General features: G+C 41.6%; 2 protein-coding genes, 1 long non-coding RNA gene and 1 pseudogene across 5 annotated transcripts; 2 read left to right on the forward strand and 2 right to left on the reverse strand.

Moving 5' to 3' along the window:
- Window positions 1-10,794: 10,794 nt before the first annotated feature.
- LOC145423133 (kelch-like protein 10) lies at window positions 10,795-16,275 on the reverse strand. 2 transcript variants are annotated; one of them, XM_080295310.1, is made up of 5 exons: window positions 16,027-16,275; window positions 14,459-14,939; window positions 13,432-14,046; window positions 12,563-12,712; window positions 10,795-11,172 (listed from the first exon to the last, which is right to left on the reverse strand). In XM_080295310.1, exons 1-5 carry the CDS (start codon window positions 16,176-16,178, stop codon window positions 10,810-10,812), a joined length of 1,761 nt encoding a protein of 586 aa, XP_080151436.1. In that variant the 5' UTR covers window positions 16,179-16,275; the 3' UTR covers window positions 10,795-10,809. The 2 variants fall into 2 exon arrangements, with proteins under 2 accessions (XP_080151436.1, XP_080151437.1); XM_080295311.1 differs by having other exon boundaries at window positions 14,690-14,939; window positions 16,027-16,274.
- Window positions 16,276-30,215: 13,940 nt separating this feature from the next.
- LOC145423141 (uncharacterized) lies at window positions 30,216-47,880 on the reverse strand. Of its 2 annotated transcripts, XM_080295332.1 has the most exons (3): window positions 47,493-47,880; window positions 43,862-44,710; window positions 30,218-33,438 (listed from the first exon to the last, which is right to left on the reverse strand). In XM_080295332.1, the coding sequence occupies exons 2-3, from the start codon at window positions 43,893-43,895 to the stop codon at window positions 32,318-32,320; spliced, it is 1,155 nt and encodes a 384-aa protein (XP_080151458.1). In that variant the 5' UTR covers window positions 43,896-44,710; window positions 47,493-47,880; the 3' UTR covers window positions 30,218-32,317. The 2 variants fall into 2 exon arrangements, with proteins under 2 accessions (XP_080151459.1, XP_080151458.1); XM_080295333.1 differs by lacking the exon at window positions 47,493-47,880 and having other exon boundaries at window positions 30,216-33,438; window positions 43,862-44,149.
- Window positions 47,881-47,945: 65 nt separating this feature from the next.
- On the forward strand, window positions 47,946-52,608 carry LOC145423056 (tonsoku-like protein; annotated as a pseudogene).
- Window positions 52,609-53,345: 737 nt separating this feature from the next.
- On the forward strand, window positions 53,346-57,582 carry LOC145423154 (uncharacterized). The gene is made up of 3 exons (XR_013904259.1): window positions 53,346-53,512; window positions 56,979-57,127; window positions 57,447-57,582. It is a non-coding gene; the product is annotated as an uncharacterized LOC145423154 (long non-coding RNA).
- Window positions 57,583-60,948: the final 3,366 nt, after the last annotated feature.

The raw sequence follows: 60,948 nt of genomic DNA on the forward strand, positions 1-60,948 counted from the left end.
CCTCAAGTTCTGTATATATTTACATTTAAAGGATGATCATGGTGTTGATGATGGCGTTAAGCCAGAGGACAGTGTTTCAAATGTTGTTGGTAAATCTTCAGTCACTAAAAGCTCATCTAGTGGTAAAGTGAGCACAACTTCTTCTGCCAAAATCAAGGCAAAAGCAGAAAAGGCAGCATTACTCGCTTGTATGGCAGTCTTAAAAGAGAAGCATGCTTTGGAGGAGCAAGAGCTAAAGCTAAGGAGGAAACGTGAACAGCTTGAGCTTGAAGCGCTGCTTTCTGCCTCTTCTGCAAAGTTAGCTGTTCTCCAAGCTGCTGAAGTTCAAAGTATATCTAACATATCGTCCAATGCTATGAATTCATATTATGAAAGGGAAATCAAGAAAACAGCTGCTTCAGCCACAGTCAAGCCTAGTACACCAGTCAATGAAGATAAACCTGCAGTGCAAATAGTACAGACTGAAAGCAACATATCTGCAATGATCCTGCCAGGAACGGAAATTGAAGGTGAGCCACAAGCTGAAACGGTCATCACAATGCAATTTCACAATGTGGATCCTCCATCGCCCAGGTCAATTCCTACAGCGGCAGAAGGACGGTTGGAGGACATTTGTACCATTTTACAAAGACAAAATGAAATAACTGCAACCCTTGTTCAGCATCAGCGTGCATCGTCATTACCATCCAGGAAAATACCTGTATTCAATGGTGATCCTCTTCAGTATATCTCTTTCATTAATGTGTTTGAACAAGGAGTGGAAGAAAAGGCCAATAAGAGGGACTGCTTGTATTATTTGGAGCAGTTTACAACAGGACAGCCGAGAGAGCTGGTACGCAGTTGTCAACATATGGCTGCAGGACAAGGCTATATACAAGCAAAGCAACTGCTCAAAGAACACTTTGGAAATGAATATAAAATTGCAACTGCTTATATTGACAAGGCGTTATCTTGGCCTGCAATTAAAAATGAAGATGTGAAATCATTGCAAGCATATTCTCTTTTCTTACGTGGGAGTTGTAATGTCATGGAAACATTGCAACATATGCAGGAACTGGACATGCCAGTGAACATGAAAATCATTTTGTGCAAGTTGCCATATAAAATGAGAGAGAAATGGAGAGCGTTCGCATATGATATATTGGAAACCTCTAAACACAGAGCTCAGTTTGAAGATTTGGTTGCATTTATTGAAAAGCAGGTGAAAATTCTTTCAGATCCTTTGTTTGGGGACATTCAGAATGTAACGTCAACAATCCCTGTCTCAAAGGTTGACAACAGACTGAAGTCACAACCAAGCAAACAAATTAAAGGGAACAGCTTTGCTGCTACAGCCACACCCATGATCATGAAAAAAACCTACAGTACGGAAAGGCTGATTACTACAACAAGCCATGACTTTACAGTAAAGCCATCTTGTGTCTGCTGTACTCAATGACACACACTGGAGGAGTGTCAACAGTTTCAGCGGAAGAAGCACAGAGACAAAATGCTTTTTCTAAAGGAGAAAGGGCTGTGTTTTGGTTGCTTAGGTGCTGGGCACATAAGCAAGGACTGTGCTAAGCGTTTGATATGTAGAACGTGTGGTAAAGGTCATCCCACTGTCCTCCATATTGATAACGATGGTGTAAGCCCTGAATGCTATGGAGAGCCCTCCTCTTCAAAGAATGTAAAAACTTGTGGTCATACAGGGGCCGGAAGAGAAAGCGGTTTGCTTTCCATTCTGCCAGTTCAAATAAAGTCTGTTAAAGGTAGTCATGTCATACAGACATATGCTTTTTTAGATCCTGGCAGTTCAGCTAGCTTCTGTTCAGAGCACCTCATGCAAAAGCTAAATCTTGTGGGCAAAAGAACTCACTTCCTGTTACAAACGATGGGTCAAGAAAAGGTCGTCTCTGCCCACTCACTTACTGGTCTTGAAGTTTCTGGTTTAGGCAGCAATGCCTTCTATGAACTTCCAGAAATCCTAACACAGGAAAGGATGCCTGTCACCATGGATAACTTTGTAAAGGAAGAAGATCTGATCAGGTGGCCATATCTGTCAAAGGTTCAAATTCCCCACATAATGGCTAATGTGGACCTGCTGATTGGATGCAACGCTCCCAAGTTATTGGAACCATGGGAGGTCATTCATAGCCAGGGGAATGGCCCATATGCTATAAGAACAGCATTGGGCTGGGTCATAAATGGGCCCATGGAAGATGGTAAAAGCAACTTGGACAGCGAGCACCCACCAACAGTTGTAAATAGGATATCTGTTTGTAAGCTGGAGGAGATGCTGAAAAGTCAATATAACTATGACTTTAATGAAAGGGTTACAGAGGAAAAGGGTTTGTCAAGGGAGGACCTTAAGTTCATGAAGATCATGGAAAAATCTGCAACAATGGAAGACGGACACTACTGTTTGAAGTTACCTTTTAAAAAGGATAACATAAAGATGCCAAACAATTTCTCCATAGTTAAACAAAGATTGCAAAGTCTACAACGAAAACTTCTCAACAATGAACAGTTGCATAAAGAATATAAAAACTTTATGGACGAGATGATAAGTAATGGATATGCAGAGCAAATACCTTCACAGCAGCTGTCTTGCGAAAATGGAAAGAAGTGGTACATTCCTCATCACGCAGTTTACCATCCCAGAAAACGATCCATAAGAATTGTATTTGACTGTGGGGCATCATTCCAGGGGACATCATTAAACAAGCAGCTCTTACAAGGTCCTAATCTCACAAGCACATTGCTTGGGGTTTTGCTTAGATTTCGACAGGATCCAGTCGCATTTATGGGTGACATAAAGGCAATGTTTTATCAAGTTAAAGTTGCCAAAGAAGACAGAGACTTTCTGCGTTTTTTATGGTGGCCAGATGGAGATCTGAGCAAGGACATAATTGAGTTTCGCATGACTGTTCATCTGTTCGGTGCAGTATCTTCCCCTAGCTGCGCCAGTTTCGCTTTGAGAAAAACAGCTGAGGACAATAAGACTGAATTCCTAGACAAGGTATGTGAAACGCTGAAAGAGAACTTCTATGTGGACGACTGTTTAAAGAGTGTGGCCTCCACCTCAGATGCTGTCGATTTGGTCAAAGATCTTTCAGCACAGTCAAAGGGGAGGATTTACACTGACCAAGTGGGTCAGTAACAATCGCACCCTGTTGCAAAGTATCTCTGAGGAGCAAAGGGCTAAAGACTTGAAAGAATTAAATCTTGACAGAGACAAACTTCCGGTAGAAAGAGCTCTGGGCTTGCAGTGGTGCGTGGAAACTGATACATTCAACTTCAAAATGGATATCCCTCAAAAATCCTGTACTAGGCGTGGAATGTTATCAATATCAAGTTCCATTTACGATCCATTGGGATTTCTTGCACCAGTCCTGCTGCCTGCCAAAGGAATGCAGCAGGAGCTTTGCAAAAGGAAACTGGGATGGGATGAACCAATACCCCAAACCATGTTGCAAAAGTGGAAAGGTTGGCTCAGTGATTTGCAAATGCTTTCCCATTTCAAGGTTAAAAGGTGTATACAACCAAGAGAGTTTGGACCTCTCTCACATGCACAGCTACACCATTTTTCAGATGCTGGTGAATCTGGATATGGAACCGTGTCATATCTGCGCATGCAAGATAATAGGAAATCCATCCACGTCGCGTTCTTGATGGGCAAGGCAAGAGTAACACCTCTAAAACCTGTCACTATTCCACGTCTGGAACTAACAGCTGCTGTAGTTGCCGTCCGAGTGGATCTCATGTTAAGGGCTCAGTTGAGAATGAAACTCGAGCAATCTATATTTTGGACAGATAGTACATCTGTATTAAAATATATAATGAATGAGGATAAACGATTCCTTACCTTTGTGGCAAACAGAGTCTCATTCATTACAACTGCAACTAAACAATCACAATGGAGATATGTAAGCTCGAAGAAAAACCCAGCAGATGATGCTACAAGAGGGCTCAAGGCTGGGAACGTTGTTCATAGCAGCCGCTGGATCGAAGGACCAAGCTTTCTGCAGAAGCCGGAAAGTGATTGGCCAACCAATTTAATGGAATGCTCCTTAGAACCAGAGGACCCTGAAGTCAAAGGTGAGGCCACAGTAAATGTTACTCAGGTAAAAGACTTGCTAGATGCTACATGTCAATTGATGGTGTACTTCTCAGACTGGAGAAGGCTCAAGGTTGCTGTTGCTTGGTTCCTTAGACTGAAGGAAATCCTTCGTTCAATGAGAAATAAGAAAAAAAGACCGCAACCTTACTCAGATAACCCAATTTGTAAAGGTACTACAAAGGAGAAAGTAAAGAAAACGCAACTGTACAGACTATCTTCAAAGGATCTTCTGGAAGCTGAGCTTGCCATTATTAGATTTTGCCAGCAACAACGATTTGGAGAGGAGGTTGCTACGTTGTCAAGTGGGAAAGGTTCTGTGAGCAGGCACAGCTCAATTTATAGATTAGATCCTTATCTTGACGATAAAGGCCTCTTAAGAGTTGGGGGACGACTGACAAAGTGTCATGGTCCTGGGCCATGTTGGCCCAGTGTTCTTAGTGTTCTTGTATGTTTGTATTTTGTTCCTTGCTTAGGCCATGTTTTCTGAGTTGCCCTGTTGTGTTGTTCCCTAAGTGTTTTCCCTTCATGGCTTTTACCCCCTGTGTGCCCCTCTGTGTATCTGTGAGCCCTCGTCTCTCCTTATGTTTTATTCCATGTTTCCCCTGCCCATTATGTCTAAGTTCTCCCCGTGCTCTCTCTTCCCCCTGTGTGCCCTCTATGTATTTATGAGCCCTCGTCTCCCTTTGTGGTTGTTTCATGTTTTCCCAGCCCGTTATGTCTGTGTTTTCCCCGTGCTCTCTCTCTCCTCCTGTCTGAACCTCTGTGTACTTCCTGTTTACTTTGTGACTCTCACGCCCGTACATGTCATGTTCAGTTCACCCTGCCCTGTCTCGTTATGATTATCAGTGTCACCTGTGTTCCCCGTGTGTTCCCACCTTCCTCGTTAACCCTCTGTGTATTTCTGTCTGCGTCTCCCTCTGTTCAGCGTGACGTCGTCCCTCATGTTGTGTGGATCTCCCTGTGTCTCTCTGCGTATGTTAGTTTACTTTTCCCAGTTTAGTTTTGTATTTCCTGTGTTCTGCCATTCCAGCATTAAAGCTGTGATTTTGAGTTCATCCCCGTGTCTGTGAGTTTTGCGTTTGGGTCCTCCTCCTGCCTGCCACACAGCCGAGCCTTGACACAAAGGGCTCCTTACCAGAAGAAATAAAGCATCCCTTTGTTCTTGCAAAGGATCAACATGTAGCAAGTCTCATCCTAAAGCACATTCATCAACAGCTTGGTCATAGCGGTCGTAACCACACCTTATCCACACTAAGGAGAAGATACTGGATCACAAAGGCCAACTCAGCTGTAAGGAAGGTTATCGCAGAATGTAATTTTTGCAGGAAATATCATGGAAAAGCCTTGGAGCAAAAGATGGCAGATTTACTCAAGGAAAGAATCTTGCCAGATAACCCACCATTCACCAATGTCGGGGTTGATTACTTCGGACCTATTGAAGTGAAAAGAGGACGAGGTACAGCTAAACGCTATGGAGTCATTTTCACCTGTTTAGCCAGCCGAGCAGTGCACTTGGAAGTGGCTAGCTCTCTAAACACAGATGCCTGCATTAATGCTTTGCGTCGTTTTGTGAGTCGAAGAGGTCAAGTCGCTCACATCCAATCGGACAATGGAACCAACTTTGTCGGAGCAGACAGAGAGTTAAGGGAGGCTCTTGAATCGCTGAAACATACCCAAATAGCGGATGCTTTGCGACACATTGGAATAAGATGGAGTTTTAATCCGCCTGGAGCATCACATCATGGTGGAATTTGGGAACGGATAATTCGTATGATCAGAAAGATTCTGAGATCCGTTCTTCAGCAACAACAGTTGGACGACGATGGCTTAAATACGGTTCTATGTGAAATTGAAGCAATTTTAAATGACAGACCCATCACAAAGCTTTCTGATGATCCAAAAGACCTAGAGCCACTTACACCAAATCACATCCTCCTGATCAGAATCAGAATCAGAATCAGAATACTTTATTGATCCCTGGGGGAAATTATTTTTTGTTACAGTGCTCCATTTGAAAGGAAAACCATCTTTACCACCCGGACTATTTGACCCTCAGGATATGTATCTGAAGAGAAGATGGAAACAGGCTCAGTACATCTCAGACCTTTTTTGGAAACGATGGATACGCGAATACCTGCCTTTGTTACAGGAGAGACAAAAATGGAACCAAAAGAAGAAGAATCTAAAACCTGGAGATATAGTCATTATAATGGATTCTTCTGCACCGCGTGGTTCCTGGCCACTTGGAAGAGTTCTGGAAGCCATTTGTGACAAAAAAGGACTCGTGCGATCTGCACGTTTAAAAACAAAGACTAATATTCTGGAAAGACCTGTAACCAAACTTTGCTTGTTACATGAGACTGTAATCTAAAAGTGTGTTACTTATGTTTATTTATGTGAATGTATAGGTCTAAAGTAGACTCTATTAGTGGCTCCTTATTTTCTTTGTGATTAGAATTGCCATGTCTGATAGCCATTTCAATTAGGGGCCGGGGTGTAGGAGCCATTCTTGGGTTAATACCTTATGTGGTCACTAGAGGTTACCTTTTTCTGTTTTGATTATGTAATGTAAAGGTATTTAAGGTAGACGCACGTAATCGGCGTCAGGTGTGTCATTGAGAAGGCAAACAGTTTGTGACCGTTGCGCTGTTATGCTATGTCGATACGGAATAAAGACCAAAAATGACAAGATACATACTGCTGGATTTATTGGACTGTGAACATTCATGCATACCAGTGACATCGCGTCACCCCCGTTAACGACCACCTCAGTGGCTTCAAGCGTAGGCTTAGCCTCTACACCAAGGAAACTTAAAAACTCCTGAAGACGCCTGGAGACGGAAGAAGCCCCCCCACTCGGAGAAGGAACACCGCTGCGCCTTTTTCTTTTATCAAATCAAATCAAATCACTTTTATTGTCACATCACATGTGCAGGTACATTGGTACAGTACATGTGAGTGAAATTCTTGTGTGCGAGCTTCACAAGCAACAGAGTTGTGCAAATACAATAACGTAAACAAAGCAAAATACAAGGATGGCTAATCTGAACCTAATAAATATATGTACAATATATAATAGTATATGCATTTCTGGATGTGTATACTAAATGTTTTTCTGTGTGTGTGTGTGTGTGTGTGTGTGTGTGTGTGTGTGTATACACATTTTTACAAATTAAATAGAGTAAAAATAAAATAAAATATATAAAAATATACAGAGTTGAGACATGTGCAAAACAGTGGCATTACTGTACAGTGTGTAGTGCATAATGTTGAAGTTCCAGTAGTGAAGCTGAGGTGTCTATGATGTGTTTTAACTTCCCGTTCAGTGTTCTCGTTTCTAAACACTACTTTACCCAGAGTTTGTACAAGGCTTCATTCTCACCCCCGAACAGTTAATAAGGTGATAACGAGCAAAAGAAGTTGATAGAAAAGTTAACATCATTTTATCCGTTAGTAAAAATCAGTGTGTTTGGACTCGCTGGCTGATATTTTAGGGAATCGAGCTCATTCGTTCCCTTGCAGAGAGCTCAGTGTGGTATCATTCATCAGTTCGAGCAGCCAGTTTGGTTCTAAAGAACATGCAGCTGACTGAATGAGGCGTTTCATGATATTTAACCCACCGACAGCATAAAACAGAGTCGTTAGCTGATGAGCAGACTCTGGATTTTCTGTTGTTTGAGACTCGGTCATAGCAGCGTTTCATGTTAAAGTAAAACATGTTAGACTGGACTGACCTTGACCTTTGAGAGGTCAAACTGAAGGAAGCCTTTGTGTTTTACCTTCATTTTTCTGTTTATGAACAAAGACACGAGTCTGCAGAACATATCGTCGATCAGGCCTCTGTTCCCTAGATTTAGACACATTTCACACCCCTTCAGTGAGTCTTGATCATTTCAGCTGTGTTCTGAAATGAGAAACTGAACCCTTGAACACATCAGGGAACTGTTCACAGAGGTCCCAGAGACCTCTATAGGGCCAGAAGTCTTTTACAGACGCAGGGGTCGCCCCCTGGTGGCCTGTAAATGGAGTACAGTTTTTTTGTTTTGTTGCTTCACTTTTCCAACCTGGCAGCTGTGTCAATGTTCTGATGTCTGTGGTCCTTTTTGGCAGTGACGTCATTCCCGAGTTTGTGCATTCCAGCAGGAAAGTCAGAAAAGCAAAGTAAGATGGGATTTATTTTAGCTGCAGCACGTTCATTGATAGAATGTGGTAAGTGCTTAGCATGTGGCTTATATCATGAGTCACAAATACAGGTGAGTGACAGAGCAGATTATGTTTATGTTCTCTGTCACCATCTTGGATTGTTGAGGCTGCCTGCTCTGACTTTCCAAGAAGGAAATACTAGTTGAGGGGGAGTTCCAGATGAAAATTACTACTGGGAGCTCAGGAATTCCGACTTCCGACTCAATCTGGAATGCACCGTAAGCCAAGGGCCAACAAGACAACAGCAGATATTTTGACGTCGCCCCCTGGTGACAGGACAAGGTTACAGCACCATTGTACAACCACACCGCTGCCTTCAGTGACCTTGCTTTTTAGGTGTAACCACTTTTCTGTATCTCTGTTGACACTTAATCGCAAAAAAAAATGTTGTTTGAAGTCAAAAATAGTCTGATAATTATGGGGCGCCGTTTGTAAACTGAAACATGCTGAAATTAACGGCAACATTTTTCCACATTTAGCTCAAAACCTTACAAAAACATGTTTTTTCGAGTAATTTTTTACAACATTTAGTAAAATATTTGTAACTTTTCATCAAATGTTAAATATTAAATCTAAATGTTAAATATTAAATCTAAATATTATATTTAAATCTAAATGTTAAATGTTAAACCTAAATGTTTAGGCTAATATGCAAATTTATTGTACGAATCAACGGAAATACCAAAATAAAAGCTTCCCGAAAACCTCCGGTGCAAAATTGTGTCTGTTCTCACCCCTCATTTCTCCCCGCCATGTGCTGCTTCACTTCTTGCCTACGAGCATGTCCAGCGATTTTGCTGGACATGCTTGAGGATTTTGTTTAAGTGTGGTAATGAGATGATGATTCTTTTTTCTGTATAGCTGAACAGGCTCTTGAGATCCTACATGTGCTGCCATCACTCTTCCCATCCACCTCTGCTCCTCCAAAGAGGGCACGGGATGCGAGTGAGGCTCTGGTGCATGTCCTTGAGGTGAGTTGTGTAAAATGTAGTAGTTGTTTTTTGTTTTTGTTCTTTTTGGGACAACAGTATTAAAAAATGCTTCTGATGAGTGCCAAAGTATTTTATATTCACATATTATATGTTCTAAGCCTTCAAAAGGCACCTAAAACACATTTTTGGAATGAGGGTTCTCACAGGTTAGATCTCTGTGACCAGTAAATACAAACATGGATGCATTACGTGGTAGCACATTTTTATCACCTCAATGATACCTAATTAAATGTAGCCTTGGTTTTCTGTTTTTCAGGAAGGCTAGACAGATGTGAACAGTAATTCCATCGAGAATAATTAAAAGTAGCAATTTCAGATGTGTTTTCTCAGAACCTCAACTTTTGTTGTAATTTAGCTTTAGTTATGTGTTTGAAACAAAAGTGCATCATCCTTACAAAAGTATGTCTGTGTTATGTGTTAAAGGACCAAGAAGACCCTAATACCTATCTGATGAAACGTCCTCTCTCCTGCCCAGTCCTGATTGTGAGTCCATCCAACTGCATCCTAGCGGTAGGAGATGTGCCAATAACCACATTTCCAAAAGACTTGGTTACCGAGGGTGCTTTATACCTTATGGCCTACTATTACACCCTTCACCTTACATACCCAAAGTGTGTAGCCACTCTGCTTTCCGTCATACAGACGGAGGTTCTCTTGGACAAAATCCATGAGAGAGATCTCACATCATCTTACAAGAAGAGCATGGCTGAGTGGACTGCTTTTATTGGCCAGTAAAGCCAATATGGTCAGATGGACTATAGGAAAGGACTTCCTCTCTCCTTCCACGGCTACTACAGTCCATGTTGGTTGTGATTGATTTTTGTTTGTAATTTGGCCAGGTTAGCCCAGTGTTATAATTAAGGGTGCACGATAATATTGGCTAACATGCCGACATTTTGTGTTTGGTTTGTGCAGTGCAGAGACAGCCTCGCTTTTAGTTAATTTTAAGATTTTTTTTTTCTTTAATCTTGAGTTTAGACAGAAGACTATTCAGAAAATAGGCTCTACTGTGAAAGAGTAAATTGACTAAGCTGAGACTGACTAGTTTGGTATAAAAGTAAGAATTGCTTTATTGGGTATTGGCTAGTACAACTGTAAAATATTGGATACATCCTTACTCAAACCTATAGACTGTTACCAGACAGAACCGCAGCTGAAATAACAAGGGAGAGTGAAAACTTCCCTTTATTCTTATGGTGTTTACCTAGCAAGAGTTGAAAAGTCCGACATGCGGCTTATTGTGATCTGGTCACCCTGTGTGCATGTCTGGTATGGCTGCTCAGCAGCCATACATTACAGGGAATGAAAAAATCTTTTCAATTTGTTATTGTTGCAATTGCATTCTCTTAATAAAACCCAGTATCTACAGTGCAGGCTCTCCTACTGAAAGTTTTTGAGATACATACATAAAATGTCCAGTTCACCAGCAGTTTAATGCTCTAAAGATTTATTTCAGTCCTTCATGTTCGAGACTCAGATGTTGACACATGGCAGTACTGCACTTTAAAGATTTTACGTGGACTCTGCTGACTCCATTGCTAATTTCAGAACATCCTCAAGTGGCAGGAAGTCACGAGGAAAGGTGTACTCAGTCAGGTTGGAAAGTCCGGACATCACACAGCAGCTCAAGTCTGTGCGGAAAATATCCATGTCGCACGCCTCATACCACTCATTGGTTAAAGCGGTGTAGTACTCGACGTCCGAAGTGGTGGTGAAGCCATTGAAACCCCCGACGACAAAGAGGCGATCATCAATTACCTCAATGCCAAAGTTGCTGCGGGGGGTCAGCATAGAGAACACGAGGTTCCACGTGTTGGTATGCGGGTTGTAAGCCTCAGCGGTGCGCAGATAGTTGTTTCCATCGAAGCCACCAACCTAAAAGTAAATACGTGGCTCAAATGATTGAATGTAAGTGTAACCAGCTTCACCGTACCCCTGTAAGAAAATGCACCTGCTATATGTCTTTAGCTGCTTTTGCACAGATACTCCAGAAAGTGACGGAAGAATTAAGTTGCAATATTGTCCAAAGTTGCCCTTAATATGTAGCAGATACAAGGAAATTGTTTACCTTAGGTGTGATCTGACTACTGGAAATACTCTGATTGGTTTAGGGTTTTACCTGGATAAAGCGAACAGCTACCTGACATATTCTCATGCTGTTATATGGAGTTTACACATAAAAGTTGTTTAAAAAAGGCCCATTAACGTCCCAGTATTTGCATTTTCACAGGCCCGCATTTGTTGGGAATGTCTAGAAAAGATCAGGGTGCAGTGGTGTGTGAAAATGACTTCTGAATTAAAAGGAGAAAGTAAAATAAAGTAGAAGCCAGCTGTTGTGGAAGTCTGTATGAGACCTTTTTTCACTCAAGCCTCAACTACAGCTATTAAAGTGCTGTTGTCTATTACACCACGCTATTATCAACAAAGATGAATAGCCCTCGACAAAAAGTATTTGTGTTTTCAGTATAAATGTCTTCACAGCTCTTTTGCCTTTAGTCCAAAAAGGAACACTGAGTTCCAGTCCTTTCTTCCTATAACAGATTAAAGTAGCCCTGACAGGCTATAAGTGCCTATAAGCCTGATCAAAGACCCTGAGGTCAGCACCAGGGTAAGGTCACTGCATTCTGCTGATGATAACTTTTCCTTTTTTTGAATAGAGACTTAGTCTGAATAGAAAATAAATACTAAACGGTAGCTAGCTAAATAAAGAAGTGTGTCTCAGAAGGTGAGACTAAAATCTTTGCTTTTTACCAAAGGGTGCAGCTGCAAAACAACTAAATAAGTGGTTTTAAGGCAAATAGCAAGATAAATTTACAGCTAAAAGGCCTACCGTCCCCAGAGGATGAGTTCTAATCACTTGGCTTATTCCCTCATTTTTCTAAAGGTATTGCAGGATAAGTTTGAAATTGTCTCTAACATATGTCCTCTATGGAACGATGAGGATGACAATGTTGGTTTTGAATAAGTATTTCTGTTGTACTGAGTGAAATGTGAAATCATCAAAGACACAACATTTTGGGAATGAGGCACATGAAAAAAAAAAGAGAGGCAGAAACATCACTAATCAGTTAAATTAATACATAGAATGAGTAAGAATGCCTTCTCTGAACCTGTGGTCAGGATAGGAATCTGATCATTGATAAATACAAAACAAAGTTAGCCAAATTCTGTGTCAGCCAAATCTGTGTTAAGCCTTGCTGATCAAAGCACATTACAGATTTGATTTGTATGTTACGTGAGTGTCAGCACTACTTTGTGGTCTTACTGCAAAGACATGATCCGCATATGCAATGACACCTATCCCGCTGCGGCGGCTGTTCATGGGACTGATCATCGTCCACTGGTTGCTCTCTGGGTTGTAATATTCAGCTGTCTGCAGACACTCGTTGCCATTGAGTCCACCACAAATGTAAATCTGAAAACAAAAAAGGGACATTAAAAATTTTTACATTTCTTAGATTTCAGTTGGAAACAATGTTACCTGTAAGTGAAATGTTTCCACATCATTTGTGAAGTAAGACCGATACTCAGTACCCAAGTGTCCAACTGAAAAATATGACAATTAACAAATGTGTGTGTTTTACAATTTTTTTAATATCTGTTATATTTTAGTTGACAAGTCAACTCAAATAAAGTACTGTACATAAATGCAAAGATGCACTTGTGATCAGTTAGAAACAAAATAGATATATATTAGTATATTTTTCAACTTTTTAAACTATACTTTTAAATTTGAAAACATGAACATAGAAACCAGTTTGTGACCTATCTTGCACCTCGCTTCACTGTAAAAATGTGTATTCCCTGACTGGTTGGCAAGTGGTTGCTGGAGGTTGATGGCTGTCACTACTGTGAAATTGTAACCAGGAAGGTTTTGCACCACAAGCCTCCTTGTGTTTCCTTTGGTCGTAAGCAGACTGTTGAGGTTTGCATGGAGTACTCTGACTTACTGCAAATACTCAAACTATTTGCTGTAGAAATCTGTAGAGTCTTTCATACAACCACTGCCTAACCAGCTGAGGAGTACACATTTTCCCCTAGCAACTGGTTGTTACCAAAGGTTGCTGACAGGTCTCTAGGCCTGTGTGCCTTAGACCCTACTCTATTTCTCTGCTACTGTTTTACTTCACCCACCCGGTTGTTAAGTGTTGTGCAGCTGGCGTGGCTCCTCTGTTCGTGCATCGGTGCAATAAGACTCCACTGGTTGATTTCAGGTTGATAGCGCTCTGCACTGCTGAGTCGTACATGCCCGTCGTGGCCTCCCAGGGCATAGATGAACCCGTTCAACACAGTCACGCTCACATAGCAGCGGCGGGAGTGCATGGGCGCCACCTCATTCCAGGCGTGAGTGGTCAGGTCAAACCTACGGACGCTGTTGAAATGCTCCACCCCGTCGAAGCCACCAACGGAGTAGACGTACCCGTTGAGGAAGGCGGCTCCATGATAAGCACGAGGACACTCGAGGTTGTTCGTTACGTTGACCCAGCGGTTAGCCCGGCAATCGTAGGCCTCGATGCCGTTAGTTGGCTCACCACCACTCCACCCCCCAATGGCCAGCAGGATGGAATGAGGCAGGCGGGGACGAGCAAGAGGGTGATACAAGGCAGACATGAAGGGTCTGCTTCCTAGATCATGTATGTCTAAGATGGCATTACTTATCATGGACAGGCACTCAGAATTGGCCTCCACCAGCTCACTAGACAGCACATTGTCCTTTAGGTAGTCTGACGTCATCAATCCCAGTCGGACCTATAGAGAGATGACAGAAGAGAATGTGACTATGAATTTCAACTACATCAGTTTTAGTAAACTCAAGCTTCTTTAGGATAATGCTCCTAATGTTGTTTAATTTTCTTATTGCTAGCAAGAGAGCGACCAAAGTCAGACACCATTAGCCTTTTCGTCAACAGGGACAGTTTTTAGTCATAGCCCTAGCAACTATACTTAATAAATATAATTTATTCTATAGTATGTGTGTAGAGATCTGATACGGTTTTAATGCTCTTGAAGAGAATTTCTTAAATGTGGTTTGGCTACACCTGAAAAGAGCAACATCTCAAGATATTAAAGCATCCTTATACCCAGATGGATCGACTCAATCTATGACTTAAATGCTGAAGATTTAAGTCCAAACTAAATGTAGTAATGAAAGTTTATAGACCTTGGACAACAGAGCGGTGAGGTGTTGTTTCCGTTGTACAGGTACATGGCTAATCCACTTTGTAAGCGCTTCATACAAAGTGGTCTCCCACACATTGAGGTCCTCTCTATCAAGGATGTCAGCAAGTTCCTCCACAGTTAGGTGCAGGAACTCCTCCTCAAGAACAACCTGCTCAAAGTTACTGATGATGTAGTGGTAGGTCTTGGTGCGTAGTTCGGGTGATAAGCATACTTTTGTGAACTGCCAAATGCCAACGCAGTTCTCTGGGCACAGTTGCTCCCCGAGGAAGTCAGAGCAGAGTTTCACAATGTCCATTGCATTGAATTGATCAGCTGCCATGAGAAGTTCCACTACATTTTCCCCCGTTATGGAAACTGAGCCGGTGTATGCAAAGTTAATGATGAGTGCCATCATCTCAGAAGACAAGCCAGGTATGTTGAAGACCTGTTTGTCTGGGTCGCTGCAGTGGGTGAAAAGAGCCCTGAGGGTAGAGATGGAGACAGAGTAGAGAATATTAAAAGGTGTGGAGGCAACAAGATAATAAACTATGTCATGCACAAGTACTCCAAGTAACTCCAAAACAGAGTTTGTACATGTTTAGTGCACTTGATTGTTGGGTTTTCAATGTCTTTATTACATTGGCAGCATGTTTATGAAGCTATTGCCAAACACAATGCAGTCCCACACCATGACAGAGCCTCCACCGTGCTTTAAAGTTAACTCTAAACACTCACTGTTGTACCTCTATGACAAATATTGAAATCAACTCCATAGGGCCAGTTTACCCTGATATTTAGTCTAGTTATTGCGTAATTTGGCATACCTCAGTCTGTTTCCTTTCCTTATGGAAGTTCCAGTGCATGTTGCTTAATTACAGTCTCTGTTTCCCTTCCACAACCATTTCTTTTCTTTTTTTTTCTTAACATTTATTTATTGGTTTTAACAGGTTTTACATGAACCATGAAACCATTTCTGATGAGGATGAGGAAACCATTCCTCTGAAAATGATCGGGTACAAGCACTGGACTAAAAAGGGTGAAAAATGTCCAAACCAAACCTTTATAAGTCTTCAAAAAAACACAGAACTATTGCTCAAGTGGACTTTTAAAGAATCATCTGTTTCAAAGCAAAATATAAAAAAATGAGAGGCAACTCAAAACTTTTGCTCAGCGTATAACTGTATAACACAGTTCAACCTTTTTAGTATCAGGAAGTCTGGTGTGTCTTACTGTCTCAATAACAGTGGGGAAGATATTAATGTAACTTAATAAAACACTTCAATTAGACTTCACACAATCACCAAGTGATTCACAGTGCTTTTTAAATGGCACATTTACTGAAGTGGAATCTGGAGCTCTGTGAAGGTAATGATGAAATCTGCAAATGTTTGCATTATGTTTTGGGTGTATCTGTCAGTTGACCGTGACAAAGTCTTTCTATCAGAAAAGTTTTATGATTCAACCTGTTCCTTTTGGTTGGCACTGTTTCACCAACTAAGACCATGAATTACATTTTTCACAGGTATAAATCAGTCAACTGTCCTTCACATTATCAGGTAAGCAACTCACCTGAAGTACGGCGTACAGTTACATAGGATGATCCTGTGGACCGGAAATTCAACATCCTCCACTTTGATGATTGCATCACAAAATTGTCCCTCCAAACAGAGTTCATTATTTACTGAGCTCGACTTGTATGGCAGCTGGCCTTCTTCACTCATCTTGAGTTTTGTGACTGCTTTTCTTAGTTTTTTTGTCTGCAGTTTGTCTTGAAGTGTTCAAAATCAAACCTAACTGTGGAATTTGGGGAATGGAGCCCATGACATCATCATGACTTGGCAACTGTTGCCATGAATTGTTTTGAAATGTATATTTACATTGCATAAAAAAAAAGCTTTGTTTTGATTTGATTTGGATTTAAGAAATTGCATATGAGCCTCACAGATAGCATACAGCATTTTGTATGTTTGCCTCACAGAGGTCACCTAGTAAAATAAGCACTTCAAAACACTCTTACGAATGGACTACAATATCATATTTAGCTCATATTTAACCTTAATAGGCCATTTTGTTTAATAAAATCACTTTGTAATATCCAAACACAGATATTACAAAGTGTGATTCATGGCTAAGCTGTTTTCTTGGGTTGTATTAGACTTTTATCTAGTTGGAAAAATGGGCTCCTGCACTTTACTGATGTACAATAGTAGTAAGAAAGAAAGAAACAAAACACATATATACACTGTATGTATAGTACAAGACTGTTATAATGACGGTGCTTGACAGTATTACCTCAGACAGGTGCAAGCAGTCACCTGTCTGAGCACAGACTGCAGATCTGTTGTTGAGCAATTTCTTTCCATTCATAGATAAATGCAGCATCCAGCTGCAATGGGTTCTGGTTGCCTCTAATGAACATGCCAGCCCAAAATTACCCAGGCATATTCAGTGGGAGAGACATCAACACTAAATGCTGGCCAAGGAAGTGTCTGGATATGCTAGTGATCTTTGGCAATGTGGAGGCGACACGCAAACTGCCACAGGCCAGGTTGTTGTACAGGTTAGAGAACTTCATCTCGATAGCTCTGTCAAGTCACTTCCACCAAGAACAGTCAGATGGTCATGCAAGGGATCACGCGGGATCATGCGTCATGCATGCTCAGCCTGGCATCAGGATGCTTCAGTCAGTTGCAGCAGGGTGGCAGTGATGACAGTATAAGGCATAGGTGTCAAACTCTGGCCCGCGGGCCAAATTTGGCCCGCAGCCTAATTACATTTGGCCCGCGAAGCCATACCAAATTATTATTAGAGCTGGCCTACTGGTATTATACAACTAATATACATATTGTTTAGTATTAAACTTTGCTTGTTCCATATTCAGTTTTTCAGCAAAACTTGTTTGAGTCCATAAGAAGAGATTCATTCTTAAATCTGGAGGAAGATTTTTTTTTCAATAAATATTAATGTTAGCCCGCGACCTTGTTCCAGTTTTGAATTTTGGCCCACTGTGTATTTGAGTTTGACACCCCTGGTATAAGGCATACACCAGAGAAGTCATTCCTTTGTCACTATCAGTGGCTTCATCCACCTGCAGAGGAAAGCAGCTACCATGCACCTTATCATTAAGCACTCGATAGGCAACTTTACAGGGGTAGAGCACAGACGCAGTTTTAGCAGAGACACTGTTGAGCACGACGGTTTAGAAGTGTGTGTCTGAAAAAGCCCTCTGACTTGTCTTTGTGCTCTGGATGTTTGGCGTCTTAGCTTGTTAAGCTTTAAACTGTCACAAACTTGCACTTTAAGACAGACACGCTGCGGCCTCTCCTCATCACCCACCGCTGCGCAGGTATGCTTCATCTTATCTTCTTTGGTTTGGAAACTGTAAGAAACTCCATTCCGGGTTTCTCTGAGGCGTGGGCTTTCATCATCAGAGTTCATCCTCCTATAACAATTAAAATATTCTCAAGCATGATCAACGGTTAATTACGGCACCGGCCGGAGTACCGGGAGCAGTTTGGAAGAACAAAAAGACGCGGAGACTGTTCTAAATTGTCATCCCAAACTAACTCAAAGTTTATTCTTTGTGCAGCAGTTTTTATAGGCAGAAGGGTTTGTGTGTCAACAAGTTTCAAGTTACAACCATATAAGGAAGTTCCCCCTAGCTCTGAAAGGGGCCTTCTATAATCTCAACATACCTTTGAAAGGTCCGTTAAACACTAGACAGTTAGAATCCTTTAGTGATATAAGTTTGCACATGGTAGAATACTGCATGTAGTTATTTGCATTAGGAAATGTTTAACCATGTATACCCAGAGGCACATAATCAATTGTGTGTGATCCTTAGCAGGCTGCAAGCCTGGTGTGCACTCCAGGAATGCACCCCCACGTCCTGGGAGCATGAGAGCTTGCACCCCGTCCTATTGTTCCACGGCAGGATCAAGCAGCTATGCCTGTTCCAGTTTAAGTGCCTTCTTTACATATAGATGAACTGTTGGATTTTCCAGACCAGCAGGCCAAGGGAAGTCGCCCATGGGGTCACAGCAAGAGGAGATGAGGTTCAAACAAAGGGCATTGCAGAAACAGGGTCCTTTGTATAACATCATCAAAAACAATATCCTGTAAATGCTACCATGTAGAGCTGGGCGATATGAGATTTTTTCATATCACGATATGTTTTTTTCATTTCAGGCGATAACGATATCTATCACGATATAAGCCAAATAACTATATTTGTAAGATTTAAATGTGCCGTTGCTCACAAGTAAAATGTGAAATAATCAGCAGCTTGTTTTTATTTAAATATTTATTTCCCATAATAAGTTCAACAGGGTAGATGTACTTAAGGAACATGAGACTTTTTCAGATAAATAAAGGCAAATATTGCAAACTACACAAAAGGGAGCCGCTGAAGCGTTTAAGTTTCAAAATAGAACAAACGAAACAGACTAAATTGTCAATTCCACTTAGAAACAAAATATTAATTCTAAAAATAAATCTTAGTTTGTTTTACAGAAGAACAGACAAAACTGACAAACTTTTGTCAATATCAAATAAACTGAGAACTAAAAGGAAATTCTCAATCTCTCCTTGTTGTATAGCTGAGCTTTTCAAACAGTTTTGTGCGGTCAGCTGAGCGCACCATCCGCTCCGAGCTCCCTGACCTGCACTCAATCTACAGCAGGCGGTGCTGGACCAAGGCCAGGAAGATCGTGAAGGACCTCAGCCATCCCAACAACGGACTGTTCTCTCTGTTGAGGTCAGGAAAGCGATTCCGCTCCCTGAAGACCAACACAGAGAGACTGAGGAGGAGCTTCTTCCCGCAGGCGATACGGTCTCTCAATCACACCACCACACAGTCCTGACCCACACATACAGTTCTTACACACACACTGGACTTTCTGGACTTTGGTTTTGCACAACACTGGTCACTATATTCTTCATTTCCGGTTAATACTTGTACAGCTGCTGTTAGTGTGTATATATTTATTTATATTTAGATTTCTTCATACATTCTTATATAGTTCTATATTGTGTATTTTGTTGTACAGTTATTTTATTTTCAACTTTAATTTATATATTTATCTTTATCTTATTCTTCCCAGTTAAATTTACCCTTCATTCTAATTTGTGTTGTACAGTTATTTCATTTTTAACCTTAATTTATATTTTATTCCTTCCTAGTTAAATTTACCCTTTTTAATTTTTCATATTTATTTCCTATCTTATTCATAGCCTTTTCCTTTTTTGTTCTCTTTAGGTCACGAGCAGTTGTCCAAGCATTTCACTACATATCGTACTGTGTATGACTGTGTACGTGACAAATAAAATTTGAATTTGAAATTTGAATTTGAGTTTTAACAGTTACTTTAGTCTGACAAAAGCCGAATGACGAATTAGCGCTTCCAGTCAGAGACTGAGGCTACGTCCACACGTACACGGGTATTTTTGAAAACGGAGATTTTCCGTTTTCGTTTTAAAAAATAATCCCGTCCACACATAAAGGCAGAAATGAAGAAAAACGCTGCTATGAACATGCCAAAGCAGCAGGTGGCGCTAGATTCCTAACTGTGCAGAAATGTTGGCCAATCAGAAGTCTAGAAGCCTCGGTGGGAAAAAGTAAACAAAGCTGCGGCATAGAAGCAGAACCGAGTCGTATGTGTGGACAGACAGTAACTGTGTGTATATGTAAGCATTTAAACACTGCAGAGAGTAGAATTAACAGTATTGTAGAAATTCATTTCACCGAAACAATAACGTGGCGCACAGTGTGACGCATGCACCAGTTTATTGTATTTCCAGACTTGCTTTCGGCACAATTTACAGTGCACGCTGCTCTGTTTTTTGTCAGACTTGAAATAGCCGAAATACCTTCACACTACGGAACTTCTATGGCTCTTCCGTTCGACAATCTCTCCGGCATTGGAACCATCATCTGTTTTCTCTTCGGTCACGCTCGGTTGATTTTTCTAGTCGGCACACTCATTTCCTCCATTACGCGCTGGCTGCTTCCCAAACAAACACGTGCGGCTTGGCACTTGTGCTGAACAAGTCACGCGACGTGACGCTGCGGCTGTGATTGGTTCGGCTCTGCGCTACTTAGTTTGGATTGGCTGACCTTTTTTAAAAAAAATTTTTTAATTTTTTTATTTTAAGAGGACAAGAGCGGCGAGGTCTATCGCGATAGCTTAATTTCTCTATCGAGTAAAAGTTATATCGCGATACATATCGTTATCGTTCTATCGCCCAGCTCTACTACCATGGTATCAAAATATCACAACAGAAACATATTTGGTGATGCTTCATCATCTGCTTTGTGTTTGTGTGCGAGCCCCGTCAAAAGCCTGTGCATTATGCTGGCAGCGTCCAAGATGCAGCTTCTGGTTTTTTTTCTGCATTAACATCTCGGGTTGCATTTCATTTTCTTAGTACTTATTTTAATATCTTTAGTTTTTTGTATTTCGGTCTTACTGTAATTTACCTGCTGTGGGCTCAGAGTTATTTTCCCTGATTTTATTTCATATAAACATGTTTTTCAACCAAACGGTGAGGACTTACCTTCTTCCTTCAACTTCAGAATAGTTGCATGAAGTATACAGGGCAGGAGGTGACGGGCCAGGTCTGCAGGTTTCTGCATCGCCATGTAGTGCAGAACCTAAAGACAAACCCCCAAAAAGTTTAGTCTTCCTGGCTTCTGTTTTCTTTTTGCTCTTTCAGATCAACAGAATATTTTTGCACAGCCAACAGGCTGCCTCTGAAGAAGACTCCAGATAAACGGTGACCTTTCTCTATGATGGTTATTCACAGAGGGACCGGTCATACCCAGATCTTTAAATCTGTCATAAGACTATCAGTGAGCATTATTTTTAACTTTCTCTTTTTGGATAAACAATGTCTTTAAAAGACAGGCAACATTTTCAGTGATGGTGCAAACTGGAGCTCCGAGCTCTGCTTTCATATGTGCAGGAAGAACATGCAAACGCTTGGCAGGGACCTGCCCGGGTCCAAATCCAGGACCCTCTTTGGGTGAGGAAACAACTAACCCCAGTTACTGTTTGTCCCTTTCCCATAAAGCCGACCGGATCATTAATAGAAGCTGGTTTAAAGTTGTTCTTCATTTAACACCATCACACCACAGAGAGCTGCTGTGTGTCAGTTAAACATCGTGTGTGACAGCATCAGATCCTTTTTCATCAACATGTGAAAATGCTTCAACATACATGAGCCAAAACGGTCCCATGGCAGAAGCTGATCCTGAAAATCAGCAGAAACATTCATGAAAACACTTTGTGATCCACTTAGTAAACACGTTTGGCTTAAAAACACGCATGCGGCAAAACGAACGACCTGCTTCAGACCTTCTCGGCCTCCTTGGTGTCATCAAAAAGTCTTTTTTTGCGTCGTGCAGGTGTGACCCTGGCAGTCTCCCAAGCCTCCACCCACATGTTGCCTGGGATCTTCATCCTGGGACTGAGTGTCCCCGTCACCATCGTGTTGCCCTTCTCATCGACCACTTCCTCTTCTACGTAATCCCGAGGTGAATACCAGCGCACAAAATCCTCCAGGACACAGCCGGGGTTGACTGCCTGTGGACAGAGACACAAACTCGTACTTTAAATGAAGTAATGTGTAAATATATTCACTGACACCTCATGCTGGCACTGACGACTGTAACAGGGCCCACTCACGACACCACTGCATTCATGGACCCAAGCACACCAGGTTGTCACTGAACATAAAATGTCATTTAGGCATCAAAACGATTTCCTTCTGTTCAGGACTGGAAGTAAATACGTGTGATCTGGCAACAAAAATGTTTTACTTTTTTGTGTAAGAGTAAATCTGAAAATCTATGAATAACAAATCAATTGTATTTTAGTTTTAAAACCAGTTCAGACTGAATAAAGAGCTCGTCCACACTGGATCAGAAACATAGAGACATGGTGGGAATAACCAACACTGTAGATTCAGGGCAGCTGCAGCATGACTTACACTGTGTGCTGGTCATTATCACTGCATTACTGCCTCAGGTCTGCAGGTCTCTGCAAAGACAAGGTTCAAATAACCTCTGAAGATGATTTATAAAACTGCAATGAGCTGTTTGAAAACTGATGACCACGTGATCGTCTGGTGATCAGAGGTTTCTGCACTCACGTAGCTTCTCCCAGCATGACTGCATCCATCATGCCACACGTGTCAGTGACAGAGTCACAGCTTTCCACAGCGTAGGCTGATCAACAGTCCTCTTATTTCACACTAGTTTACTTGTAATAGCCTACATGACATTTTTTATTAAACATTTATTTATTGACTGTCTGTCCATGGTGTTACTGTGTCTGCTTGTGAGTCTGTCTGTTGAGTTCAGTGTCTTGTCTGGTTCTTTGTGTCTGTAAGTTTCCTGTTATATTCTGAAGGTCTTTGTCTCATGTGAGTGTGGTCAGTTTACGTTTCCCCTGTCTCGTCAGCTCTGATTTGTCCCAGGTGTGTTCCCCTCCTGTCTCCCATCCCTTGGTTACTGCTGTGTGTATTTAAGCCCTGTGTGTTCTCTTGCCTGTTGCTAGTTCGTCTGCGTTAATTCCCTGTGTCAACCTGTGTTCCTCCCTGCATATTTCTATGTTCCCGGGTCTCCAGTTAGCGCTTCAGGTTCGTTTTGTTAGTTTTCTACAGTTTAGGTTATGCTTAGTTTCCTACACACCTCCGCCGTTTCTGTTTGTATCTCCATCTTCTCAATAAAACTCTCCTGCATCTCAGCTGCCAGCATCTTGGGTCCTAGTTAAATTCCACACAGCTCACCCCACGAGCCATGATACCTCCTAAGGAATTGTTGACTGCATTAATTAAGTCCACTTTGATGTTTAATTGGCTAACTTAATCTGAAAATACCATCGCAGATTTGTTTGATGTTGAATTCTCCCAATTCTTTGAATCTTTGGGCTGAAGGAGGGACAATACTCGGTGTATCAATGCTCAATCAACAATCATTTATTTCCATACAATTCAACAGTCAGAGCATTACAACGTCCGGACGGGAGAGATGCTACCAGAGGGTCAGGCACATGTCTCAAAATGGTGACGGGTTGCTCAGCTTTTTATAGTCTCTAGTGGCCCCCAGCTAGTCGTAAAAGCCAAAACATCACATTTTTTCTCTGTTACAGCGCCTAAGTTATGACCTCGGCAGTTGTTTCTCTGCTTTCTGTAAGGTGGGGGTGTGGAATGTGGTCTATCTATCTCCCCTGTCTTTAGACACAGAGTCTCCTGCTTACAACCTTCTCTTCATGATTCAACAATTAAGCATGTCAAGAAAACAGTGTAACACATTCCCAGCAGATCAAGGATACAGAGTGATGCACATTTATCTAATGAACTAATATGTGAATATGTTCTGTTAACTCAAAAGTATAATGAGAACTAAACTACATACAGCTCACACACTCTATATTAAAGGGTATAATGTGATCTACAGCAGTATTCTAATTCAACTACTTTGATTACATATATAAGGTAACATATAATAACAGAATAATCTAATAATTCCCCCTTTTGATCTCTGAAAGAGATCACTTACAACATGCACTCCAGGGTCGCAAGGTCCAAGTTTTCTTGATCCTGAGGCCCTCTGTCCCCCTTTAACGGGTGGACCATATGTGGGATGACCTCTGTGTTCACGCAGTTGAGATGCAAGCAAAGTTAGATTTACAACCATAACAGCAGTTACAGATGACACTCCCATCACTCCCCATTTTCCCACAGCTTTATTTTGGTGCTCCAGTTTTCCACTCCCATTTTAATGCCCCCTTATACCTTTCAAATGTACTTAGACTAGAACCTCTGTCTAAGGAGCTTTTAACCTTTATTTTTATTGCTGCAGCTACCAGTGTCTTCCAGTTGGGTGATTCTCAGCTTCTTTCTTCGACCTCCGGGGTTAGACCACCCTTTAGTCATTGCACAGTTCTGGGGATTATTCTGCCCCGATTTCAAACAAAGATCTGTGTATTTTGGGGTCACCGGCGTGTCCCCCTTTTTGCCAAGAGCCTCTTGAACCTCGTTGGTCTGGTGTTCCTGGTTTTCGCCAACCCCTTCATGGTTATTGCTGTGTTTGTGGGATCCATCTTCTCCAGGAGCCCAAACGTCATGACACTTGACCCCAGTTGCTGTCTCGGCAGTCCCTACATCTGTCCCTGCTGTGAAGGGTCCTCACATCTCCGGGTCCCCGTCTGGTGTCTGTTCCTTTCTCTGCAAGAGACAGAAAACCAAAACACCTCTCTCCCTAGCCTTGATAATCTAATATTGTTATCCATTGTTCTTCTAATGATTCAAATTTGGTTCAAAATATTATGTTCAGGACTTATTCTAATCATAATCTATGTGTGTGTAAAAGAAATCAAAAATTAATGAGTCATCTCTAAGTCTAACCCATTATATGCTTAAGTTTTACCATATTATGTTCAAACTCAACTCCCCCGTTTTGACACACTCCCATGTGTCAATTCATTGGAGCTAGACACTTAAAAGAGAAGGTTGGTGACATCATATCTCAGAAAGTATCAGAAATTCTTCTCTCGAGTACCGTTGCTCCAGCCTTGTCATCCCTGAGGATCTTCGATCCCGAAAATGTCCCTTCTCCTCATGTAATAAAGTCTGTCATCCTTCCATGCCCTGGTAACTGGTCCATCCAGAGCCATATGATCTCAAATATACATACAACAAGCAAAACCACACCCTGGTCACACCAACCCTTTTCTGCCCTGAAGATGTCCAACACCATCTTAGTCTGGACCAGGGTTGTAATAGTTTTGCAATTTTCATCAGTTTTAATCAGTTTTTACCAATTGTTTGCTAGTTTAGTTTAGTTTTTATTTTCTGAAAATCCTTAGTTTCAATTTAGTTTTATTTGTGTTTTGCAAAAAATTAAGTGTAACAAAATCCCAGTTCCATCATATCAGTCATGCTCTTCTGGTTATCCTTGGGTGTTGAGACTAATAACTATTAACTCTTGCCGCACCGAGTGGTCCTAATTTTCGTTGAAGTGAATTGATAACCTTTTGAAGGCGATTGTTTCACACCTTTATTTAGATGTCCCAGTCCTGTTGTCTCGGGATACATCACGCTGCCTTATCTGGGGTTAGCTGTTTTCTGGGGATGCGGGTTGAGTGGGTGAGCTCTTCAAGGAGGGGGAGTGTGCTCCCCCTGATGAGGTCTTCTAGGTAAGCTAGGTTAACCTTCTTGTGTGGGCTTTTCAAGTGCACTTTAAGGTTAGTGGGACTTTTAGTTTTATAAATGTCCCTCATGACCCCCTGATGACCCAGTATTTCATTTTTGCACACTGTAGTACACATTTTAGTTTTTGCTTGTAGCTCGCATACTCTACTTGCCACTCCTCTAATTCCTGATGTTTCTTAGAGAGGGCAACAGTACCTTTAAAATTATATCACATGTGTGGGGGTGTGGCCTTGCCAATTGTTTTGCCCACCTTTTCAAAATGGCTGGCGTGCCCACAAGCACATTTCATGGAAAAAGAAAGGTAAGCTTGATATTTACATTTAAAATGTTTTGTTAAACTCAGATTTTTATTTTATTCTTTTTGCAAGTACCCCTCCTCGGTGGCGAGAAACTGTTGGTGTGGTCAAGTGGGTGCTCTAGAAACAAACGCTCAGGACAGAACAGTTATCAGTCATGTACTTCCTACAAATTTTGCATATGTTTTATTTCATATTGATCCTCTGAGTGTAATGGTACATTTTAATTTGAATTTATCCAAACTAAACACAATATTTTCTTTATTTACTTTGCTCTTGTTCTTTTTCAGTACCACATCCTATCAAATGTCCCTGTCGATTATATTCTACATTTAATAACTTACTATTTCAAGTGAGAACCTAAATCACGTGGACCAATGTTTATTATTGCATATCTCTATTCTGAATGTGGCCAGTCATTCATAGGTATTGTTCAATTTTGGCGATTTTCCTCTATAAAATTTAATTGACTTTTTACAGTGGCCTGCTATGGTTAATAATAACATATTCCAGTCATGAGTGGTATCAAAAGTCTTCTCCACTGTAGCATTTGGCATTCCCAATAATATAACATGATACCTTACTCAAAACACAGCTAATATAGCACAGTTTTCTTAATGCAAACATCGGTAACTCAAAATCAGCAACCACAGTGTTAAGTCTGCAGTTCATACTTATGTGAAGCTAGAGTCTCCTCCTCCAGTCTCTCTTATCCTCCTGCTCCTGAAAAAACAAAACAAAACAAAGCGAAGCATCCACCCTTCTCTTGTCGGCTGGGTGAATTGTTTATTGGCATTTACGAATCCTAAAGTTGGTGCAGTCATTGTCTCAGTATCAAGTCAGTCAAAACTTTTAGTCGTCAGTCCATCACAGTCCATTCACATGCATACCTCCATACACATTCATACCAGATGTTGCTGATAATGGAGTCTCCCGCGCAACCTATTCGAGCCTTCATCACCAGCAAGATGACGTCATCATTTTAAAGGAAAACAATTCCTTGTTGTTTTTTGGGCCGGATTGACTCGGTGCAATCCTTTTAGACTCAGAACTTCTCAGTGTTCCCTATAAGTGAATTTCTCCCAAGCCAATTACAATCATGGAGAAGCACACTTTGCAACTGTTTTTGTAAGAATATTTTATAGCGCTTTAAATTTCAATCTTTCAGGCCTTGTTTAAAGAGCTGATTGTTAAATCATGAACTCACAAAATATCAACATATCACCACCGGTGGATCACACCTCTCAGATGTTTTTTCTCCAGTGCGCTGTAACAAAAACGAAAACAGACGTAACCAATAAAACACTAATAACAATAACATAAACTAGGGCCCGTTGCAGACATGTCCAAGCATAAAACTATCCCTCTCTCGCTTACGAGAAAGAACACAAGCCAAAGCTCACTGATAAAATCAAGCTAGCGCTAAACAAAACCAAACAATCAACCAGAAATTCACAGGAACATTTTGCTTCCTGCCGGGACAATATTGTGTGGGAATGAGAACCTCAGGTGCCGTAACACCTTTTGTTCCTCCTTGAATTAAAACTCAATCACAGAAAATGCCGTACTCCAACCTAAAACTTACACTATTAATTCATCATTTTCACTCTGTGCCACTGTTCCTCATCAGGGCTGTGTGAAGCACAGCAAAGAATTCAGTCAAGGCCTTGAGCCATAAACAGACATCACGCACAGACATTGTTTTCATAACCAAACCGTTTTAGACCTTATTCCTAAAATCTACATAAATGCCCTCTGGGTGACATATAACACATTCTAAGTATTTAATGGTAATCAATGGCTCCTCATAAAAATTATGCATTGGGATGTTTGTGTGCAGCATTTTGCATATCAGCATAAGCAAAGCATTCTTCATTGCATCAGCGTGTATGTGTGTGTGCGTGTGGATCACTCTTCATTGCACAAGCGTGTGCATGTGTATGTGTGTGCATCACTTCTCAGTGAATCAGCATTCCCGTGTGTGTGTGTGTGTGTGTGTGTGTGTGTGTGTGTGTGTGTATGTGTGTGTGTATATGTGTGTGTGTGTCATTTCTCACTCACTCAACGAGTGCACGTGTTCATGTGTGTATTTCACTTCATTCTGAATCTGTGTGTTTGGAGACGTGTGTGTGTGTGTGTGTGTGTGTGTGTGTGTGTGTGTTCATCACTTTCCTGTTCTGGTGTTCTGGGTAAACCACGGCCTGAAGCATGCCCTGGGGTCCTGCCCCCCCCTCCTTTTCAGTTTGTTTGCGACCATTGCTGCTGCTGCTGCTCAAAATTCAGTCCGTCCTGGTTCTGACCCCAATTGGGGCAGTCCTTTCTCCAGTGTCGATGTTCACCGCAGGTGAAACCTGCATCTTCTTCTGTGTTTTTGTCCATTCTGAGGTGCCTTCTGTCCTCAGTTACTCCTCTTGTCTCGGTCACGCCCTTTTTCGCCACCCGATCATCCGTGTTGGTCCATCACTGTCCTGCACAGTGTGAATGCAAAGTTATCAAGGTCAGCATTCTTTCGCTCGGCCTTACTTTTCATTCGGGCTTGGCGGGCGTCTCGTCACAGCTCTGTCAGCTGACGCAGTCTGGGAATTTTCCCCCGTGTAGTGAAACGGGCCTTAGGTTTAGTGCTCTCCGTCTCGGCTGCATGAGATCACATTCCTGCAGGTCTGTTGACATTCTCAGGTCGTTGTTGTGGGTCCAGCTGTTGCAGCATTTGGTCAGTGTCACGTATGGGGGAGAGCAGGAGTCCAGTCAGCCTCGGCTTTCAGGGCCGGCAAAGCAGCCTGTAATTAAATATATATAGAAAAAACAAAAACAAAACAAAACAAAAACAAACAAAAAACAAAAACAAACGAACAGGAAAATGATGTTGTGTTGGCTGTGTTATTCAGAGGGGAGACAATGGGGCCAGGCCCTGTGTCAGCCTTCTTTCCCCCTTTTTTTTGTTTTTTGTCTCCCGATATAATCAACTCCTAACCCACCAAGTTGACAGGACAACACAAGTACATATTAAAATTCTTAAGATCATGTTTAAAAGCCCAAAAAAGGAACTTTCTTTCATTCAGTAATCACTTTTATTAATCAATCAACAGAAAACATGTCACAATTTGAATCTTTTAACCACTAAATTTGTTGTGTCTTGCCTGGTTGGTTAGACCAGTGTTCCTTTTTTTTTTTTTTTTTTTTAGTTAAATTGTTGTCCTGCAACCCAGAGGGTTTCTTTGTCAGTAATGTATAGACTTCATCATTTAAGTATGTTAATTTTTCTTTAACCTTGCTGGAAAATCTTCACGTGTTCATGAGTGTAAGCTGTTTCTTCATTGCGTGTATGTGCATTTGTATAAAAGCAGGTTAATTTTATCTTTTCTCAAACTAGGCGTTACCTTAAAAGGAGCCTTTCTCTCAGATTTCTCTGCTTGTGTGTTTTTGTTTCACCTTTTTGTTGTGATGCTCCGGACGCCTTCCCAACCTCCACAAGTCCGTTGGCCCCAATTTTATGTGTTAAAACTTCTCTTAATTTCTCCTCTAATTCTCTCCTCGCTGCTGTCTTTTTCACAGCTGCTGATTCGTGCTGGGTGTGGTTCCCATTACCTATAATTTTGCTTCGACCGCTGTGCTTGTGGGGGCAGTTGGTCCAGGTCCGCAGCTTCCTGTATTAACACACTAAGAGATTTATTTCATTTCATTTTCATCACATGTTAAACAGATAAGCAGGCAACCCGCCTACCTTGACAGCGTAAACTGTACGCCAGTCTCCCAACACATTCCTCTCTGTACTCCTCCATAATTCTCCACTGCACACCTCTTACTATCTCTCCTTTTTATTTTTATTACACCACAGAGTAATACACCCAATTATGCCCGTCTATCTCTATGTGGCTCCAAATTCCCTCTTTATTTTAATTTCACACTCGTCAGGGGACAGGCACACAACAATTTCAACCACTGAAACGAGGAATTCAACCTTTTTATATTTCTTTACTAATCTAGACTCAACCTTTGTTCGCAAAATGTGTCTTGTTCTAGTCCGGAATAAATGTGAACCCGTGATTACACGGCCGTTCCAGTGTTATTTCCGTAGCTATGCGGGGGCCCTCACCTCCCCAAGTCACCACCTCGGCACCCGGACGCCGCCGGTCCTGGCCGCGCGTCCACGAACAGGAGGGTCGCCACTCCTAGGGAAAATTATTTCCACAGGTACACTAGGCATCAACCTTTGATCCTAAAATGTGTCTTTGCTCTAATGTCCTCCTAATCAAACACATCAACCGTCACTGTCACTGTGTTCACACTTCACACACAGAAACACACTCAGCGCGCGCCTCACACATAGCCAGAGCGCGCCTTACACACACAGCGCGTTACACCATCAGTGAGACACACAGAGAGCGTTCCTCATCAGTGGAAGATTACACAGAAACTTCTGAGCTCAACTGTTAGATCTTCTTAAAGCACACTGCACCATAGACCAAAATACCCCTTTCTCTGCGCTTATGACCGCCACAACGGGGCAAAGTCGCATCATAAAAGTGATGCTTGCATCCCCGAAGTTATACCTGACATCATAAACCAGGTTTTGCTCTATGTACTTAAAATTTTACTTTGTATTATGACCGCAGCCCTTAAAACTCGACTGACGCCACAAACCACCGTCAAAACCTCTATCCAATGTACTAAAACTAGCACCAACCACTACTGCACTTCACGGCCGCACCACCGGAACACGCCGTATCATAAACCAAACCTACGGACGTGTTTCGCTCTCGCGTTGCCAGCGTTCAACTGCACCGTGAAGCCAGCATCTGCTTTTCCTTAAATCAACTTCTATTTCATTTCTGCACATTTATCTAATGAACTAATATGTGAATATGTTCTGTTAACTCAAAAGTATAATGAGAACTAAACTACATACAGCTCACACACTCTATATTAAAGGGTATAATGTGATCTACAGCAGTATTCTAATTCAACTACTTTGATTACATATATAAGGTAACATATAATAACAGAATAATCTAATATTGAACAATCTGTCTTCACGTCACTGATGGTGGTATAGAAAAGTCTTAGACATGCTCTTGGCAGACAGGGGAGGTGTGTGTTCAGTGTTTGCTATTATTTGCTCCACTTTTGTTCTGAAACACACAACTTCAGGAGACATTGATGGAGTACCGTTGAGGACCTGGAAAGTGAGGACAAGAATCAAGGAAGTTAGCATGATTATCCACTTGAATGCGTTGAATCTTTCTGACCAGTTGATCACCAAAAGGCAGATCACACGAAGCCCTGTTTAACAGCTCGTTTGGAAGTACTGTTAGTTTTTCAAAGAGCAGCAGGATTGTGGGGTCGCAAATTTTAAAGGCTTTGCAGAATTTCTATAGGCTGGAAAGATGTTGATTCAGGCTTTTGGAACACAATTGAAACCAAAACACAAAATCTACAGGAGATGAGTGAAGTGTGATGCCAACAGTTTTATTGAACATACAAGATTAACAAAGATTTAGAAGAAAGAAAAGCCCACTACGGTGTTCGCCATAAGTACATGCAGGCCAAACACCAATCAAGATAAATAAAGATGAAGACTCCCGGGACTCTTCTGAGGTCCTTTTACAAAACAACAGCTGGGTATCAACAGGTGTTCACATAACAGTAGTGCAAGCTATGTTAAAAATATGAATAATAAATGACCTAAGTATATGGGTCACAAACAATACGAGAACTTGAATCAACCGCCTAACATTGTCATTCCCTAAAATATTCCCTTTCCATCTACAAAGCACTTCCCATTAATGTCAATCTAGTGTATAAATTCATTAAAAAAAAAAAACAAAATCCCAACAGGAGTTCTGGCAGTGTGCAAGTTAGCGAACAGTGTACAGTTAGTAAACTGTCTCATGCTTTAAACACCTTCAAACTGTGAACTTCAGAGAAAAAACTAATTTCAATAAAGGCTACCGCATGTACACGGGTAGTTTTTTTAAACTGATATTTCCAAGTGTGATTCTGAGAAATAGTTCTTTTATGTCAAGACCCAAAAATATCTCAAGCACTGTTGAGGCCATGCCAAAGAAAATGAAGAAACTTCAGTAAAGACAAAGCCCATAAACAATAAAAAATGGATGTCAGAAAATGTGATAAAGGTGCAAACATTTCATGTTGCGAGACAAACACTTTTTCTTGTCCATGTGTGAAAAAAGAAACTGAGCTTCTGAAAACCTTTTCAAAATGAAGTTTTTTTTTCCGAATGCTCATTTTTAAATGATCCAAACACTGTTTATGTGATCTGCCATCACCATTTTCTAAGAATGAAACTTAGCATGTAGGATGGTTTCCGAAATGCATTTTCAACTGTACTAAAGTAATACAGAATGTGGCTTCTCGCCTGTGTGAATTCGCATGTGCATATTCAAGTGACTCTTCCTAGTAAATCTTTTCCCACAGGTGCTACAGCAATGTGGCTTATCACCTGTGTGAATTTGCATGTGCATATTCAAGTGACTCTTCCTAGTAAATCTTTTCCCACAGGTGCTACAGCAATGTGGCTTCTCGCCTGTGTGAATTCGCATGTGTATATTCAACTCACTCTTGCTAGTAAATCTTTTCCCACAGGTGCTACAGCAATGTGGCTTCTCGCCTGTGTGAATTCGCATGTGTGTTTTCAAATTTGATTTTACATGAAATCTTTTCCCACAACTACTACAGCAATGTGGCTTCTCGCCTGTGTGAATTCGCATGTGCATATTCAAATGACCCTTCACAGTAAATCTTTTCCCACAGGTGCTACAGCAATGTGGCTTCTCGCCTGTGTGAATTCGCATGTGTGTTTTCAAATTTGATTTTACATGAAATCTTTTCCCACAACTACTACAGCAATGTGGCTTCTCGCCTGTGTGAATTCGCATGTGCATATTCAAATGACCCTTCACAGTAAATCTTTTCCCACAGGTGCTACAGCAATGTGGCTTCTCGCCTGTGTGAATTCGCATGTGTGTTTTCAAATTTGATTTTACATGAAATCTTTTCCCACAACTACTACAGCAATGTGGCTTCTCACCTGTGTGAATTCGCATGTGTTTAGTTAAGTCTGACTTCCAAATAAATCTTTTCCCACAGGTTCTACATAACTTAGCTGTCTTGGAATTTTGAACTGACAAGCCTGATACGATTTGCTCCGACTTATTTCTGTGTGAGTTACCATCCTTGCTTTCATCCTCATCTGTGTCAGAAGAGTTGTGAGAAAGGCACTGGTCACAGCATGGTTCTGATTCACTGTGGTCACTTTTTTCACGAGATGGAAAATTTGCAGTCTCCTGCATTAGTACAAGCGGTTTTTCCTCTTCAGTGGTACTGAGTTCCTCCTGTTCCCCTTTAATCTGTGAAGGATCCTCCTGGTCTAAACTGGAGTTCTTCTCCTGGTTACAGACCTGCTGATTTGTGAGCCCCTCCACATCCTTACAGTCATGTTGTGGAAAATCTGAAGGGACAGATCAAAAAGCATACATTTTTTGCCTTAACCATTAGCAAATCTCCACATGGTAAGCATGTTGCTTAGATATACCAATGAAAATCATGTTGTGGGGAGAAACAGTTTTGCTGACTCAGTGAAAACCATTTTGGCTGCTCATTTACAAACTCTACAAATAATATAAACAGACCATCTACGATGAGAAAATAAAGACGATATATAATCAAACAAAACAAAGTCGTATCCCTGAAAATTTTTAATCAAAGTGCACAAAACATTTAAAAGTTTATTTAAAATTAGTTAAAAACTTTACAGGACACTCACTGCAGTATTTTTTTGTTTATTTTTTAGATTAACCATTCATTGCCTGAAAGTTGGGGAGAATGGCAGGTAGAACCTTCACCTTTCAGGTCCCTCTTCTGTGAAAACAGCTGCCAATTTGGATTCGGAAGACAGATACCCTCTCTACTTTTAAGATTAGGCTTAGGTCAGTACTGTTGGGGCAGTTAGCATTCTCTTAAAGTCTCTTTGTATGTTTTCCTGTCTGGTGGCCTCTTGTTGGTTTACATTATGGTTAACACTAGAAATACTGACTTTTTTCTTGGTGCAAGTCCCTACCACTAGATTTACTAACCCCGTGCAAATTTGCGTAAATTCCCTGAACCTAACACCTACTAGCACCCCCAATATATATATATTAGGGGTGCAACGATACACAAAATTCACGGTTCGGTTCGGTTCGATACTTTGGTGTCACGGTTCGATATTTTTTCGATACAAAAAAAATGTTCATGCCTTTTTAATTTGTCATTTATTAAAATTATAAATATATATTTTAACTCAAAAGTACAGTTTTTAAATTTAACCCTAACCCTTGTGCGCGTTTTTTATTTTGACAGCGAATGCGCACCTGTGGACCACTTATGTGCAGCCCTGGTTATATAGCTCGTCATATTGCAGCCACAGAAATTATTTTGTCCATGAAACCATAAAGCTGCACTTTCTTTTTGCCTTATAGTCTGATTTGTCATAACTTCTCCGTTTTGTGGTAAGCTTTTATTTGGCTGTCACTTCTTCACCCTGACCTGTCTTATTTGGCTCAGCAGAACTGAAATGCTTTTACACGCGCACTCACATAAGCTCAGCGATTCTCTGCGCGATCAACCTCTCACATGTTTAAGCTGCGGGAGATTTCACTTGTCATGTTTGCATAGTAAGCTAACGATTAATAAGACGATGTCAGAGGAATTGGTGAGGAATCACTCATCTTTGGAAAAGAGAGTTTATTACAGAGAAATGGCTCTTTCCAAAAAAAAAGCTATACTATCCGCTTCTTCTGGGCTATATTCTCAGCAGCATAAGGAGAATCCTGTGCTAACAGCTGTCTAAATGACTCGGCTAAAGTTAGTAGCATGCTTGTTGTTTTTGTCTTTGCACTAGGATGATGTCGGTGTAAATGTGCAGTCATATTCGTTGTGTTCCCACTAGTGCTTTCAGGTTAATCTCGTTGAAATGACCTTAACGCCACAACACGGCAAATCTCCGTTAACGAGCTACCGCCGATCGCTCCGTGCATGGGGCTAGACGGCCAACACGTTAACGAGCTAACTGCGCTAACACACTAGTTCACACCAATGTAATTGAGCATTGCATGGCACATCCAACATACTGTTTTACTTTAGTCCATGACTCGCTTACCTTCAGGGTCATACGTCACATGAAAACCAAAATAATTCCAAACGCCAGATCTGAATGAGGGTCAATTTGCCTGTTGCAAGGAGAGCTTAACTTCTGTCTCGCTAGCTTGCCCTGTGCTCTTCCTTCTGACTATGCTGTCTGTGTGGAGCGCTCAGTGGATCTGCGCTCGACAGTGCAGCCTAGGCGGAGTAGTCGAACACAGATTCACTGAGCGCTCAACACAGACAGCATAGTCAGAATGAAGAGCGCAGGGCAAGCTAGCAAGACAGAAGTTAAGCTCTCCTTGCAACATGGACCTCCCCCACCCTCATTCAGATCTGGCGTTTGGAATTATTTTGGTTTTCATGTGACGTATGACCCTGAAGGTAAGCAAGGCAAGGCAAGGCAAGGCAAGGCAAATTTATTTGTATAGCACAATTCAACAACAAGGTGATTCAAAGTGCTTTACAGAGACATTAGAAACAAAAACAAATAAAAAGCATGATTTAAAATTGATTAAAACAAGCAAACAAACAAACTAACTAAACACACACATTTCACACCTGTTCGCGCGATCTGAACCCTTATCGTAAGGGGAGCTACCAGTCCTTCTGTGGACGAGCTACTTTCTATTTTAAATTCCCTGAATTTAAAGTACTCTCTAGACCCAGTCTAGACCCAGTTGGGGAGCTACCCAGAGCTCTAATCCCACACCTGTTCGCGCGATCTGAACCCTTATCGTAAGGGGAGCTACCAGTCCTTCTGTGGACGAGCTACTTTCTGTTTTAAATTCCCCGAATTTAAAATACTCTCTAGACCCAGTCTAGACCCAGCTGGGGAGCTACCCAGAGCTCTAATCCCACTTAACAAACAAACAAACAAACAAAACAGTATATAAAATCAAAACAGATAAAATCAGAACAGTAGATAAAATCAGTAGTTAATGTAAGTTTTGAAATTTAAGCTTAACTAATTAACAAACAAACAAAACAGTATATAAAATCAAGACAGATAAAATCAGAAATAGATAAGATCAGTAGTTAGTGTAAGTTTTGAAATTTAAGCTTAAAAGTGTGGATTTGGTGCTTTATTCAAATGCAGCTGAGAACAGGTGAGTCTTCAACCTGGATTTAAATAAACTGAGTGTTTCAGCTGATCTGAGGCTTTCTGGGAGTTTGTTCCAGATATAAGGAGCATAAAAGCTGAATGCAGCTTCTCCGTGTCTGGTTCTGACTCTGAGAACTGATAAAAGACCGGATCCAGATGACCTGAGGGATCTGGAAGGTTCATACTGGGTTAGGAGGTCACTGATGTATTTTGGTCCTAAACCATTCAGAGCTTTATAGGCCAGCATCAGAACTTTAAAGTCTATCCTCTGACGGACAGGCAGCCAGTGTAAAGACCTCAGAGCTGGACTGATGTGGTCCACTTTTTTGGTCTTAGTGAGGACTCGAGCAGCAGAGTTCTGAATGAGCTGTAGTTGTCTGACTGATTTTTTAGGTAGACCTGTAAAGATGCTGTTACAGTAATCAAGCCTACTAAAGATGAATGCATGGACTAGTTTTTCCAGGTCCTGTTGAGACATCAGATCTTTTATCCTTGAAATATTCTTGAGGTGATAGTAAGCTGATTTTGTTATTGTCTTAATGTGTTTTTCTAAGTTTAGGTCTGCATCCATCACTACACCCAAATTTCTCGCCTGGTCTGTGGTTTTTAGATGTATAGATTGAAGTTCTCTGGTGACCTGTAAAATTGCAAAGTGAAAGCAAAAAAACAAGCGCAAATTCAAACGGGATTTCAATATGTCACATATTGACAGTGGCTCACCGATGCCAATGACATAATTACCCAGCTACATTTCTGAAAGAATGCAAAAGCATTGACATATATTTTTCCTTCCTACAATAGCCCGACGGGCAGGGCAGAGATAGATTTTGGTAGCCCGACTGAAAAAATTGCTAGCCCCAGGATGTCGGGCTAGCGATTTTGCGAGCCCTGTATCTGATTGAGGAATCACTCATCTTTGGAAAAGAGAGTTTATTACAGAGAAATGTCTCTTTCCAAAATAAAAGCTATACTATCCGCTTCTTCTGGGCTATATTCTCAGCAGCATATTAAACATATCAGGTCCCCATAAGGAGAATCATGTGCTAACAGCTGTCTAAATGACTCGGCTATAGTTAGTAGCATGCTTGTTGTTTTTGTCTTTGCACTAGGATGATGTCGGCGTAAATGTGCAGTCATAGTCGTTGTGTTCCCACTAGTGCTTTCAGGTTAATCTCGTTGAAATGACCTTAACGCCACAACACGGCAAATCTCCGTTAACGAGCTACCACCGATCGCCCCGTGCATGGGGCTAGACGGCCAACACGTTAACGAGCTAACTGCGCTAACACACTAGTTCCCACCCATGTAATTGAGCATTGCATGGCACATCCAACATACTGTTTTACTTTAGTCCATGACTCGCTTAGTGGAGCTGTTCTCATCGAGACGACCCCTCCTAACTACAGTTTTATCAGTGAGGCCAGGGTGAGCAGGAGAGGAGGAGGGGTTGCTGTCTTATTTAATGAATCATTTCAATGTAAGCAGCTATCTCCTGGAAGTTTTCAGTCTTTTGAATATGTGGCTTTACAGCTGAAGGCCCCGTCCAAAGTTGTGTTTCTTAATGTTTACAGGCCTCCCAAATACTGCACAGACTTTTTTACTGACCTCAGTGAACTGCTGTCTGTGATCTGTGTTGATTTCGACTGTGTAATTATTGTTGGGGATTTTAACATCCATGTGGACAACCCTCAGGACAAAGGGACTAAAGACCTGAGTAACACTCTGGGCAACTTTGGGCTGACTCAGCATGTAACAGAGGCCACACATAATAGAGGACACACTCTTGACCTACTGATCTCCAAGAGCCTGAGCATTTCAAACATTACTGTGTCTGATGTGGGCTTATCTGATCATTACTGTGTTTTCTTTGAAAGTAAAATCTCAGCCCACACAAATACAGTGGGGCAAAAAAGTATTTAGTCAGCCACCAATCGTGCAAGTTCCCCCACCTAAAATGATGACAGAGGTCAGTAATTTGCACCAGAGGTACACTTCAACTGTGAGAGACAGAATGTGAAAAAAAAATCCATGAATCCACATGGTAGGATTTGTAAAGAATTTATTGGTAAATCAGGGTGGAAAATAAGTATTTGGTCAATAACAAAAATACAACTCAATACTTTGTAACATAACCTTTGTTGGCATTAACAGAGGTCAAACGTTTACTATAGGTCTCTACCAGGTTTGCACACACAGTAGCTGGTATTTTGGCCCATTCCTCCATGCAGATCTTCTCAAGAGCAGTGATGTTTTGGGGCTGTCGCCGAGCAACACGGACTTTCAACTTCCGCCACAGATTTTCTATGGGGTTGAGGTCTGGAGACTGGCTAGGCCACTCCAGGACTTTCAAATGCTTCTTACGGAGCCACTCCTTTGTTGCCCGGGCGGTGTGTTTTGGATCATTGTCATGTTGGAAGACCCAGCCTCGTTTCATCTTCAAAGTTCTCACTGATGGAAGGAGGTTTTGGCTCAAAATCTCACGATACATGGCCCCATTCATTCTGTCCTTAACACGGATCAGTCGTCCTGTCCCCTTGGCAGAAAAACAGCCCCATAGCATGATGTTTCCACCCCCATGCTTCACAGTAGGTATGGTGTTCTTGGGATGCAACTCAGTATTCTTCTTCCTCCAAACACGACGAGTTGAGTTTATACCAAAAAGTTCTACTTTGGTTTCATCTGACCACATGACATTCTCCCAATCCTCTGCTGTATCATCCATGTGCTCTCTGGCAAACTTCAGACGGGCCTGGACATGCACTGGCTTCAGCAGCGGAACACGTCTGGCACTGCGGGATTTGATTCCCTGACGTTGTAGTGTGTTACTGATGGTGACCTTTGTTACTTTGGTCCCAGCTCTCTGCAGGTCATTCACCAGGTCCCCCCGTGTGGTTCTGGGATCTTTGCTCACCGTTCTCATGATCATTTTGACCCCACGGGATGAGATCTTGCGTGGAGCCCCAGATCGAGGGAGATTATCAGTGGTCTTGTATGTCTTCCATTTTCTGATGATTGCTCCCACAGTTGATTTTTTCACACCAAGCTGCTTGCCTATTGTAGATTCACTCTTCCCAGTCTGGTGCAAGTCTACAATACTTTTCCTGGTGTCCTTCGAAAGCTCTTTGGTCTTGGCCATGGCGGCGTTTGGAGTCTGACTGTTTGAGGCTGTGGACAGGTGTCTTTTATACAGATGATGAGTTCAAACAGGTGCCATTCATACAGGTAACGAGTGGGGGACAGAAAAGCTTCTTACAGAAGACGTTACAGGTCTGTGAGAGCCAGAGATTTTCCTTGTTTGAGGTGACCAAATACTTATTTTCCACCCTAATTTACGAAGAAATTCTTTACAAATCCTACCATGTGAATTCATGGATTTTTTTTTCACATTCTGTCTCTCACAGTTGAAGTGTACCTCTGGTGCAAATTACTGACCTCTGTCATCATTTTAAGTGGGGGAACTTGCACAGTCGGTGGCTGACTAAATACTTTTTTGCCCCACTGTATATTTCTACTTGGAGAAATTTAAGGGGCTTATCCCTCAAAACTTTAAATACAATAAAGTTGCAAAAAATAGTTTCCCACCACAGGAAATTTATTTTGAGTGTCTTCATAGTTTTATTTTGGAGATACAGCAATTTTTATATACTGCAGGAAAAACAAAAAACAATCCTATGATGCAAATTTGCAAAGAAAACAGCATGTGCATCATTTCACTGTGGGAAGTGTTACGAACAGCTGATAGGAACGGCAAAGCGTGTTTCTGGAATATTATGTTTTTGTTCCTGCAAGCGCTTTTTATGCAATTTTTGCAAAGCTATATGTGGAACGAAACCGTGACCGAGGACAAGCTGATGGCATCAGATGTAAGTACAACTCCTCCGGTTTCATATGCAAAACAAATTATTGCGCTAGCTTACACGGTTCAGGTTCTACAGGGATTTAAAAATAGTTACGCAAAACGGAGCGTGCTGCTCTGACCGGCTTTAAAGGGTTAACAATGACTTTAAAAAAATAATATAAAATAGTGTGCAACACCACTGAAGTTTTTTTTTTTTTAAACTCTCTTTTCAACCAACGGCAGTCACTCTCCAAATAACTTCTGCTTAGCTTTCCGAGCTTCCCTCGGGTCCTCTTAATCAGCGGTCTCCAACCTTTTTTGCGCCACGGACCAGTTTATGCCCGACAATATTTTCACGGACCGGCCTTTAAGGTGTCGCGGATAAATTAGGGAGGGGCTAATAATCGGCTCAGTCATTTTTAATGATCGTTGAAAGCCCAGATCGTAATCGTGATTAAAATTCGATTAATTGAGCAGCCCTACGTACTATGGCAATGACAGACCTTAGCAGACTCTGTGGGTCCAGCACGAGTGAAGCACGAGCGATTTGCTACTGCACTGGGCATTCCAATGTCCTCCTCTACCCACACAGTGCCGTCTTTTGCCGTGTGGCTCAGACTGGGCTTCCCAGTACCACGGTGCCTCTTCCATGGAGGCATGTTGGGTTCTTGTTCCGTCTCCTTTTTAGATTCTTCTGAGGAGGTATCAGTGGCCTGCTGGACAAATGAAACCTCTCCTCCATCAGAGTCTGCTTCATCCATTTCCTGAAGCAAGGAAATGGATGCGCGCCTGTTGCGCGCAGATGTTCTTCCTGTGAGGCAGTGATACAGAGGCCATCCTGATGTGCCTTGTCAGAAATGCGAAGAAGAAATGATTCTCCAGCCTGGGCTGTCTGCTTTTATGCACAGCACTGTGCTGAAGTAATGCAATGCCACTCCCTCACATACACAGTCACAATGGAAGATCTGTGGTGAGAGTCAAGGAACTGCATTGCTGAATGCTGCAAACAGACTATGACACAGACAGACAGACTGTGTGGGAGAGTAACCTAAGACAAAAGGCAGAAAGATGAAGAGATGAACCAACCTGGAACTGAGGGACAGAATTAATTTTTTATGTTTTGCTATTTTTACATGAACAGGCAAAGGAGAGAACATGCAACGCTGGGGAGATCACACATGTCACTCATGTCATTGTATTAGCAACTTTTCATTCTGTTTTCACACAATTTTTTATAAATAAAACAGACTTGTGTTTCCATATATTGTGAATGTGTCTTACACATTTGCAGGTCAGTCAATGTGTGGGATATTTTGTATAGATACGGCAGGCATTTCTGAAGGTTGTAACACAGAGGTTTGGCCTGCCTTGGATCTGAGCTACTCTGAGTAAACGTGCCAGGCCTCAAAGATAATGGGTGGTTTGCACAACAAAAGCAGGAGAATTGAGCTGACGACCTTTGAAAATCTCAGTAGGGATGAATAACACCTTGGGTTAGTAAATTTAGTGTAAAAAAAAGTAAGAAAAAATAAACAACATCATTTTAAAAAATGTTTGAAACTCAAGAGGTCAGAAATTTCACCAAGCTGTGTTACGGCTATTCTTCCCATCCCATGCAAGGACACCTGGATTGGCTGGAGGACTGTTTACTTAGCCTGATAGGCCGAAGGACACTGTCTCAGCTAAACTATGGACACGCAGACACACACACTTACACTGATAAGCACTCACTCATCCCCTCTCCCTTTCCAACGCCTTCGATGCTTGTGCCCTACCGGGGAAGATAGCAGTCAACTGGACCAGCACAGATGCTGCAGGACCGGATGCGCTGTCTACACCGGCTCTCTCTTACCCTTTACCCGCCCCTGTTGCTTGTCTTGTGTTTCTATGGTGTATTGATAGTCATGTGCTTTTGTGCTGAGGTGTTTTTTCTGTTATCAAACTGTTCTCCCACTAGGAGCTCAGTCTGAGTGGAGTTTTTTTTCTCCTCCTCTTACCTCATGTAGTGTATTTTCGTTGTTTTTTCCTATCAGCCTACCTTTCTGACATGTTAGATTAGATTAGATTAGATTAGATTAGATAGAACTTTATTAATCCCTCGGGTGGGTTCCTCTGGGAAATTCGATTTCCAAAAAAGCACAGCACCGACAGAAGTTACAGAGTTACAGAATATTATATATATATATATATATATATATATATATATACACACACACACACACACACACACACACACACATATATATAAATACAGAGACAATATAAATAAAATATACGAAGGGGATAAATAGAATAAATAGGAATAAAAATAAAAATACAAGTGAATTGCACATTTCAAGTATTGAGTCTATTGCACCGTTGACTATTTACAAAAGTATTGCACAAAAGGTATTGCACAGTGAGGTGAAGAGGCACTACAGCTTAGTTGTTCCCCCCTCCTTTGTCCTCCTGTTTCCCCTCCCTCTCCCCTCCAGGGAGGAGTTAAACAGTCTGATGGCGTGTGGGACAAAGGAGTTTTTAAGTCTGTTAGTTCTTGTCTTTGGGAGAAGCAACCTGTCACTGAACAGACTCTTCTGGTTGTTAATGGCCGTGTGCAGAGGATGCCCAGCATTGTCCATAATGTCCATGTCTGCCCAATGTGATGTTTGTGTAAAGTTGGTCAGAAGGTTCCTTTGTAAGTGCGCATGCGCCATTAGCGTGCTGCCTGCTGTAACCCTAATTTCCCTCGGGATGAATAAAGTATTCTGATTCTGATTCTGAAGCTGAGCATTTTTAAAATCAAGGTCACACCTATACTTCTCTATAGCTCGTAAACATGAAGCAAAGACAGCGCTTTGTATGTTGCAGACATTCATCAGCAGCTGCTTAAAACAAATCCTCCGTATCCAGTGGCCAGAGAGGATTACAAACTGTGGACAAGTACAAACCAGAAACCAATAGCAATACAGTTCTGAGAGAAAGTGGTGCTGGATTGGCCACACAATCAGGAAGTCCACCAATAACATCACTACACAGGCCTTGTGCTGGAATCCAAAGGGAAAGAAGAAGAAAGACCCAGAAACACATGGCACAAGGACACACCTATCATAGTGTTGTGTGGTTTGCTAAAAGCTTAGTTTCAAATCGATATATTTTATTTTTAAATTGATCGTTCAGTCCTCATGGGGATTGTTATGTTATCCACAAAAGGTTTAGTGGATGTACTCAGTCATAATGTACAGGGGCGGCTCCAGAATTTTTTCATATGGGTGGCCATATGGGGGCCACTGAAAACATTGAGATGGCACACCAAAAACATAATTTAAAGTTCTTTTTTTTGTTTTATTTTTTTATATGCTGTTGTCAAATATAGGTCACTTGAAAAATGTGGCCAAAAAAAGAAAGAAAAGTACATTCCTAGTTAATTTCCTGTTATTAAATTTGATATTCACTGTAAGTGTGCCTGCAGGTGCAGGGGCGCAGCACAGGCGAAGGAGTGACGACTGCAATTTGGAGGGACAAACAAAGTGACCATATGAATGACAAATATGAATATGGAGGAATAAATAACAAGCTGACGTTTCAACTCATTGTAGGGTGTCTTCCTCTCTCTTGTACTCAATTATTTTCAACATAAGACAGTCCTGACAGGGGCGACACTGGGAGGGCTAGACATTTTGGCTCTTAGAATATTACGTCAGTTTCCTTATTGCAGTCGGTCTTTAAATTCTTCATGTGCCTCTATAAAGTATATTGGAGGTCTGATTAGGACCCAACATGAGTTAGATTTCTTAATACAAAACTGAATCTATCTATTAAAGTTTTGCATACCTATTCTGTGCAACTTTACTTCAGGGTTCCACATGATGCCCAGCTCCTGCCCGGTCCAGATGATGATGCCTTTGGTTTCCTGCTTCAGTGCAAGCTGCTCTCCTTCCTGATTGGTGGAGATTTCCTCCTGTTCCTCTTTAGTCTGTGGAGGATCTGTGTTCTGCTGGTCCAGACTGGAGTTCCTTTCCTGGCTACAGACCTGCGGGTCATCCAGATCCTCATTTTCCTTACAATCATGTTGCTGTGGGAGATCTTGATGGACAGAACACACAAGAAAAAAGTCACACTGTGAGCAGGTCTCTCAGATATGTGAGCGATATTTAAATATTCTCTCTCATGCAGCGAACAGAGAAGAATTCTGTTTACATGCAGAAAGTCATCATTTATGAGGCGTACAGCTCACTACTCCAACTTGGTCCTTGTGGCCAATAATCCACAGTTTTCATTGTCTCAACATTTTTCTACATTCTGCGTACAGTTCTGGGCTAACATGACTTAAATCTGAAACAGAAAACATGTCTCCAGTGAGGCAGTATCCCAGGCGGTAATGCACGCCATGTGTCTTTGTGACATTTTGTTATAAGTCATATTCATTTCTATATTATGAAATCTGCTTATTACACTTTTACATACCAAATCTGGTCAGCCGTGATCCAGGTTTCCACAACAAATCCAGCTGTTCTCCGGTCCAGACATTAATCCCTTCATCCTCCTGCTTCAGTGCAAGCTGCTCTCCTTCCTGATTGGTGGAGATTTCCTCCTGTTCCTCTTTAGTCTGTAGAGGCTCTGGGTCCTCCTGGTTGAGACTGGAGCTCCTCTCCTGGTCACAGAACTGCTGATCATCCAGACCTTCGTGTTCAACAAAAGGACACAAGAAAATAGTGACTAATGTGATGATAAGAAAGCTCAAGAAGGATGAAAACGGTCACCTATTGAGAATTTAGCTTGCGTTTTATGTTGCCACAGAAACATTCACTGATAGTCATTTGTTCACTGGATGATGTTGATAACCTTACAGCTGTCTGGGGTCTGATTTTTAGATGTGACTGCCAGTGATCATCACACACTGTGAATAAACAAACAAATGAACAGCAGCATGATCTGAATATGATCATGAAAGCTTAAAGTATTTTACGACGGCAGGTAAGATATGCTGTTAATGCTAATCTTTTAACATTTTACTAATAAATATGATGCAAATCTCATGGTCCACTACATTCCAAAGATGCTCTGTTGGGTTGAGAGCTGGTAACTCTGGAGACCCGAGTACAGAGAACTCAATGTCATTTTAAGGGAACTGCATATTTTCTCTTTTTTGGACTACTCTCTGTAAATCATACAGATGTTTGTGCTGGAAATTTAAACAGATCAGCAGTTTCTGAAATACTCAGATCAGCCAATGTGGCACCAACACCCACACCATGATCAAAGTGATTTCAATCACCGTCACTGATCGCTATATGCTGAAATGCATGGACTGCTGCCATCTGATTGGCTGATTACATTTTGGATTAAAGAGTAGTTGAACGGGTGTAGTTAACAAAGTGGCCGTAAGTATGTTTACATAGATGCAGTGTTAGGGAGTAACGGCATACATGTACTGGCATTATGCATTTAAAATACAAAACATGAGTAACTGTATTCCGATATCCATCCATCCATTCGCTTATCCTTTTCAGGGTCGCGGGGGGCGCTGGAGCCTATCCCAGCTGTTATAGGGCGAAAGGTGAGGTACACCCTGGACAGGTCGCCAGTCTGTCGCAGGGCTAACACATAGGGACAGACAACCATTCACACTCACATTCACACCTAGTGGCAATTTGGATTATCCAATTAACCTATCCCCACAAGCTGCATGTCTTTGGACGGTGGGAGGAAGCCGGAGTACCCGGAGAGAACCCACGCAAACACGGGGAGAACATGCAAACTCCACACAGAAAGACCCCGGCCTGATGGTGGAATTGAACTCAGGACTTTCTTGCTGTGAGGCAACAGTGCTAACCACCGTGCCGCCGATAGTTACCGATAATTTGGTAATAATTAGAATACAGTTACTTCTAAATAAATGGATTACACGATGGTCTTTTCCTGTTTCATATGTCAGGCTATACCCTCTCTAATTTTGTTGATTTCACGCATTACCGGAAACCCAAACAAAACACGCAACAAGAAGCTCTAGTGTAAGTCTCTTGGTAATGTTGGTGGCGTCAGTTATACAATGGACCCAGAAACCGAGCTGCTCTCAACTATAAAGACTCCACCCGAAAGAAACATCTGGAAGTACATTCTTTTTTTAAAGACTAACATTAGCTAGGGCTGTGTGACATGACCAAAATCTCATATCCCAATATAAGACGTTTCTCGTCCCGATAATGATATATATGACAAAATAGTGCTTTTTCTGTAAATTCTGTGAATATCGGGCAACTTGACTTTCATGAAGTGTTTTCAGCTGGGTGTCGTGTACCTGGAGTCGAGTATTTTGACCAATGCACTATATATTTTTAGATATATGTTGTAACGGCCGCCATTTTCTTTTTGAGTATTTATTACACGTGGGGGAAAAGCCTGTTCTAACGTATGAGTCTAAGGTTTATTTTGAGCACCTGATGGCTCTTTTTTGCTTCTCATCTATAAACTCTCTCCACAAACTTTCACATGATTCATGCGTAGGTGGTCGAAGAGGTTTGTCGTGTTTGAGTCCGTGGTGGGAACCAGTCTGGGCATAATTTCCATAGTACAGTTTTCTGATCCGTGTCAGACTTTTCATAACCAAACCATGTCCATGCAACAGGGGGAGCCCCTCATTTAGGAATAACATCCTCAATTTGTTTTGACTGGTCCTTCTGTTTGGAGCTACCAGGTTCTGCCTCATCTTTATTGATTGTACAGCCCTAACGTAAGCCTACTACAACTACCTTGTATTAGTTTATGTAGCTATCTAGGTTATGTCTCACTTCAGAATCTTCGATGTACTATTGCTGTGTGACTCATTACTATTACTGAAGGCTGCATTACAACCTGCTACTTGCAAATAATTATGTGCAGTTCTGAAAGCAAACAGAAAGAAAACCTATTACTGATACAGAAATTGTGTTCTATACGAGATCGCTGCAAAAACTGCAGCCTTGCCTAATGTCCACCCTACTGTTACTCATTTTACATCACGATTTAAAAATTTACTTGAGATTGCTTTCAGAACTGCACATGATTGTTTGTAGCTAGCAGGATGTTAATGCTATGAATCAAGTCTAACAGTCTTTAGTCTATGAAATAACTTTAGCTAAAGCCAGCTAACAATGTTAGCTCGGTGGCTAGTAGCCTTCAGTTATAGCAATAATTCACACAGCAATAGTACATTCAAGTAGTTGTAACAAGCAAGTAATAAAGTAATCCGGACCAAAGTATTCAGAATACGTTATTCACATTGAGTAACTTAATGGAATAGTTACAAACTCCATTTGGGCCATGTATTCTGTAATCTTTCGTGGAAAACATTTTAAAAGTAACCTTCTCAACACTGCACAGATATAACTTCATACACTTTACTGTGGTGTATTACTAGTTCAATGCATTTAGATCATGCCCACGTGAATCACACGATGATCCCGCAACCCTCACACCTCCACACCTGTATTGTGTGACTTTATCCCGGGTCTGATATCAAGCAGTCTTAGCTGACGGATCTCTTCCTCATACCGGACGATCGTTTTTTCAAACTCTGAGAAGATTTCTTCTGCAGCAGAAGTTAATCTCTCCTTGATAAACTCTCTAAGATTCTGAACTGAAGACATTATTGCAACAACAACCGATACGGCCAAACCAACATCTTCAAACTTAATTCAGGATCGCGATGGGATCTCTCAATGGCGCCATTGCTGCTATTCTTCTTCTACTGAATTTACGGTAGGCTGGAGGTATAAAAGGCGTAATACTGCCCTCGTCAGGTCTCCTGATTTCTCTAGTACAGACTCTGCTTTGTCTTTCTACAAAGAGTTGATGACATTAAATACAGATGTTTTAACAGTGCTTGAATGTTTTATTTTGTTTACTCTAGCCTCCAACTCAAACTTTGGTTGCTCCTATGCCCACGTCACTTCCTCCACCAATCAGAATGAGGGTCCGGGTTCAGGAAGACGTCTTCCTGATCCCAGTTCCACAAAAGTCGGTGAAAACTTTTAAGTTTGAGCAGTATTCAATTCAATTCAATTCAATTTTATTTATATAGCGCCAAATCACAACAAAAGTCGCCTCAAGGCGCTTCATAGATACAGAGAAAAACCCAACAATCATATGACCCCCTATGAGCAAGCACTTTGGCGACAGTGGGAAGGAAAAACTCCCTTTTAACAGGAAGAAACCTCCGGCAGAACCAGGCTCAGGGAGGGGCGGCCATCTGCTGCGACCGGTTGGGGTGAGAGAAGGAAGACAGGATAAAGACATGCTGTGGAAGAGAGACAGAGGTTAATAACAGATATGATTCAATGCAGAGAGGTCTATTAATACATAGTGAGTGAGAAAGGTGACTGGAAAGGAAAAACTCAATGCATCATGGGAATCCCCTGGCAGCCTACATCTATTGCAGCATAACAAAGGGAGGATTCAGGGTCACCTGGTCCAGCCCTAACTATATGCTTTAGAAAAAAGGAAAGTTTTAAGCCTAATCTTAAAAGTAGAGATAGTGTCTGTCTCCCGAATCCAAACTGGAAGCTGGTTCCACAGAAGAGGGGCCTGAAAACTGAAGGCTCTCCCTCCCATTCTACTTTTAAATACTCTAGGAACAACAAGTAGGCCTGCAGAGCGAGAGCGGAGCGCTCTAATAGGGTGATATGGTACTACAAGGTCATTAAGATAAGATGGGGCCTGATTATTTAAGACCTTGTATGTGAGGAGCAGGATTTTGAATTCAATTCTGGATTTAACAGGAAGCCAATGAAGGGAAGCCAAAACAGGAGAAATATGCTCTCTCTTTCTAGTCCCTGTCAGGACTCTTGCTGCAGCATTTTGGATTAGCTGAAGGCTTTTCAGTGAGTTTTTTGGACATCCTGATAATAATGAATTACAGTAGTCCAGCCTGGAAGTAATAAATGCATGAACTAGTTTTTCAGCGTCACTCTGAGACAGGATATTTCTAATTTTAGAGATGTTGCGCAAATGGAAGAAAGCAGTCTTACATATTTGTTTAATATGTGCGTTGAAGGACATGTCCTGGTCAAAAATGACTCCAAGGTTCCTCACCGCGTTACTGGAGGCCAAGGTAATGCCATCCAGAGTAAGAATCTGATTAGATACCATATTTCTAAGATTTTCAGGGCCGAGTACAATAACCTCAGTTTTATCTGAATTAAGAAGCAGAAAGTTAGCGGCCATCCAGGTCTTTATGTCTTTAAGACATTCCTGCAGTTTAACTAATTGGTGTGTGTTATCTGGCTTCATGGACAGATAGAGCTGGGTGTCATCTGCATAGCAGTGAAAATGTATGCTATGTCTTCTAATGATGCTGCCTAAGGGAAGCATGTATAATGTAAACAGAATTGGTCCTAGCACTGAACCCTGTGGAACTCCATAATTAACCTCAGTGTGTGAAGAGGACTCTCCATTTACATGCACGAATTGGAGTCTATTAGATAGATATGATACAAACCACTGCAGTGCAGTACCTGTAATACCTACAGCATGTTCTAATCGCTCTAATAGGATATTATGATCAACAGTATCGAACGCTGCACTGAGGTCTAGCAGGACAAGCACAGAGATGAGTCCACTGTCAGAGGCCATAAGAAGATCATTTGTAACCTTCACTAAAGCTGTTTCTGTGCTGTGCTGAGCTCTGAAACCTGACTGAAACTCTTCAAATAAACCATTCCTCTGCAGATGATCTGTTAGCTGTTTGACAACTACTCTTTCAAGGATTTTTGATATGAAAGGAAGGTTGGAGATTGGCCTATAATTAGCTAAGACTGCTGGGTCTAGAGATGGCTTTTTGAGTAAAGGTTTAACTACAGCCAGCTTGAAGGCCTGTGGTACATAGCCGATTATTAGAGATAGGTTGATCATATTTAAGATCAACCTATCTTATATAAAAATAAATCCCAATCTGATTGGTATAGTGTTTTTTTGTTGTTGTTGTTGTTGTTTTGTTTTTAATTTCTGTTTAATCGCCGGTCATTGCTCTGCATCCCAGTGAGGCCAACTCCTGCTCTGTGTCGTGGCTGTGTGAGCAGGCAGCTCAGCGTTACTACCAGAAATGTGGCCTCCTGCCTCATCTCTCTCTGCAGAAAGAAGGCGCTCTGCTCTCCCCGCAGGACCAGCTACTGGCCGTCCTGCACACAAATGAAGAGGTGAGGTGACACTGAGGAGAGCCAGAAGTGACCATACTTGGACCACAGACAATTTAAAAGATGCTGAAGACTACCATGATTGGTTGATGAAGTCTGATCACGAGTGTTTAAGACAAATGTTGTCACTGTTGCTATCTTGGATTTTTTTTTTAAAAAACCCACAGTGACAAGAGGACGGCTATGACTGTGAAACAGCTTGCATGTCAGCCAGTGAGCATACTCCTTTTCTTAGGCAAAGTATGGCCCAAATTCATAAAATAGACTTTCTCATAGACACAGAGGTCTTTTTTAAATCACTGATAGAAGGAATGGAGGTTCTAGGTCCTTCCACAATGACTTCATCTTTCATTACCCAGATGAGGCGTGCAGGTTTTAGACTGTATGATTCTGGTAAGAAGGTGAAGGGCTGATTATGTTAAGCTGCCTGAGAAACTACAATCTGAGAAACTGTAAAGATTAGAACCATTTCTATTACCAGACTGGATGCTGACTTGCTTTTGGAGCCAGCTTCCAGAAGACACTGAAGGAATCACAGTTTTTGGGATTGAATCCTTGGCTTCACTTTCCTGCACCAGTGCAGGATAACTGATGGGTTTGTATTGCAGGTTCTGGCTGAAGTTTGCTCGGATCTCCCTCCTCTCCCTGAGCGATACAAGAAGGCCTGTCAAAGTCTGGCAGTGGGTGAGCAACACAGAGGAAATGCATTATAAAACGGACACATGTGCATTCTTGTATTCTGTTATGAAGTACCATCTCTTTCTACCTGTAGATGAGAACAAGCGTGTCTCCCGGCTATGAGGTTCGGGACCGGGGTTCCTCCGTGTCAGGACTCCAAGTGTCTCGGTTTGGCCGCCTCTTCCCTCGGCCCGCTCCTCCGTGCCCTAAAACTTCAGGCCAGCCTCACGGAGCTGCGAATTTCTGGAAACCGTATGTCTGACGACCTTCTCCCTGAGCTGATTGCCACAACGCTCACATGCCTCGTCTGCAGCTGCTGGACATTTCTGCCAACTGCATTACAGGGGACGGCCTGGAGAAGGCTGTAAATGCTTTAAAGGGACAGAGTGCACCTGCATTCCCGGTAAGGGCCTCAGCTAGCCAATAGTGGCAGCTCCAGGTTTACCATCTAACCTGTATTTAAGTACCTCTGGTCTTAATAACTACCTTAGATCTTAATAACAAGCTAACCTGATTCATATCAATGATATCTGTCAGAGAGAATTGGCTCTCGTGATCATTTGCTTTTTCTGCTCGTTTCCACTCAAAGTGCCTGGAGGAGCTGGACCTCAGTATGAACCCACTGGGGGACGGCATGTCTGAGTCTCTGTCCTGTCTGCTGTCCTGCTGCCCTGTGCTAGCCAAGCGGTCTCTGCAGGCCTGCGGCCTCACTGCTCGTTTCCTTCAGCAGCATCGACTGCTGCTAGCCAGCGCGCTCACAGGTGACTCTAACAAGCAGCTGACTGAAGCCTTAAGCTTCACTGAACTCCCACCCATAAGCAAAACTGCAACTAACTTTACATCTTCTGAACGTTCAGGCACAGGCCATTTGAAAGCAGTGTGCCTGTCCCTCAATCCCCTAGGCTCCACCGGCTTTGAGCTGGTGTTAAAAAGACTGCCCCTCCACTGCCTCCCACACGTGGACCTGTCAGCTGTCTGCAGAGGGCCTGCTGATTACCCGGCACTGGAACACCTCGCCAAAGTCCTGTCACAGGTGTGCATGCAAAAATCATGCAATGTCATTTATTGTCGAAAGATATAATTGTGCAATCAGGTTAAGACTTTTGTGTTTTTGCAGGACGAGTGCTCTCTGACCCACCTCAGCCTGGCTGCAAATGGGCTGACAGACAGCAGTGTAGCTACCTTGGCGAGGTGTGCGTGTGTGAGAGTCAAGACCTGGACAGTTTGTCAGAGCTGGTCCAGGATATCCGTCTTTGCTCTCAGGCCCTCAACAAGCTGGACCGACAGACCTTGAAGCAGAGCTGGGACAGGACTCAGTCACACGGACACTTTCTCTGCCACCTCTACTTGAGGGTGGCAGGTGTGTTCATAATAAATAATTAATAATGAATTATTAATTTCCTAATAATTCATAATAAAAGTGGTCATTTTTATAAACATTTTGTTTAATGAGGCTACACCAAAAAGAAACAAGATAAAAACAAAATAAAGTGACATGGCGTCCACCGACAGTCTGTGGATAGCTTGTGTTTTATGCATTTTTGTCTGCCTTATTTATACATGTAAAGCTCTGTATCTGTATAAAGAGTTTGTGTTAGTGTGTGAGAGGTTTTGTGTGGTCCTGTTTTGGAGGATTTGATTAAAAAAAACCAAACATAATTAAAGTAACCAACGATGCTATACGTTGACATCGTTCTTTCACTGTAAGACTCAGCAGGCTATGGTGAATAATCACAGCGATTTTCAGGTCTCTGAAGAAATCTATCTAGGAGCTATGACAGTGTAAAGACACCCTGCAATTTTAAATGTGTGGCGACATTTGAATGAGGCGCATACCAGTAGAGGGAGCCAACGCACCACGAATGGTACACAGCCACAGATGCGCTAGAAAACTGAGAGAGGCCGACAGTGATCGCTTACTTTTTGTAAGGGGCTTGTTGAGATTAAATAGAACAAGTTACAAAGCATTAAAACATGTTAAAAACACAACAGCCTTATTAAACGCAGAGTAGTTTGGGCCCAGAAGTAGGATTGATCACGTCATCACTTAAAGACCGGATAGACACACGGTGAAGTTACTCATGTTTACTGTTGTTGCCACTTTCTAAATGTAGCAGGATGAATATTATATGTACTGGTTGATCCCACTTTTTTGAGGAGAAATAACTTTGCTCGTTATCAAATTATCAGTATCTCTGGAAACATTTAATACATTGTGATGGTTTAAATGCTCAGTCGTTTTCTCTTGTAGAATTCATATTCATAATAATATTTAGACAGCGGCACTATAGGTGTTGGCAGTTTTTGCAGTTTTACAAGCCCTCACGGTAAAAATATGGAATTAAATGTCACTAATGGGCTCTTCTCAAAAAAATCAGCGTCTGTGTCACACTGATTTTGATTAACTGACTTATTTTATTGTAATCAAACCTATTTTGATATTGTTGTCTTGTTTTTCCTTTAGCGAGGTGGTTTCCTTCCAATTGTAGCAGTACCAGTACGTCTGCCAGCTCCAGGTAGAGCTCCAGTGACCAGGAAGACCTCAGCATTCACCAATTCCTGCTGAATTACCGCAAACAGAAAGAACTGACAGAGGGCATTGGAATAGAGGATGATTATAACACTGAAGACCAAGGTAATAGGTCTGTCTAAGGGCCAGTGGAATATAAGCTATATGTTGTAGTGGTGATTATTTTAGATTAGGGCTGACACGATTAGTCGACTAGTCACGATTACGTCGACTATCAAAATCGTCGACGACTGATTTAATAGTCGACGCCTCGTTTGAAGCATCACAAAAGACGCAGGAATAAGTAGTAGGATTTAAGAGTGTAATAACGGACTGAAATAGAAGATGGCAGCACTGTATGTACAAGGATGCCAGCTGCCGTTAAACCCCAAAGAAGAAGAAGCTGTATCCCAGAATTCATAGCGCAGCGCAGCTCAGTTTACAACAATGGCGGCAGCTAGTTAGTTTTAATATTACTCTTATTATTCTTTCTGGGTCACAAAATAAACGATTAAAATATTTTCAGGCGAGAATGTAGCTGTGTAAACCTCAAATATTTGCTCAGTTTATCAAGACACCACACGTTTTCGGAGACGTCTGTTACCCACTAGTTCGATAGCTAACTGGGGGCAAGGCTCACTAGGGCTGTATCCCAATTCAGGGTCTGCAGCCAAAGTACGCAGCCTCAACGATCCTCAAGGGCCGCGTACTTAAAGACTGCTAAGGCCGGAAGTGCGAGGCTTGTGAAATGGGACGGTCTAGCCCAGGTTTCCTAGCAACCATGATACTAACAGCTGGAAACGTTTCATACAGCTTTGTTTGACAGAAATGAAGGAGAAAATCTTTTGTTCATTTGTTTGTTTGTTTCTACATGAGCTTTGATCATTCTCTGTAAGATTAAGCTCAGCTATTGAACGGCGTATATTTTAAAGTAAAGGCTTTAAAACCAAGTTAGTACAAACGTCACTAATGTCACATAACTTTGCCGACATGTGGCCAACAGTAATGTTTTAATGTTCTTCGTTATTAAACATTTGCACATAAATAAGTGACATAATATTCAGTACTTAAAGTTTACTCTTCGGGCGCCCCTCATCCGCTGTTTTTTTCGGCAAAATTATCCACACCCACCGCCGCGCTATGCATTCTGGGATATGTTGGGCCAACGAAGTCTACACCGCCACGTCCTTAAAATTCAGGGAAATGAAGGACGCATTTGAGGGCCGCATTTCGAGCAGCCTTCGAATTGGGACAGCCTTCGTCGCGTCGCGGTGACGTAATCGGCCTTAAAATGCGGCCTTTAAGGCTGCAGACCCTGAATTGGGATACAGCCTAGTAGTGATGTGCGATACCACTGATTTCCTTTCCGATCCAATACCAAGTAATATTCAGGGTGGTATCGACGATACTGATCCGATACCGATACTTTATACAAAAACGTATTTTATTTATTGTATCTCAAATTATAGCATCATAATGATTACAGGATATCAGATTACTTGTTCTTATCACTTAATAATGCAGAATTATCATGTAGAAATAAAAAAAACTGAAGTTGTGCGCTATTTGAACACCTTGCCTGCCTGCAGCACTAAAGGACTCCATGAGAGAGGTCTGTCTCGCCCTAGCAGCACCTGTCCCCTCCTCCTCTTCAGTTCGTCTCAACATACGCGCCTCATATTCTGTGATATGATTTACTCTGAGGTGTTTGACAAGGTTAGTGATGTTGCCACAACCATACATGCCAACCCTCCCGATTTTTCCGGGAGAATCCCGGAGCCACCATTCTCCCAAATTTCCACCTGGACAACAACATTGAAAAACCATATTGCAGCATTCATAGCACGGCCCAGCCAATTCCAGTTTACAACAATGGCGGCAGCAACTTAGTTTTAATATTACTCTTATTTCTCTTTCTGGGTCGCAAAAAACAAAAACAAAACTTTTAACATATTTTCAGGTGAGAATGTAGCTGTGTAAACTTCAAATATCTGAGCCGATCGACACATCGTCTTCAAACCCCCGCGATCTTTCACCACTCGGGTTAAACATGATATATAAGTCACTTTGATAACTTAAAAATGTTATTGTTTGGCTTTTTCAGTGTTTTATTTGTTCGTGAGTAAATCGGTTTGGCTGAGATTAAAGTTATTAGATTAGATCAAATTAAATTTAACTTTATTAATCCCTCGGGAGGGTTCCTCCGGGGTTTTCACACAGCTGAATAAACATCAAACAGAAAACTAATTAAACAAAGTGTGAGACGGTCGAGAGTTTACGCCAGCGCCCGGTTATATTTTAGATAGCAAGGAGCAGACGGCAGTTTCACTCCACCGAGGGAACTCATGACGTACCACCCGGCTTTCTTTAGACCGCGAAGGGCGGGTCCTCAGGTGGAAGCAGCCTCTGAATTTCGACACCCCCGCTGTTTCCGGGCCGGCTAATAATAACGGTGACATTTAACGTATTTTATCCGATAAATAAACCCTGTAAAATGTATTTATCACCCCCCCAACAGCCCTTTTGAATGTCTCCCTAATTCTGAGGTCTCAAGGTTGGGAAAGTATAGCCACCACACCTCACTGTTGGAGCACTTTTTTGCCACATGTATTGCAAACCATGTCTCAGCTGTTTGTGGAGGTAAAATACGTCCGCACAATTACGCTCTGCCATTGTTGTGAGTGCGCGCGCCAAGGGGCTGCGAGACATTTATACAGCCGTATTTCGCACATGACTATGAAAGGCGGAAGTAGTTCCTTTGAATGTAGACAATCCGAATGTTATAGTTTCTTTCCACTGTGTTGCTGTTAATGATAAACTACAAATTTACCCTAAATTACTAAAAAATATCGATATTTTAATGTGAGAATCGATTCTAGAACATAAATGACTGGTATCGGAGGAATCGATATTTCAGGATTGATCCGCACATCACTACAGCCTAGAGCCTGTGAGAACACCGGACTCCTGCAAATCGTTTTCAAACCCTTTCGCTACTCAGGTTAAACATGATATATAAGTCACTTAGATAACTTAAACATGTTATTGTTTGGCTTTTTTTGATAATTTTATTTATTCCTGAGTAAGTCGGTTTGGCTGAGATTAAAGTTATAGTTTTTACACAGCTGAATAAACGTCAAGCAGACAACTGATTATCAGAAGTGTGAGATGCTCGAGAATATACTCCAGTGTCCTGTTATATTTTAGATAGCAAGGAGCAGACGGCTGAGTTTATTAAACTTCACCGAAACAATCTGCAAATTTCATTAAAATTTAATAAACTATCATCTTGTCTTTATTTTTAGTTAGCACAGACCTTAAACACTTAAAGCTGTAAGCTAAAGATAGTTATATAAGAGCAGATGCTGCTGGTGGAATAAGCTGTACGTTTTACGTCCAATGGATGCATGATCTGATTAGTCGACTAATCGCAAAAATAATCGGTGACTAGTCGACTATCAAAATAATCGTTTGCGGCAGCCCTATTTTAGATTCAGAGTGTAGAGGAGATGGATCATTGTAATTAAGAGTCATAGAAATCTGAACCTCACTGCAAAACTGGCGGTCTAACTGTACATGTGCTCCATTGCAGAGGTCCTTCCCCTTGAGTGTGAGGATGTTGAAGATACTGGTAGTCCTGATGTGAAAGCAGAGCTTCCCTCCCACCTCAGCATCACTAAGGATGTTATGGAGCGCTGCATTCATCTGCTGTCTGATCCCAGCCTCAGGCTCCGACTCAAGGTACTGTATCAGTAGTTTTATGTAGAGTCAACTGTTGGACTAATAACAAAAATAATCATTCTTGTGAAGGTAGGACCGCCAGCGTTGGTACAATTCATCCTGTCAGAACTGTGTGGAGGACTGTTCAGTGGTGTAATGCTCATCAAGGAAAAACATTCAGTCTGGTCCAGGAGTGAAACAGAAATAAGTCTGTGCTGAAGTCGTGCCTGCTCAGGAGTTTGGGCTCTCAATGAAGACCTCAATAATTAGTTTCAGCTCACATATAATCAGGATCAAAACAGAGATAATTGTTAGGTGTGTTGTGTTTCTTTGTCCTTAGGTACTGGACGTGCTGGAGTTGTGCGTTCAGGTGCTGAATGACAGGGAAAATGAACTGCTGCCTGTGGCTCATCACTGCTGGCCAGCACTCCTGCAGAGACTCACAGCTGATGACCCATTAGCAGTCCTCAGAGCCTTCAGGGTAAGTAAAACAAACCTCTCTTTTCATTACGTGAGTCAAAATTATTCAAGTCGTCTTTAGTTTTAAACTCTTAGTAGTAGTGATGGGCAGATGAAGCTTCATGAAGCACTGAAGCTTTTCATCCAATTGGTTCACCCCAGTGCAAAGCTTCTTGAAGCTTCATTTGCTCTAGTAGGACATCTACTGGATGTAAAAATAATAGTTGGCATGAATTTGAAGAGTGTGGCCTTTTGCACACAGCCTGTAAATGTCAACAACTAAAGGAGTGTGTAAAACATGTATATTGTAGTGATGGCAGCATACTGTGTATATTTATACTGGCAGTATGGAAAATGATCATTTGGAAATGCTTAAAATGGAAATGATCATTTACTGTGAGGTGAGGTGTGGTTGGGGTGTGGACAGTGGTTGTGCTTTTGTAACGTTGAGGTATGGACAGCTACACACTGAGGCTTTGAGCCTCAGTCCTGCCTGTTCACATTTTATTCTGTAAAAACAAAATTTTCACTGCTTTTATGACCTTTTAGTGGGGAGAACATAGCTAGGATTTAATGATTTAACAAATCTTTTGAATCCTTTGTCCTCCACAATGCTAAATGGCTGGGAGTCCTCAATCACCATGCTAACCAGGTCTTCATCTATTTGAGATTGTTCTCCTGAGGAAAGACAATAAAGACAAAGCAGAAATATAAATATCACACACGTAACTTATTACAGTTGTATAATATTGTTATATCATTTAGTAACATTACTGCATCCTATATTATCATTGCATTTGATGGCTCACCTGGTCTTGCTCCACAATCGGTGTTCCCCTTATTCTCATGCAAAGCTCTGTAGTGCCTAAGCATGGATGAGGTGTTGTTGTTATATCCCAGCTCCCTGGCACATAGCAAACACTTCACCTTGTACAAAAGTACAGACAGCTTAACATAAATTGTATTGCACCATCAGTATTATGAAAATACATCTTCTGTGGAAATTTACATACCTTGTTGGGAGGAATAAGATCAAAATGTTCCCACACAGCGGAGGACATCCTCCTCTTCTTAGCTGGCTCCATTCTCTCCTGACTTTCTCTCTAAACCTCCAAACTCTCACTAACCGCAACTCTCCATCAAACACCTACATTTTGAATGAAGTCTGAGGGGTTTATATCGCTGTCATAGCTCGCGGCAAAGTTCGAACCACTTCATGAACCAGTCACGTGGTACAGCCGGGCAGCGAGGCTTCGGACGTCATCATTTTCAGCTCCTCCCATAAATGAAGCAAGCCTCGATACGCGCATCGCGGAAACGCCCCCTCCATTACTCGACACAAGCTTCGAAGCCTCGATACAGAACGTCACATCACTACTTAGTAGTCAAAAAATGAAAGATGCTGCCCAACAACAGGCTTATTTCATTCAGAAATAGTTCTGTTATTTTCTTTTTTGGGTTGTAATGTGAAGACTCTTTAAACTAACATTTCTTCTATCAGCACAGAAAGATCACTGTGTGGATGCCTTCTTAGAGGCTGCTTTTCAAACTGTCTCAGAGAATCACAAAGTAGGACTTTGTGATAAATGAAGCTGATAGTTTTTTGTGATCTTTGGTGCAAGTGTCAGCTGATTCAACTTGTCGGTGTAAATTAGGCTACTCGTCAGCTCCTGTCATCAGCTGGAATATTTTTAAATTTGTTATTCATATTTTCATTGATGAACTGACAAATACAGACACATTAAGTCTGTAAACAGTCATTTATTCACTCAGAGCTGCTGCTGGGAAATTGTTTCATCAGCTTTTGGATATATACGAGTTTTGTAAATACTACAATTCATCCAGGAGTATACAACGGTAAAGTTTTATTGAATTTTGACAGCTTGCTGCTTTTGTACATTACATTTTTGTACATTACATGCCAGGTGCTGTTTGTGCTGGGTGAAAGATGTGGGGACTTTGTGAGGAGAACTGTACCTGGGCTCTGGCAATGATCAAAGCAGCCACAACATGGACAAATCAGAGCAAGACAACTATTCTTAGTATGACGCCTCACTTTATGGAGATTGGTGCAACAAGAAGCCCATTTATGTAAAACCACATTGAAGATAGATTACCTCTTATCTTATCTTATCTTATCTTATCAAAGCCTATTTGATTACACGGCTGTAACTTTCTTGTAGGAATAAACTTAATGGTTCTTCTTAAATGAATGAGTTATAGTCAGCTTTCTTCCTGTGATTGAGACAACAGCAATACAAGTTTGTGTCTGTACATTAGTACAGAGATGAAGACGTCTCTATACTAAGGTTAACAATTAGGTTGTTAGCCTGATTTGACATTAAAGCTGTGTGTGGGGAGATGCGTCGTCAGAAAAAGCCAAAAAAGTCAAAGAACTCATTGAAACTCTTTCACCACCAGGTGGAAGTCTTGTATAACAATGAAAATCAACCATTGGTATCATCGTCAGGGCATCTCGGTTTTATTATAAAAACCTTAAACTGTGAAACAGTTTGACATCCTAAATGCATGACGGTGATGTTATTACTAAAAATGCCTCTTCACTGTGGCAGCTCTGTCATTCAACATATGTTAACCATGACTTTGATGATACGGACCACAGCCAGCTGTGCCAGCAGGATGCTGCTCAGGTCCAAACTGCACACACAGCTACGACTGCAAGCAGCTCTTCTTATACCCAACTGAGAAACGTGATTGTTCAATCAGCGAATCATGAGGTGACAGCGAAGGAGGCCGTTTAATTGATAAGATCAGAGAAGTTGTTGTTGTTGTTTTTGTTTACTTTGTGCTCAACATACTCCCATTAGCATGTTGAAAATATTCAAGGCCTGCAGGCTTCTGCCATTACATTCCCAATTATGCAATTATGAGCTGCTTGTGTAATTTTTGGTCACCTGCGCAGTGTATTAACACAACTGATCTGAAATCACAGAAAAACAAAAAATCCGAGTAGTAGTTAGTAGTACCACAGACACGTTTAGTGAATTATTTTCATAACTTGAAATGCAAATATAAATTGTAAATTTTGAAAACTTGTGCACAAACTTTGTAAACAATAAAGTTATATACAACTATTTATCTAAAAATGCAGCCAGTGCATGTAGTGGGTTTTTTTTGGACAACCATTAAAAAGTACTACGATAGCTAAAATGAGAGAACGATCAAGTGTCACAATAAGATGCCACACAAATTATTTGTGCCTGTAAAAAAATAAAAAAATAAAAAAATAGTTTGTCCGCCACAAGACAGAAGAGAACTCCACAGGGATCCAGTTTTCCATTTGGAGACAGTGTTTACATTGCAATCTGCTTTTGTGACATTCATTAGTACCCTCACTGACACTCAAAACAAAGCAACGAACA

This window comes from Astatotilapia calliptera, chromosome 20 (assembly GCF_964374335.1).
Source record: "Astatotilapia calliptera chromosome 20, fAstCal68.1, whole genome shotgun sequence".
Lineage (NCBI taxonomy): Eukaryota > Metazoa > Chordata > Actinopteri > Cichliformes > Cichlidae > Astatotilapia > Astatotilapia calliptera.

Excerpts from the sequence above, each read along its gene's own strand:
- LOC145423133 (XM_080295310.1), bottom strand. The coding sequence starts at position 16,178 with ATGAGTGAAGAAGGCCAGCTGCCATACAAGTCGAGCTCAGTAAATAAT. Across the intron at positions 14,047-14,458 it reads TCACCGCTCTGTTGTCCAAG|GTCCGACTGGGATTGATGAC; the intron begins GTCTATAAACTT and ends ATCTCTCTATAG. Across the intron at positions 11,173-12,562 it reads ATGCGGATCATGTCTTTGCA|GTTGGTGGCTTCGATGGAAA; the intron begins GTAAGACCACAA and ends ATTTACTTTTAG.
- LOC145423141 (XM_080295333.1), bottom strand. The coding sequence starts at position 43,895 with ATGTGGAACCCTGAAGTAAAGTTGCACAGAATAG. Across the intron at positions 33,439-43,861 it reads AGTAAAGTTGCACAGAATAG|ATTTTCCACAACATGACTGT; the intron begins GTATGCAAAACT and ends CTGTCCCTTCAG.